The 72,089-nt window shown below is 38.5% G+C and overlaps 2 non-coding genes across 2 annotated transcripts; both read right to left on the bottom strand.

Annotated features, from left to right (window-relative positions):
- Positions 1 to 39,981: 39,981 nt before the first annotated feature.
- On the bottom strand, positions 39,982 to 40,089 carry LOC130953654 (small nucleolar RNA R71). The gene has a single exon (XR_009075816.1). It is a non-coding gene; the product is annotated as a small nucleolar RNA R71 (small nucleolar RNA).
- Positions 40,090 to 49,481: 9,392 nt separating this feature from the next.
- LOC130952162 (small nucleolar RNA R71) lies at positions 49,482 to 49,589 on the bottom strand. The gene has a single exon (XR_009074343.1). It is a non-coding gene; the product is annotated as a small nucleolar RNA R71 (small nucleolar RNA).
- Positions 49,590 to 72,089: the final 22,500 nt, after the last annotated feature.

Raw genomic sequence — 72,089 nt, 5'->3', positions numbered from 1 at the left:
GTGGTTAAAGTCGTGATCCAAAGCAAAAAGAGTGTGCTTAAGAGCTCTGGACACCTCTAATTGGGGACTCTAGCAAAGCTGAGTCACAATCTGAAAAGGTTCACCCAATTATGTGTCTGTGGCATTTATGTATCTGGTGGTAATACTGGAAAACAAAGTGCTTAGGGCCACGGCCAAGACTCATGAAGTAACTGTGTTCAAGAATCAACATACTAAACTAGGAGAATCAATAATACTATCTAAATTCTGAGTTCCTATGGATGCCAATCATTCTGAATTTCAAAGGATAAAGTGAGATGCCAAAACTGTTCAGAAGCAAAAAGCTACTAGTCCCGCTCATCTAATTAGAATCTGAGCTTCACTTGAAACTCTGAGATATTATTGTTCCTTAATTTCTTTTCATCCTATTTTATTTATCTAGTTGCTTGAGGACAAGCAACAGTGTAAGTTTGGTGTTGTGATGAGCGGATATTTTATACGCTTTTTGGGGGTAATTTCATGTAGATTTTAGCATGTTTTAATTAGTTTTTAATAGAATATTATTAGTTTTTAGGCAAAAATCATATTTCTGGACTTTACTATGAGTTTGTGTATTTTTCTGTGATTTCAGGTATTTTCTGGCTGAAATTGAGGGAGCTGAGCAAAAATCTGAGTTAGGCTGAAAAAGGACTGCTGATGCTGTTGGATCCTGACCTCCCTGCACTCGAAATGGATTTTCTGGAGCTACAGGAGTCTAATTGGCGCGCTCTCAACGGCGTTGGAAAGTAGACATCCAGGGCTTTCCTGCAATATATAATAGTCCATACTTTGCGCGACGATAGACGACGTAACTTGGCGTTGAACGCCAAGTACATGCTGCTGTCTGGAGTTAAACGCCAGAAACACGTCATGATCCGGAGTTGAACGCCCAAAACACGTCATAACTTGGAGTTCAACTCCAAGAAAAGCCTCATCTCGTGGATAGCTTTAGTCTCAGCCCCAGCACACACCAAGTGGGCCCCAGAAGTGGATTTATGCACCAATTATCTTAGTTTACTCATTTTCTGTAAACCTAGGTTACTAGTTTTCTATTTAAACAACTTTTAGAGACTTATCTTGTACCTCATGACATTTTCAGATCTGAATTACATACTTTTTGACAGCATGAGTCTCTAAACTCCATTGTTGGGGGTGAGGAGCTCTGCAGCGTCTCGATGAATTAATGCAATTGTTTCTATTTCACTCAAACGTGTGTATGGTCCGATCTAAGATGTTTATTCCCGCTTAATTATGAAGGAGGTGATGATCCGTGACACTCATCACCTCCCTCAATCCATGAACGTGTGCCTGACAAACACCTCCGTTCTACATCAGACTGAATGAGCTTCTCTTAGATTCCTTAATCAGAATCTCCGCGGTATAAGCTAGAATTGATGGCGGCCACTCTTGAGAATCCAGAAGGTCTAAACCTTGTCTGTGGTATTCCGAGTAGGACTCAAGGATTGAATGGCTGTGACGCGCTTCAAACTCGCGATTGCTGGGCGTGATGACAAACGCAAAAGGATCAATGGATCCTATTCCAACATGATCGAGAACCAACAGCTGATTAGCCGTGCTGTGACAGAGCATAGGAACGTTTTCACTGAGAGGATGGGAGGTAGCCACTGACAATGGTGACACCCTACATACAGCTTGCCGTAGACGTGCTTTACAAACAATTGAGTTGAATGTTACATTGCAGAAATTTAAAGGACAAAGCATCTCCAAAACTCCAACATATTTCTCATTACTGCACAACAAGTAACGATTTTATTCTCTTTTATTTTTCTAATAATTCCAAACACTTTTACTTCTTACAATTAAATCCAAATAACCTTATTGGCATCCTGACTAAGATTAATAAAATAAATATAGCTTGCTTCAAACCAATAATCCCCGTGGGATCGACCCTTACTCACGTAAGGTATTATTTGGACGACCCAATGCACTTGCTGGTTAGTTGTGCGAATTGCCAAAGAGTTAGATTGCATTTCGTGCACCAAGCCGCAACTCATTACACTAATCAAGAACAATTGCTTCTATGGTGAAAATCCATTGAAGGATCTTAAACAGCACATATCCATTTTTCTGAGGACTTGTGGTGCTGTCAATCTCGATGGTGTAAATCATGATACCTATAAGCTCTTGTTATTTCCTTTCTCACTGACGGATGAAGCGGCACAATGGCTTGAAACCTTTCCCCAAGGAAGTATCACTAGTTGGGATGATTTGGTTACCAAGTTTCTAGCCAAATTCTCCTCATCCCAACAAAACATCAAGATAAAAGAGGGAATACATCCATTCATACAAGGAGAGGAAGAACCATTGTTCAAAGCATGGGAAAGATACAAGAAAGCAAGTGACAAAGTGGGTTTCCAAGCTTTCTATGAAGGATTAACCTCAGAAACAAGAAGAGCGGTGGATTACTTCTCAGATGGCCTACTCAAAGCAACAGCAACCGGCCAAGGAACTGCAGAGTTCAATGACAAAAGAGTCAATAACCAACACTCATTTGAGAAACCACAGAACGCAATTTCAGAAAAGGAAGTGATGAATCTTGAAGGAGTGAAGGCAGTCATGAATCAAAACAAACAGCTACACCATCAAACTCAGCAACAATTGGAGTCAATAGCTAGACAAATTGATTTTCTACATTCTACTACAGTGAATGCACAATTTCCACCATGGAAGCCACATTCTTATCTAAGAATGTGGGAATATCAACATCAGGAACAAAGGGGTTCCAACATAGGCAAACCCATGATCACAAACAACCAAAGTCACCCATCCAATAATGCCAAACAAAACTAATGCTCACAAAACATGCACCCTCAATCTCATAACAACCCACAAAATCCACAGAATACCTTGGCAACACCTACATTTTACCCACACAATACATGTGGAATTTCTTCGCAAGGTTTTCCACAGCCACCAGTCCATCTCATACATTTGAACCATTCTCAGAAGATCACTAACTTGAAAATTTCAATAGAGAGAATGATGGAGCATCAAGAGGTGACAACAAAGAACCAGGAAGCTTCAATAAGAAGAATTGAGAGGCAGGTAGAACAACTAGCCAAGTACCTTGCAAAAATGGGTGAGAAGAGGGCAAATACTTTCCCCAGAGCCACTGAAGACAACCTGAAGGACAATGAAAAAGTTGCTAGGTGGGAAAAATGGAAAGAAATCATGGAAGGAAGTGAGAAGGCTATGGGAAAAGAAACAATGATCAAAGAAAAGCACCACAGAGAAGTTCCTCAAGAAGAAATAGAGAGAAAACCCACAGTAAGAGGAAAAACTCAAAGGCAACAGAATTCTCAACTTCCATGATCAGAGGATGGAGAATGTCAAGCTAGTGACAATAAAGAAGCGCTTGTTGGGAGGCAACCCAACCTGAGGTAGTTTTCTTTTCATAGCTATTTCAATAAAAATGTAGAGTAGTGTTATCTGTAGTGCAAGGAGCTAAGTTTGGTGTCTCACACCAAAATAATTTGAGGAAGAGTGAAGAATGATAAGTTTGGTGTTCCACCAAAAATCTCATTTGACAATACATTTTCACCTTCTACATAATCAGTGCCAGCTCCAAACACCAGAGAAGCTACCTAACAATTGTTTAGTTTTTAGTTCGAAGTCTGTTCTCTAGTTCATAGCTTGCTTTTCTAGTTTATAGTGTGTTTTCTTACTAAGAGCACATGTGGTTTTCTGCATATGAACAAATTGCTATATAAGATAAGGAACTAAGTTTGGTGTTCGCACACCAATCTAAGTTCAAGAGCCCACAAACATACATGCATGCTAACCATTTTAGAGTGCTTGGGGAACAAGCAACTTTCAAAGTTTATTGTAGGCAGTCACTTGAATCTAAGAAAGGATTAAGCACCATCAACCAAAGAGACAAAGAGGGATACAAAGATCAACAATGGCGCTGAGAAGGAGTGAAGCAAGTGAACTCCAACAGGTTGTATTGTTAAGTGACTGTCTTTTATTCAAAACTGTTATGATTGGAAGTGATATTGTACCCCTGTCTGTCTGCATAATATAGTTTTTCTATAATCTAATAATTGAGATGCTTGAATAATCACAACCCTATACTCTCCAAACTTGCTAGCACTCAATTTCTCGAGAAGGCATCGCATGACAGTTCTTTGAAAAGAAGGATTGAGGAATTAAACAATTTTGAGGCAAGCAAAAGATTAGGAGAAGTGGTGGTTCTAGTTGTGTGATTATGTGTTGAGGTTGCATGCTTATGAAAACTTGCATGGGAGCTCATAGGCAGGACATAGAGTTCAAAGAAGTATTGTGGAGATTCTCAACCATTTATTGATCCAAGAAGCAGCAAAAAAAAAAAACATGGCTCAAGGCTCTGAGCATCAATTACTAGGCAGAAAAGAAAAAAGAAACAAGAACTCAAAGAGTTATTATCCTAGTAAATGCTTGTGGTCGAATTGTGTCAAAGAGAGAGGCTTGAGTAAGTAAATCCTTAGGGGTGCTTTAACACCTAATACCTTAAAACCAACTGGTTTAGGAGTATTGATTGAAAGCTTATCTAAAGAGCCGCTTTGAGACATGACACTTAGAGTCAAAGTCAAAGCACTGCAACTATAAGCTGCTTCAAGGTGATTACCTATAGAGAGATCTCCATGATATCATTTGGGTGAAAGTCCTAGGACCTAAGACATCCAATATGTAAGGACTAGTAAGCACTGAAGCCCTTGCATGAGCATATTATATAGAGTTCATCCCACTATTACTTAATCACTTCACTCACAGGACATTACAAGTTATTCTTCAATCCATCTTAGTCAAAAGAACCTTTGAACATAATTCTGTTCTTGCTTGGGGACAAGCAAATTTTAAGTTTGGTGTTGTGATGACAAGTCATCTTAGCCTAGTTCCACTAGTCTTTTTCTTTATTTTCATTTAGTTTTATGCACTTTCTTAAGCCATAAGTAAGCCAATTGGGTTGAAATTCATGTTTCCTTTGATTAAATCAACCATGGATAAATTGATGCATTTTCATGAGTTTGTGTGCCATAATTGCTCATATGACAAGAAGAAGAATAACTCTCATGATTATGGCATACCTTTGATACAATTGTTGATTGATGATATGAGGAATAAAACTTGGAAGAAGGTTGCAAGAATGGGCTTGAAAAGAGGGATCAACGTTTGAGCTAACGTTTGCCTCAAACGTTAACTCAAACGTGAAAAGAAGATGAAGAATACCCTGGAAGGAGCCAATGTTTGCGCCAATGTTTGCCTCAAACGTTGAGGCAAACGTTGGTTGAAGAAGAAGCAGGGGAAGGAGCCAACGTTTGTGCCAACGTTTGCCTCAAACGTGAGGTCAAACGTTGGCGCCAAAAAGATGAGAAAGAGCACTCTTGGGCACGGTAACGTTTGAGCCAACGTTTGCCTCAAACGTGAGGTCAAACGTTGGCTACATTTTGGCAAGGAAGAGCATGGCAAAGCACCCCTGATTGATGGTTTAGTTGAGCCACGTTTGCGCCAACGTTTGCCTCAAACGTTGGGCCAAACGTTGGCCAAAAAGGGAGCCTGGGAAGACCCACATTTGAGCTCACGTTTGACCTCAAACGTTGGCTCAAACGTGGATGACAGCAAGAAGGCATCTGCATAATGCTTCAACAAGGGACGTTTGAGTCAACGTTTGCCTCAAACGTTGACTCAAACGTGAATGGTTCATGGCCCGGTTCACAAGTGAATTTCTTCCCAACACCAAGAGCAATCAACGGAGGCTACTATCAACCCAATTCCATCAAAGCCAAGGCCCAAATTCAAGGCTCTATGATCATTTGAAGAAAGTGTATAAATAGCTTAGGATTTGAAGTTTTAATAGAGCTTTTCTTTTGAGAGTTTTCTTTGAGAATTTTCATAGTATTCACAGTAGAGAGCTTTTGGGTCCTGAGCTATTTTGAGATTCTGAGTCTTGGGGAAGGAGAATTGAATTCTCTTCCTCGTAGTTTTCTTGTTTTCAATTTCATCTACACTTGTCTTGAGTCTTGGGTGTTGAAGAATTGAGGAAATTCTGTCTCAATCTCACCTTGAGATCTCTCTGTTTTTCTTATTGCAACTTCTAGAAATTGAACTTGGATTTACATTTCTACATTGCTCTCTTCTTTAATTTTGCATTTGCTCTCTGAATTTGGATCTAGGAAGGCATTGAGATCTAGACTTAGTTATCTAGTCTCTTGGGTCCTAAGATCTATTGGTATCCATTTTAATTTCCTTGTTTAATTACTACACCAAGCTTATTTTCCTTTTAGTTTTGAGATCCGGTTCAACTAATTCCATCAACTACTCTTCATTCTGTTGAGTTTTGCTTTTCCTTGTTTAATTCCTGCAGATCCAATTCCCATTCCCCTTTTATTTTTCAAGTCATTTATATTTTTTCCACTTTAAGTTTCTGCAATTTACATTACTTGCACTTTAAGATTCAGCTCTTTTTCTTTTTGTTCCCTTTAATTTCCTGTAAATCACCCATTCCCCTTTACATTCTATGCAATTTAATTTCTGTCAACACAATTTCACACAATCAACACTTGTTTGCTTGACTAATTCAACCACTTAACTAAAGTTGCTCAATCCTTCAATCCTTGTGGGATCGACCTCACTCCCGTGAGTTTTATTACTTGATACGACCCGGTATACTTGCCGGTGAGTTTTGTGTCGGATCGTTTTCCGCACATCAAGGGTGTCAAAAGAATGAATGGGGGAAAAGTAAGACTCATGCAATGCAACTTATGTATATGAATTCAACTACATGCCACAATGTTTCTACCTACTTGGTTAAAAGTAAACAAGTTCTTCAAGACAAACATGAATCAGATTCGACTAATTCAAATCACACAACAAAAGACAAGTAAACTTGTAAGAAGATAGCTCATGAAAGCCGGGAACACAGAATCAAGCATTGAACGCTCACTGGAAGTGTATATGCATTCTAATCACTCAGGTGTCTAGGGTTAATCCACTCTAGACTCCTCTAGTCATGCTTTCTAAACTTTGCTCTTCATCTAACTAATCAATAAATATCTAGTATACAAATGCAAATATCATGAGGTCTTTTCAAGGTTGTAATGGGGCTAAGGTAAGGGTGAGGATATATGTATGGCCAAGTGAGCTATAATTTGAATCTTTGACTAACATAAGTTCTCACCTAACATACACATACACTCTATATAATTCTAGAATCATGTCTAGCTACCCGTAGTCCCACTTTTGTATATTTCACATACTCATGTATCAATTTTTCTTTAATTTCATCACATATGCTTTGATCTTTTTATTGCACTTAACATTGGGGTAAAAAAAATTTTATATATAAAGCATAGTAAATCAAGGCATATGGTTTTCATAATTTCACATGAGTAGCACCCAAACTCTCAATATTTGTCGAGTAAAATAATACACATTTTCATCAACCATAGTTCCCATATTTCTCCACACTTAATTGATACACAATCTCTATCTTAAGCTAACCAAAGATTCAAATGGGATAATTAATTACTTTTCCGCTTAAAGCTAGTGATGTAGGATTATGAACAAATAGGGTTTAAAAGGCTCAAACTGGCAACCAAAGGTAAATAAAATGGTAAGCTATTTGGGATAAGTGAGCTAATATCAAATGATGGCCTCAATCACATGTGTTCATGAATATACACTAAACAATGGACACATAGAATGGAACAAAGCAAAGATTGCAATCATAGAGAAGCAAGCACACAAGAAGAAAATGATCATGGTTAAATAATGTAACCATATAAGTAAGCTCAAAATCTCACAGGTTGTGTGTTTTTTAGCTCTAAACTATGTTCTAAATTACAATCTTCATACAAGTTTAACACAAATTTTTAATTCGAATTAGTGAAATACTATAAAATAATATCTTGAAAAGAAGCTCATTACTCCAACCAGGTAAAACATACATACAAGCAATTATTATCATGCAATCTATCCTATCTAATAAAAGAAAAATAACATATTGTTGTTAAGAGAGAGAGATTACCTCCGGAAGTCAGGTACTGACCTCCCCACACTTAAGGCTGGGCACGGTCCTCCATGCCATCAGTAAGGAGCAAGGTGGGGCTGGTAGTATCACCTCCACTGCGGGGCTCGTCATGGCTCCCGGTGCTGGTAGGTGTAGTGGAGTCCGGGGTATCCTTCTCTTCTAGAGGTGGGTGAGTACTAACAATGAGCTCCTTCAGATAGGTGTATCAGCACTTGTTGCAGCGCTCCATTCGCTCCATCTGTCGATCTTGCCAGTCTAACCTTTGAAGGATCTGAAGGAACATTTGAGGAGTGGATGGTGTAGGAGGTGTGGGTGATGGCGGGGCGAAATTAGGAGGAGTGCCTAAAGATGGGCCTAGATGTCGGCTGTTAGAGGGTACTGAGGGTCTGATATACTTTCCATTCGGGATATACTGATCAGCCCTTGGGAGCATGGCTTTCGTGTCCCCAACCCTATAAGAAACGCCAGCTACAGAGATAAGATCAGAAACTAGTACGGGAAAAGGTAGGTTGCCCGCAATGTGCACGTGTCCCATGGCTTGCCGGATGTGTCTGGGTAAGTCGATGGGCTGCTTTGTAAGGATGCACCAGATGAGAACAGCCATGTCCGCAGTGAAGGTGGACTCGTGAGTGCTCGAAAAGACATAGTGGGACATAATATGTGCCCACACGCGAGCCTCCAAGGTAAGTGCGGGGGCTGAGATGCTCTTAGGTTGAGTCTGATATTGCCTATAGATCCAGGTGCTGCCAGGTTGTGCTATAACTCCAAGGACGCTATCCTAGTTAAACCGGTATGTCTAACGCTTGAGAAAGGCTTGTTGATAGGCGTCCAATCCCTTTGGGCTAGGTGGAAGATCCAAGACTCTCTAAATGGCTCCCTTGGAGATAGGGACTTGCTTTTGGTGAACATAGACAGACTGCAAGGTTGGCAAGTGAAAGTTGGAGTAGAATTTAACTACCCATGATAGATTGGCCTCCCGCGGCTGTCTCCTCAAGAATCCCCACTGTTTCCTTTCAATGCGGGGCTCCACAAAATTAATAAAGTATGTTGGAAGAATGAGTAGATACTCATTGTTGTAGTTTCTCTCAGCCAGGATGGGGAACATCCGCTCACAGTAACGGTTAGTGAACCATGGAGAGTCTCGCCCAGGAAACCCCTTTTCCGCTTTATCAACTTTGATAGTCCGCTTTACCCGCTTCGTGGGTGGCCTAACGCTTGTAGTAGGTTGTGCCTTGGCCGCCACTCTCTTAGTGCCTTTTCTTACCACTGTCTTGTCAGTAGCCTTCTCCTTTCCTTTCTTGGTACCTATCCTAAGGAAGAAAGAAAGAGAAAAAATATTAAATATAGATAGTGAATACCGGGAGGAAGAAATTCCAAGTGATAATAAATGCCCAAGAAAATAAACAATGTCTTGAGTGCATGGTAGCTACAGCATACACATGGGATAGCAATTAAAATAATGAGGGCATATGAGAAGAATTAGATGCAAGAGGATGTATAGCATGCAAGTAAGAAGCATGAGAGGTGTAGCACAAGCATCAATATCAACAAAAATTATCACATGTTACAAAATAATGAGTACCTGAATGTTGACAATTAATGAATAATATACTTAACTTACACGGAATTCAAGGGTTGAGAAAAAGAGGCATGAAAGTGTAAGGATATAATAAAAAAAGCACAAAATGCCATGAAGGCTTTTTCACAAACACTTGGTATGCACTAATAAAATTAGAAAGTGAAGTAATTAACCAATCATGTATGAGATCTAGAATAAAATGTCAATTATCAAATCGAACCTCAAAATACCCACAAGCAAATATAGGAGAAAGCAAGCACCCAAATAAATCTCGAACACCAACATATGAATGCAAAGATATATAGTAGAAGAGAAAAAAGAAAAAGAACCTTAAGAAAGAGATTATGAAAATAGAGAGTTAATGGAGAAGGTAAGTGATGACATGTCATCATATACCCATTTTCTATGCTTTTTCATACAAGAAATTGATGATTTGTGCTTAAATATTGAATGCTTTTTGTACTTAAATGATATATTTTCTTGATATTTTAATTTTATAAATCTTGTAGGAAATAAGAAGAAAAAGAAGCTAAGAAGCACAAAAAAGGAGAAAAAAAGAGCTTTGGGGTACACTTTGAAGTTGGGGTACACTTTGGAGCTTTAGGCCACGCTTTTAAAAGCGTGGCCCATGACAAAATTAATGAAGAATAGGCAAACAGCACACACTGCCCTGCTCTTGCCAAGGGCAGGGCAGAATCGTGATGCACATTGAGGATTGGAAGCAAGAATTTCGCTAAGGTAAAATCTGGGCGCTCACAGCATGACCATGCCTCCTTCAAAAGGCTATAACTTGAGCTACAGACGTCCAATTGATGTGCTTCCAGTTGCGTTGGAAAGCTGACATTCAGAGCTTTCCAACGATATATAGCAATCCATATTTGGCGAACAATTGAGGCAGGAACGAGAGGCATCTTTAAGGGCCAAAAATAAGCAAAAATAAACCAAGGAAAAGAAGTAGCGTGTGCATCCACCAAGTATCGAACGCGGAGCTTCATTTTTTGGAAACATTGCCCTGCCCTCCGCAAGGGCAGGGCAGCATTTTGTGGTGCACACAGGCGCACCATTCTGGCGCACCAAGGCATCCTTCGGCAGCACCAGCAGCACGCACAAGCACCAAACTGGCGCACCAGATTTTTCTGCCCTGCCCTCCACAAGGGCAGGGCAGCATCTTCACACACCAAGCCCGCATCACGCACGCACCAAGGGCGCAAGCAACATTTTCTGCCCTGCCCTCCACAAGGGCAGGGCAGCCTCCTGGGAGCATATGGGCCAAAATCAACCAAAATTCAATTTAATTCCATTCCTCACCAAATTGAATCAAGGCCATCCAAGACCCATTCTCCCTCAAATCCAAGGCAAGCAAAGCCCACTCAACATGACTCAAAGGCACACAGAGAAGCTAGATTAGGAATTTCATTTTGTGAATTTGTTTTTAATTTCAATTTCATTTTATTTTCATTTTGTAAAAAGCCTATATAAAGGCATCACTCTCATTTCAAAAGGAGAGCTCTTTCCTTTATTTTTCTTCTGTCTTAAATTTGGGATTGAGAGTGAAGGAATTCTGTTTCATTCTTGATCTAAGATTGCTCTTTGTTATTTTTCTGCATAATTCAGTGAATTGAGTTTTGGATCCAAGTTTTTCTCTACGGCTTTCATCTTCCTTTCTTCTTCAATTTGTCTTCTACTTTGATCAAGGAAAGGTTTGAGATCTAGACTTGTTTTCTAGTCTCATTGATTCCCTGAGATCAATTTTATTTTGAAATTGGCTGCTCTTCTATTTTTACTGTTCCATTGGCTTTCAATTTACTTTCAAGCAATTTAATTCTTCTGCACTTGTTCTTCATTTTAGATTTCTGTTCATGATCCCAATCTCCTTTCCTGCATTCTGCACTTTCACATCTTTGTTCACATTGAGCTTGATTTAATTTCCTGCACATTTACATTTTCTGCAATTTAAATTTCTAGTTGCTTAATCTATTGCTCTCTTTAATTTCCTGCACCCAATCCCCTTTACATTTGATGCAATTTACAATTCTTGCAATTTAAGTTTCAGCTCTTTTACTTTCTTGTTCTTTAAGTTTCCTGCAATTTTATTTTCTGCATCTTTTAAATTCCTTGCAATTTACTTTCTGTTGATCAACTTCACACAATTCACTCAATGTTAGCTTGACTAAACTAATCACCCACTAAAATTGCTTGATCCATCAATCCCTGTGGGATCGACCTCACTCTAAGTGAGTTATTACTACTTGATGCGACCCGGTACACTTGCCGGTTGGATTTGTGTGTTGGAAATTCGTTTTTCCACAAAAACACCATCAAGTTTTTGGCGCCGTTGCCGGGGATTGATTAGATCAACAATGATTAAGTGGGTGAGAAGTCTAGATCAAGCATTTTTTTGTTTTTGTTCTCTGTTTTAAAGTGAAACCAAGGTGTTTGAGTTTTTGCCTCACTAAGAAATCCTCATCTCTGATATGAGTAATTTCAATTTTCCTTGGTGTTGTGTTTTCCAAAATTTAAATGGAGTTCAACTCATCTTATGATCAAACAAATTTTATGGGATACTACCCACCATCACCAATCTCTAATGGTGGTTGGGAATATCACCAAGAAATCACAGATTCTGAGCACTCCAATCCATGGAGATTTGCTTCACAGACACAAGATGAGCAAGAAAACCATATAGGATATTTTCTTCCACCACAAAATGATGCTAGTCATGATTCTAATGGTGGCTGGGAAGGAAATTCTAATGCTCCATATGATATTCATCCAAAGATATCATCACTTGACCATGCTTCAACAGAAAGCCTCTATCAAAATTCACCACCCACACAAACTTCCATGAACCAAAGCCTCTCAAAGCTTGAGACCATGTGTGAAAAATATGAGAAGGAGGCACAGATATCCTGGAACGAGCAAGAGAATTCATTCAAAAACATGGAAATAATGTCAGCTCAATTGGTGAGTGCAACAAGGAAAGAGGAAAAACAAGAGGAAGAGGCTACTAAGTCAAGTGAATTTTTAGTGAAGAAGGAAGAGGTGGTGGAAATATTTGAACCTGAAACTGCACTTAAGATGACAAGAGCACATGACAAGTCACAAATCTCACAAACTTCCCTGGACCAAAATGCCTCAACACTTGAATCCATGACTGAAAGGTATGAAGAGGAGATGAAGAAAGCTTGGGAAGATCAACAAACCTCCTCCATGAAAGAGCTATTAAAGCAAATGTTGAGTGCAAGAGAGGAAGTGGAAGAGCAAGAAAGTGAGGAAGACACTCAAGAGAAGTCAGACTCAAATGAAGCAGACAGGCATATGAAGGACAAGCTCATGGAACCACCAATTCAAAAGGCTCTGGATGAAGATCAAACTCCAAAAATCACACAGCAACCATGTCTTAACATCCAAGAAGTGAAGGCAACTAACAAAAGCACCAATCCTGTCCCTAAAAGCAAGCTCAATCAAGCCAAATTCAAAAGGAAGCTTGCTGAGAGGAAACCAAGAAAGGGGACAAAAGCTGAAACTTCTCCCCCCTTGAAGTCATTCCTCTTAACCAATTGGAAGAAGAGGAAGAAAGTGAATAACAACATGTCAAGCTAATGACACTAAAAGAGCACTTGTTGGGAGGTAACCCAACCGTAGGTAACATTTCTTCTCTGCTTTGTCTTCGTTCTTTACTTTGTTTAAATTCAATAAATGGGCATATGGTTACATTCTAAGTTTGGTGTTGTCTTGCAACAACTTGTTTTTAATCTTTTTGGATGATTGCATCAAATCAAAAATGGAAGTGACACACTAAGATTCTAAGTTTGGTGTGCCACTTAATTCTCTATGCAATTCATTAAGCAACACCACTTGTCTGCATAATCATAAGGCCTTTGCAGTGTTGTTTTTCTTTTGGTTTGACACTTTATTATTCTGTTTACTTTAGTTATTTCTTTATTTTTAATACTTCCACTTATTTTGCTTCTTGACTGTTTTTGTTAATACATCACCAAGAGATCCTTATTCATGACATATTCTTGGTTTGGTGATTGTATTTAACATATAACAGTTTCTTTTGTTTAGTTCTAATTCAAATAAATTGACATATGGTCGTATTCTAAGTTTGGTGTTGCTATGCAACAAAATTTGGTTCCAATGTTTACTAGATACTTGCATCAACTCCAAGTGAGAGTGTCACACTAAGTTTGGTGTGCCACTTATTTCTTTTATGCAATGTACCATGCACACCATCTTATGTTTGCAATCACAATGTTTCTTTTTCTCTGTGCCTTGATGGTTACTCTTAATCTTGCTTGCCTAAACACATATGCTACTGACATCATCTTGTGTGAGACATTCATGATCCATTTTAGACCCCACCAGCATTGTCCTAATTGTTGCTTAAGGATAAGCAAGCATTCTGAGTTGGCATGGGAGGGAGAAGAATTGGAGGAAAATGACAACAATAGAGAAGATGAACTACAAGGTTGTAGAGTTCCTTTTCCTCTCATTTTTCTCTAGCACTCTAAATTCCATGATTGTCTTTATATTCTCTGTATGCATGTGTAGTATGAATAAGCATAGCTTGAATGTTGATTTGTAACATGTTGCCATGCCATTATGACTACCAACTTGAGTTTTGTAAGTTCAAAAGCAATAAAGTATCATGATCATAAACAAACAAGGCATTAAAGAAGAATTTAGCATGTGCATACAAGTATTGGAAAGCTAGTATGATTGATTGTTGCTCAATTGCATTGGATTTTATTTAATTGAAGTTTTTCATCTAGTACATTTTGTGAAATCTTTTGAAATCATGAAAACCTTGAAGAAGCAAATACAATTAAAGCAAGAAAAGAAAAAGGGAAAGAATGAGAAAGCTGAAGGCTCTGAGTACCAATGGCAATTTATTTGCTAAGTGCTTGTGGTGTTTATGTATCAAGCCAAATGCTTGAAAACAAAACACTTAGAAGTCAAGGCTAGGCTCAAGTGCAAAAGCACTCCCTCAAAGCTCAAGGTTCTGAGCATCAATGATTAGAGAGTCAAGAAAAGAAAAAAAGATGAGCTTAATGAAGTCCTCTAATTAAATGCTTGTGGTGCTTATGTATCAAGTGGTAATACTTGAAAACAAAGCATTTAGAAGTCGTAGCTTTGTTATTAACTCATGGGGCAAAGCACCCAAAAGGAGAAGCTAAAAAAAAAAAAGAAGAAGAAAAAAAAAATTCAAAAGCTTGTTTCAAGGAAGAATCATAAGAAAAAGATTTCATAAAATAAGCTAGATAGAAGCATCAATCATTTACATCTCTTTTGTGATTGTAGCATGCATAGAAAACTAGCTTGCCATGAACATTGAGTTGCTATTCTTCTTACCTTGGATTTTCAATCTTTATTGCATGATTCTTTTCTTGCTTGGGAACAAGCAAGGTTTAAGTTTGGTGTTGTGATGACATGTCATCATATACCCATTTTCTATGCTTTTTCATACAAGAAATTGATGATTTGTGCTTAAATATTGAATGCTTTTTGTACTTAAATGATATATTTTCTTGATATTTTAATTTTATAAATCTTGTAGGAAATAAGAAGAAAAAGAAGCAAAGAAGCACAAAAAAAGGAGAAAAAAAGAGCTTTGGGGTACACTTTGAAGTTGGGGTACACTTTGGAGCTTTAGGCCACGCTTTTAAAAGCGTGGCCCATGACAAAATTAATGAAGAATAGGCAAACAGCACACACTGCCCTGCTCTTGCCAAGGGCAGGGCAGAATCGTGATGCACATTGAGGATTGGAAGCAAGAATTTCGCTAAGGTAAAATCTGGGCGCTCACAGCATGACCATGCCTCCTTCAAAAGGCTATAACTTGAGCTACAGACGTCCAATTGATGTGCTTCCAGTTGCGTTGGAAAGCTGACATTCAGAGCTTTCCAACGATATATAGCAATCCATATTTGGCGAACAATTGAGGCAGGAACGAGAGGCATCTTTAAGGGCCAAAAATAAGCAAAAATAAACCAAGGAAAAGAAGTAGCGTGTGCATCCACCAAGTATCGAACGCGGAGCTTCATTTTTTGGAAACATTGCCCTGCCCTCCGCAAGGGCAGGGCAGCATTTTGTGGTGCACACAGGCGCACCATTCTGGCGCACCAAGGCATCCTTCGGCAGCACCAGCAGCACGCACAAGCACCAAACTGGCGCACCAGATTTTTCTGCCCTGCCCTCCACAAGGGCAGGGCAGCATCTTCACACACCAAGCCCGCATCACGCACACACCAAGGGCGCAAGCAACATTTTCTGCCCTGCCCTCCACAAGGGCAGGGCAGCCTCCTGGGAGCATATGGGCCAAAATCAACCAAAATTCAATTTAATTCCATTCCTCACCAAATTGAATCAAGGCCATCCAAGACCCATTCTCCCTCAAATCCAAGGCAAGCAAAGCCCACTCAACATGACTCAAAGGCACACAGAGAAGCTAGATTAGGAATTTCATTTTGTGAATTTGTTTTTAATTTCAATTTCATTTTATTTTCATTTTGTAAAAAGCCTATATAAAGGCATCACTCTCATTTCAAAAGGAGAGCTCTTTCCTTTATTTTTCTTCTGTCTTAAATTTGGGATTGAGAGTGAAGGAATTCTGTTTCATTCTTGATCTAAGATTGCTCTTTGTTATTTTTCTGCATAATTCAGTGAATTGAGTTTTGGATCCAAGTTTTTCTCTACGGCTTTCATCTTCCTTTCTTCTTCAATTTGTCTTCTACTTTGATCAAGGAAGGGTTTGAGATCTAGACTTGTTTTCTAGTCTCATTGATTCCCTGAGATCAATTTTATTTTGAAATTAAGTTGAGTTCTTGGCTGCTCTTCTATTTTTACTGTTCCATTGGCTTTCAATTTACTTTCAAGCAATTTAATTCTTCTGCACTTGTTCTTCATTTTAGATTTCTGTTCATGATCCCAATCTCCTTTCCTGCATTCTGCACTTTCACATCTTTGTTCACATTGAGCTTGATTTAATTTCCTGCACATTTACATTTTCTGCAATTTAAATTTCTAGTTGCTTAATCTATTGCTCTCTTTAATTTCCTGCACCCAATCCCCTTTACATTTGATGCAATTTACAATTCTTGCAATTTAAGTTTCAGCTCTTTTACTTTCTTGTTCTTTAAGTTTCCTGCAATTTTATTTTCTGCATCTTTTAAATTCCTTGCAATTTACTTTCTGTTGATCAACTTCACACAATTCACTCAATGTTAGCTTGACTAAACTAATCACCCACTAAAATTGCTTGATCCATCAATCCCTGTGGGATCGACCTCACTCTAAGTGAGTTATTACTACTTGATGCGACCCGGTACACTTGCCGGTTGGATTTGTGTGTTGGAAATTCGTTTTTCCACAAAAACACCATCAGTAAGTAATAGAAAAGTAATAAGAATGGAGGAAGAAGAAGTTAAGAAAAAGAGAAGAAGAGAGGAAGAAAGAATTAGGATTGAAAGAAAAATAGGATTTGGGGGGGAAGAAAAGTGAAACTGGGCGGCGCGCTGAATTAGTGGTATGACGCACGCGACGCACACGCGTACCTTGCGCGTCCGCGTGGGTGGTACAGTAATGAAAGTGACGCGTAAGCATATAGTGCTTGTATGCGTGACCATGGTGGAGGTAATCGCATGAATCCAGCCTTGTGCATGCACAACTCTCTGTTCGTTTTGCACTAGGGCTTAAAATTGCATGCGACGCGTGCGCGTCGTGACCGTGCACGCGTGGATGGCCATTGGGTGAAAATGACACGCCCATGTCAGGGACGCGTACGCGTGAGTGAGATTGTGCTTCTAGCACAGTGCCCGCCCCAGGCCACCACAACTTACTGTCAAAACATGAAATTACGCCGATCTCATGATCCACGCGTGCACATCCTAGACGCGTACGCGTGGGTTTAATTGTGCGTAAAGCACAGTTCTGGCTTGACGCCCGCGTAACTCTCTGTGCAATTCCTTTAAATTGCGCAATCACGTGTGACGCGGATGTTTCATAGACGCTCGCGCGTCGAGGCCACCTTTTTTTATGCAGAATGCAGGTGATGATGTAGAAATAAGATATGAACACTGATAAAAATAAAATAAAATAAGACGAAGAATAAAAAGGAACAATCATACCATGGTGGGTTGTCTCCCACCTAGCATTTTCCTTTTACGTCCTTAAGTTGGACGGTCCACAGGCTCAGTCTTCTTCTGTTGGTGGGTCCTCCAAAAAGAAAACCTCTAGCTCCTTATTGTTCTTCATTTTCTCACCATGATACAGCTTCAAGCAGTAACCATTGACTTTGATGAATTTGGAGCTTGAAGGATGACTCAGGTGGAAGACGCCATATGGCTCAGCCTTTTCCACCCGGTAGGGGCCTTTCTATCTTGATCTAAGTTTGCGTGGCATGAGTCTCAACCTGGATTTGTAAAGGAGAACTAACTCCCTAGGTCAGAACTCTCTTCACTTGATATGATTATCATGCACAGCCCTCACTCTCTCTTTGTATAGCCTGGAGTTCTCATAGGCTTCTAGGCGAAAGTTCTCCAGCTCTGCTAGTTGCAGCTTCCTTTCAGCACCGGCGTTTTCAAATCCCATGTTGCATTCCTTTACTGCCCAGAAAGGCTTGTGTTCTACCTCCACTGGGAGGTGACAAGCCTTTCCATAAACTAGGCGGAAGTGACTCATTCCTATTGGTGTCTTATACGCTGTTTGATATGCCCAAAGTGCATCTACAAGCCTAGTGCTCCAGTCTTTTCTACGAGGCATGACGACCTTCTCTAGGATACGCTTTATCTCTCTGTTTGACACCTCGGTCTGCCCATTGGTTTGGGGATGGTAAGCCGTCGCCATCTTGTGCACAATGCCATGTTTCTTTAGTAGGCCTGTTAATCTCCTGTTACAAAAATGAGTGCCTTGATCACTCACGATTGCTCGTGGTGATCCAAAGCGACAGATAGTATTATTTGGAACAAATGAGACAACAGTGTTAGCATCATCAGTACGGGTAGGAATCGCTTCCACCCATTTGAAAACATAATCGATAGCTAACAGTACATATAAGAAACCGTGAGAGTTTAGAAATGGACCCATGAAGTCAATGTCCCAAACATCAAAAATTTTACAGAGCAACATAAGTTGTTGGGGCATCTCATCCCTCTTAGATATATTCCCAAACCTCTTGCATGGAGAACAAGATTCACAAAAGGCAGTTGCATCCTTAAATAGTATGGGCCACCAGAATCCACAGTCTAAAATTTTTCTAGCTGTTCTTTGAGGGCCAAAATGTCCACCACTCTTAGAAGAGTGGCAGGCCTCTGAAATGGACTAGAATTTTGATTGTGGCACACACCTTCGAATTATCCGCTCGGCACCACATCTCCATAAATATGGGTCATCCCATATATAATATTTGGACTCATTTTTGAGCTTTTCCCTTTGATGCTTAGTAAAATTAGGAGGGAAGGTACGACTGACCAAATAATTAGCTATAGGTGCGTACCGAGGAACTACTTCAGATATTGCGTGCAAGCTATCTAATGAAAAAGCATCATTGACAGGAGTGGAGTCATTCTTAATATGCTCAAGGCAACTCAAGTGTTCCGCCACTAAATTCTGGGAACCACTCCTATCTTTGATTTCTAAATCAAATTCTTGCAGCAACAATATCCAACATATGAGCCTTGGTTTGGACTCTTTCTTAGCTAATAAATATTTTAGAGCTGCATGGTCTGAGTATACTACCACCTTAGTACCAAGTAAGTAAGCTCAGATTTATCCAGAGCGAAAACAATAGCCAGAAGCTCTTTTTCAGTAGTGGTATAATTAGACTGAGCAGCGTCTAAGGTCTTAGAAGCATAGACCATTATAAAAGGGTCCTTACCTTCGCGTTGAGCCAGCGCCACTCCCACTGCATAGTTGGAGTCGTCACACATTATCTCAAATGGCTGGCTCCAGTCGGGTCCTCTAACAATCGGAGCTTGAGTCAATGCGATCTTCAGGTTATCAAACGCTTCCATGCAATCCTCACTCAGCTCGAACTCAACATCTTTCTGTAGTAGTCGGGATAAAGACAGTGCTACCTTACTGAAGTCCTTGATAAATCGCCGGTAGAAACCTGCATGACCAAGAAACGAATGGACTTTCCTCACGAAAGAGGGGTAAGGTAAACCAGAAATAACATCTACCTTTGCTGGATCAACAGAAATGCCAGTATTAGAAACAACATGTCCTAGAACAATACCTTGTTTTACCATAAAATGACATTTTTCAAAATTCAATACAAGGTTCAAACTGACACACCTTTCTAAAACTCTAGCTAAACTATCCAAGCAAAGGTTAAACGAATCACCATACACACTAAAGTTATCTATGAAAACTTTCATACAGTTCTCAAGAAAATCTGAGAAAATGCTTATCATGCATCTTTGGAACGTAGCCGGTGCATTGCATAAGCCAAAGGGCATCCTCTTATATGCAAACGTTCCAAAGGGACATGTAAAAGTTGTTTCTCATGATCTTCAGGAGCTATATGAATTTGAAAATAGCCAGTGTAACCATCTAGAAAATAGTATTATGATTTACCTGACAGGCGATCAAGCATCTGATCGATGAAAGGCAATGGGTAGTGATCTTTGCGAGTGGCCTGGTTGAGGCACCTATAATCAATGTACACCCTCTGATAGGAAAAATTGTGATTCACATTCTTCACAACTTCGCACAACTAACCAGCAAGTGCACTGGGTCGTCCAAGTAATAAACCTTACGTGAGTAAGGGTCGATCCCACGGAGATTGTTGGTATGAAGCAAGCTATGGTCATCTTGTAAATCTCAGTCAGGTAGATTATAATGGTTATAATGGTTTTTGAAAATTAATAATAAATAAATCATAAAATAAAGATAGAGTTACTTATGTAAATCATTGGTAGGAATTTCAGATAAGTGTATGGAGATGCTTTGTCCCTGTTGAATCTCTGCTTTCCAACTGTCTTCCTTCAATCCTTCATACTCCTTTCCATGGCAAGCTGTATGTAGGGCATCACCGTTGTCAATGGCTACATCCCATCCTCTCAGTGAAAACGGTCTAAATGCTCTGTCACAGCACGGCTAATCATCTGTCGGTTCTCGATCATGTCGGAATAGAATCCATTGATTCTTTTGCGTCTGTCACTACGCCCAACAATCGCGAGTTTGAAGCTCGTCACAGTCATTCAATCCCTGAATCCTACTCGGAATACCACAGACAAGGTTTAGACTTTCTGGATTCTCAAGAATGGCTGCCAATAATTCTAGCTTATACCACGAAGACTCTGATTAAGAAATCCAAGAGATACACGCTCGATCTAAGGTAGAACGGAGGTGGTTGTCAATCACGCGTTCATAAGGACGGATGATAATGAGTGTCACGGATCATCACATCCATCAGGTTGAAGTGCAGCAAATATATTAGAATAAGAATAATCATGAATTGAATAGAAAATAGTAGTAATGGCATTAAAACTCGAGGTACAGCAGAGCTCCACACCCTTAATCTATGGTGTGTAGAAACTCCACCGTTGAAAATACATAAGTGATAGTGGTCCAGGCATGGCCGAATGGCCAGCCCCCAAAATGTGATATGAATTCGAAAATAGGAAAAAAGGACCAAAGATATGGTCAAAAGACCGAATGGTCAAAGACTCGACTCTAGCATAATAGTAAAAAGTTCTATTTATACTAAACTAGCTACTAGGGTTTACAGAAATAAGTCTAAGTGCAGAAATCTACTTCTGGGGCCCACTTTGGTATGTGCTTGGGCTGAGCTTGAGCTTTACATGTGCAGAGGCTTCTCTTGGAGTTAAACGCCAAGTTGTAACGTGTTTTTGGCGTTTAACTCTGGTTTTTGACGTATTTCTGGCGTTTTACTCCAGAATGCAGCATGGAACTGGCGTTGAATGCCACTTTGCATCGTCTAAACTCGAACAAGGTATGGACTATTATATATTGCTGGAAAGCTGCGGATGTCTACTTTCCAACGCCATTAGGAGCATGCCATTTGGAGTTCTTTAGCTCCAGAAAATTCATTTCGAGTGCAGAGAGGTCAGAATCCAACAGCATCAGTAGTCCTTTTTCAGCCTAAATCAGATTTTTGCTCAGGTCCCTCAATTTCAGCCAAAAAATACCTAAAATCACAGAAAAATACACAAACTCATAGTAAAGTCCAGAAATGTGAATTTTGCATAAAAACTAATGAAAACATCCCTAAAAGTAGCTAGATCCTACTAAAAACTACCTAAAAATAATGCCAAAAAGCGTATAAATTATCTGCTCATCACCCTCCAAGAGTTCTGCACTCTAGTTGCAATGAGTTTCCCATGCTCATTCTTCACTGTTGTGATGCCAGACTTCTTTGGTACCACCAGGACTGGGCTGACCCATTCACTATCCGAGATTGGATAGATGATGTCGGCTTCAAGCAATCTGGTCACTTCTTTCTTGACAACCTCAAGAATGGTGGGGTTCAGCCACCTCTGAGGTTGACAGATAGGCCTTGTTCCCTCTTCTAAAAGTATACGATGCTCACAGACTTGAGGGCTGATGCCTACTATATCCACCAAGCTCCACCCAATAGCTTTCTTGTGATTTCTCAATACACTAAGCAATTATTCCTCTTGTTGGGAAGTGAGTTCCCTTGCAATGATAACTGGGAGCTTCTAATTATCCTCAAGGTAAGCATACTTAAGGTGGGGTGGAAGGGGCTTCAACTCTATTTTTTGCTCATGGCTAGTCACTTGATCGTTTGGAGCCATTGGTGGTGGCAAGCTGCCTGCAGTGAACTCAGAGGATTTCCCCACACTTGCACCTTGCTCCATGTTCTTCCCTTGTACTTCTTCTTGGTGGACTTCAGCCATGGTCTCATCAATAATGTCGCACTGGAAGACGAAGTGATCTGCCGGTGGGCGCTTCACAGCTTCATCCAGGTTGAAGCTCACTGTTCTGCCATCTATCTCAAAAGAGTAAGTTCCTGAGAATGCATCCAATTTGAACCTTGAGGTCTTCAGAAATGGCCTTCCAAGTAGGATGGATGATGGTCTTCCTGAGTCATTAGGGGGCATCTCCAAAATGTAAAAGTCAATAGCGAAGGTTAGCCCCTTAATGCTCACTAGCACGTCCTCAGCAATGCCAACCACCGAGATAATGCTTTTATCTACCAAAACAAAATATCCTGCCGACCTTTTTTAGGGAGGTAGCCTCAAAGTATCATATACAGATAATGGTATAATACTCACAAATGCACCTAATCACACATGCAGTAAAAAAATTGCACACCCTTAATAGTGCAAGTAACCATGCATAGACCCTGATCCCCACATTTTTTCGGTATGGCACCCATGAAAGCAGAAATAGAGCTACCTAGAGGAATAGTTTCTAAATCATGTATTTATCTTTATGCATGCATAAATCTTTTAGAAACTTAGCATATTTAGGTACCTTGTGAATAGCATCAAAAAGTGGAATGGTTACCTCAACCTTTTTGAAAATCTCCACCATTTTGGGGTCTAGCTCCATCTGCTTTCTGGGCTTCCTAGCAAGGTGTGAAAAGGGAATAGGAATGGCATCCCTTGTACTTCATCTTCCTTTGGTGCTCTATTCCTCGGTTGAGCCGCTTCTTCTTCACCCATGTCTTGTACTTCATCCTCTTCTTCAACATCCTCTACCTTAACAATGTCTTCAACTGAGATGTCTGCTTTTGAGCTCAGCTCCTCAGGACTCCTCTCTTGCAATGTGGTTCCGGACCTCAAAGTAATGGCATTGATTCCACCTTTGGGATTGGGTAAAGGTTTAGAAGGAAGTGTACTGGAGCTTGCAAGTTGATTGTTGAGGGTCGTCAATGATCTAATATGGGAGATGAGAGCTTGTAAAGTAGAGTTTAGACCGTTTAAGGTAGAATTAAGTGTGTTCTCCATGGTCTTTTACCTTTGCTCAATAGAGTGAAGCAACTCGTCATTGGAAGAGAAAGGTGGGTAAGTAAATTGAGGGGCTTGCTGTTGGTTGTTTTGCGGTCCCTGGGCTTGCCTTCGGTGAGGTTCTCGGTAAGGTTAGTTTTGGTTCTGTTGATACTGGTTCTGCTTATTGATGTTATTGTTCCACCTTTGATTTCCACCATTTTCTCTGCCTCCTTGGTTGTAGTTGTCCCTCCATCCTTGGTTAGAGTTATCCTTCTATCCTTGGTTGAAATTGTCTTGCCAACCTTGATTGTAGTTCCCACCTTGGTTATAATTACCGTCCTGTTGATAGTATCCTTGATTCGGGCGGTCATAGAAATTGTGGGTAGATGCCAAGGTGTTGTCTTCTTGTTGGAGTTGCGGACATTCATCAATGTAATGGGTATAGCAGGCATATATTCTGCACACTCTCTGAGGAACCATCTATTGACACTACTGTTGTAGGGGAGGCTGAGGTTGTTGTTGATTCAGTTAAAGCTGCTTCAGTATGTTGGTTATCTCTCCCAGAGTCTACGTGAGAGCAGCAGTCTTACTACTAGAGGAAACCTCTGCAATAGCCTTGGGATGGTTGTTCCTGTGCCTGGTATTCCAGGTTGACTCAGCTAGATCGGCGATCAGTTGCCATGCTTCTGTCACCATCTTGTACTTCTTCAAAGGGCCATTACTCGCAGCATCTAATGTAGTCTTGTCTTGAGGCCTCATGCCTTGTGTGAAATAGCTGATCAACCCCAACTTGTCAATCTTGTGGTGGGGGGATGAGTCCATATTTTCTGATATATTTTAGCTTGATTTGAGTGAATTTCATTACATAAACCTACACTTAAGCACCATAATAGCATACTTTTGTGTTTGATCCCTAAATTGAACCTAAATGTGAAAACATGCAATTTTGTGCTTGAAATGAGCAATTTAATTCCACTTTTATTCCATTTGATTCCATGATATGTTTGTTGAGTGATTTCAGGCCTTAGAGGCAAGAATGGATGGCCAAAAGTGGAAGAAAGCATGTACAAGGGAGAACACATGAAGAAAACAAGGAAAAGCACACACAACAACGTGTGCGTGCGCACAAGTGCCTGTGCGTACGCACAGGAGGATTTTCAGCCAAGTGTGTGGACGCATACATCTGTGCGTCCGCATAGGTCCCTACACGTGATTTTATTAATGAAATACGTGCTTCGCGATTTCTGAGGCCTCTTGGCCCATTTCGGAAGGCATGAAGGCTGAATTGGAGTGCTATATCAAAGGGAATTCAACACTTGACAAGGGAGCCATTTTAGAATAGAAAAAACACATTAGGAGTAGTGTAGTGTAGTTTAGGTTTTCTCTTTTAGGGTTCTTAATTAGGGTTTGTAGCATTTTATACTTCAAGTCTTGCTTTTGGATTTTGCAATTTACATTGTAAGTATTTCTTTAATTGTCTCTTTTAATTACATTACTTGTTCTACACTTATATTTCCATTTCTCTTGTCAATATTTACTTTGCCTTGCAATTTTGGATTTCTAGTTGTTTAATTTGATGTTGATGGCTTTTATATGTTTGTTGAGTTGCTTTTATTGCTTTTGATTATTTATGGTTCATTGCTTTCATTAATTTACCAATTTTGCCATATTTTATGATTATGCCCATTAGGTGTTTGATGAAATGCCAATCTTAGTTTTGGGGTATTGTCCACCCCTTGGCTTGTTAGTTGTTATTGTTTCCACTAACGCTAGCTTTTCACTAAGGTAATTAGTAAGTTAGCTAGGACTTGTGGATTAATAATAATTATGCTCACTTAACTTACTCTCCGATGTTAAGGGTTGACTTAGTGAGATTAATCCATCATAATTATCATAGTTGTGGTTATGGCAAGGAAGTGATTCCATAACTCATCCCAAGTCAAGGTTGCATTTATGTTTTGAACCACCTTTCCATCACTTTATAGTTTTATTTGTTCATATTACATACTTAGTTCTTTTATTCTTTTATTGCTTTATTAATTGCAATTTTGTCTTGTTCTTTAATTCCTTTATTTTGTTTGCCTTCAATCATTGAAATCCCCTTTGATTTCTCACAACCAAAATTGTATGCACTTGTTGGCACTAGTTCCTAAGGAAGACGACCCGAGGTTTCATTACTCTCAGTCTATTAGAAATTCTAAACCTTGATGTTTGGGATTTAAATTGCCGGTTTGGTCTATACTTACAACGGAAGTTATCTTAAGTGTGAAAATCCAAATCGGTGCAAAATCTCAACACATCAAGTTTTTTGATGCCGTTGCCGGGGAGCTAGCGTCATGAGTGCTATATTTGGTTGTTGTAAATATGTCCATTGATGAGCAGATAATTTATATGCTTTTTGGCATTGTTTTTAGGTAGTTTTTAGTAAGTTCAAGCTATTTTTAGGGATGTTTTCATTTGTTTTTATGTTAAATTCACATTTCTGGACTTTACTATGAGTTTGTGTGTTTTTCTATGATTTCAGGTAATTTCTGGCTGAAATTGAGGGACCTGAGCAAAACTCTGAAAAGGAGGCAAACAAAGGACTGCTGATGCTATTGGAATCTGACCTCCCTGCACTCGAAATGGATTTTTTGGAGCTACAGAACTTCAAATGGTGCGCTCTCAACGACGTTGGAAAGTAGACATCCAGGGCTTTCCAGCAATATATAATAGTCCATACTTTATTCGGGAATTAACGACGCAAACTGGCGCTCAACGCCAGTTCCATGTTGTTGTCTGGAGTCAAACGCCAGAAACACGTCACGACCCGGAGTTGAACGCCCAAAACACGTTACAACTTGGCGTTCAACTCCAAAAGAAGCCTCAGCTCGTGGATAGATCAAGCTAAGCCCAAACATACACCAAGTGGGCCCCGGAAGTGGATTTTTACATCAATCACTTATTCCTGTAAACCCTAGTAGCTAAGTCTAGTATAAATAGGATAGTTTACTATTGTATTAGACATCTCTGGACGCCTAGTCCTTAGACCTTGGGGGCTGGCCATTCGGCCATGCCTGAACCTTTCACTTATGTATTTTCAACGGTGGAGTTTCTACACACCATAGATTAAGGGTGTGGAGCTCTGCTGTACCTCAAGTTTTAATGCAATTACTACTATTTCCTATTCAATTCGATTTATTTCTGTTCTAAGATATTCGTTGCACTTCAACTTGATGAATGTGATGATCTGTGACACTCATCATCATTCTCACCTATGAACGCGCGTGATTGACAACCACTTCCGTTCTACCTTAGGCCGGGCGCATATCTCTTGGATTCCTTAAACAGAATCTTTGTGGTATAAGCTAGAATTGATGGCGGCATTCATGGGAATCCGGAAAGTCTAACCTTGTCTGTGGTATTCCGAGTAGGATTCTGGGATTGAATGACTGTGACGAGCTTCAAACTCCTGAAGGCTGGGCGTTAGTGACAGACGCAAAAGAATCAAGGGATTTTATTCCAACCTGATTGAGAACCGACAGATGATTAGCCGTGCTGTGACAGAGCATTTAGACCATTTTCACTGAGAGGATGGGATGTAGCCATTGACAACAGTGATGCCCTACATACAGCTTGCCATGGAAAGGAGTAAGAAGGATTGGATGAAGCAGTAGGAAAGCAGAGATTCAGGAGGAGCACAACATCTCCATACACCTATCTGAAATTCCCACCATGAAAATACATGAGTAACTTTATCTTTATTTTAAGTTTATTATTTATTATTTGTTTTAGAAAATCCATAATCAATTGGTTTAATCCGCCTGACTGAGATTTACAAGATGACCATAGCTTGCTTCATGCCAACAATCTCTGTGGCATCGACCCTTACTCACGTAAGGTTTATTACTTGGACGACCCAGTACACTTACTGGTTAGTTGAACGGAGTTGTGCCCACACATAGTTGTGAACCATGGTTTTGGCACCATTGCCAGGGAAAGAAAAAGCAATGAATTTTACAAAATGCATAAACATATGAATCACAATTTCGTCCACCAAGTTTTTGGCGCCGTTGCCTGGGATTGTTCGAGTATGGACAACTGACAGTTCATCTTGTTGCTCAGATTAGGAAATTTTCTTTTTAATTTCTTTTCAAAAAAAAAAGTTTTCAAAAATATTTTTCAAAAATTTTCCCTTTGTTTTCGAAAATTTTTTCAAAATTTTAAAGAATGAATTCTAGAATCTCATATAACATGTTAGGGCTTGGCTGGCTATTAAGCCATGGCTGATTTATAGGATTTTGATTGAGGACTATGAATTCATTACTTCCTTTTTCCAAAATATGTTTTCGAAAATTTATTAAAAGAAAATACAAAAAAATTAGAAAATCATAAAAACCAAAAATATTTTGTGTTTCTTGTTTGAGTCTTGAGTCAATTTTTAAGTTTGGTGTCAATTGCATGTTTTTAAAATTATTATGCATTTTTCGAAAATTCATGCATTCATAGTGTTCTTCATGATCTTCAAGTTGTTCTTGGTAAGTCTTCTTGTTTGATCTTGATGTTTTCTTGTTTTTTGTATTTTCTTGTTTTCATATGCATTTTTCGTTTGTTAGAGTCCAAGCATTAAATATTTTCTTGCATGTTTTCTTTGCATCAAAAATTTTTCAAAAATATTTTCTTGATGTTCATCATGATCTTCAAAGTGTTCTTGGTGTTCATCTTGATATTCATAGTGTTCTTGCATGCATCATGAGTTTTGATTCATAATTTTTATGTTGTGAGTCATTTTTGTTGTTTTTCTCCCTCATCATTAAAAATTCAAAAAAATCATAAAATATCTTTTTCTTATTTCTCTCCAAATTTTCGAAAATTTGAGTTGACTTGGTCAAAAATTTTTAAAATTAGTTGTTTCTTACAAGTCAAGTCAAATTTTCATTTTTTAAAAAATCTTATCTTTTCAAAATCTTTTTCAAAAATCATATCTTTTCAATTTTATCTTTGTTTTTCGAAAATTTTCAAAAAAATCTTTTTCAAATTATTTTCAAAATCTTTTTCTTATCTTTATATCATATTTTCGAAATTACACTAACAATTAATGTGATTGATTCAAAAATTTGAAGTTTGTTACTTTCTTGTTAAGAAAGGTTCAATCTTTAAATTCTAGAATCTTATCTTTTAGTTTCTTATTAGTTAAGTAATTAATTTTAATTTTAAAAATTTAAATCTTTGTCAAAATATCTTTTTCCTAAAAATCTTATCTTTTTATCTTATCTTTTTCAAAATTTTATCTTTTTCAAAATTTGATTTCAAAATATCTTATCTAACTTATCTTCTTATCTTTTCAAATTTGATTTTAATACCTTTTTCAACTAACTAATTAACTTTTTGTTTGTTTCTTATCTTTTTCAAAACCACCTAACTACTTTTCCCTCTTCAATTTTCGAAAATACCTCTCTCTTTTTCAAAAATTCTCTTTAATTGTTTTAAATTTTAATTTTTTATTATATCTTATCTTTAATTTTCGAAAATAACTAACTCCTTTTCAAAAAAATATTTTCGAAAATCCCTCTCTCATATTTTTCTATTTATTTATTTACTAATACTTCTTTTCATCTCTTATCACCTCCCCTATCCTTACTCTTTATACAGACTATTCATCCCTCTCCTTCCATTATCCCCTTTCTTCTTCTACTAATAATAAGGATCCTCTTTACTGTGACATAGAGGATTCTTCTTTCTTTTCTTGTTTTCTTCTCTTTCATATGAGCAGGAACAAGGAAAAAGACACTCTTGTTGAAGCTGATCCAGAACCTGAAAGGACTCTGAAGAGGAAACTAAGAGAAGCTAAATTACAACAATCCAGAAATAACCTTTCAGAAATTTTCGAACAAGAGAAGGAGATGGCAGCCGAACCCAACAACAATAATGCAAGGAGAATGCTTGGTGACTTCACAAAACCAACGTCCAAATTTGATGGAAGAAGCATCTCCATTCCTGCCATTGGAGCCAACAATTTTGAGCTTAAACCTCAACTAGTTGCTTTAATGCAACAGAACTGCAAGTTTTATGGACTTCCATCTGAAGATCCTTACCAGTTTTTAACTGAGTTCTTGCAGATTTGTGAGACTGTTAAGACAAATGGAGTAGATCCTGAAGTCTACAGGCTCATGCTTTTCCCTTTTGCTGTAAGAGACAGAGCTAGAACATGGTTAGACTCACAACCTAAAGATAGCCTGGACTCCTGAGATAAGCTGGTCACGGCCTTCTTGGATAAATTCTTTCCTCCTCAAAAGCTGAGCAAGCTTAGAGTGGATGTTCAGACCTTCAAGCAAAAATATGGTGAATCCCTCTATGAAGCTTGGGAAAGATACAAGCAGATGACCAAAAAGTGTCCTTCTGACATGTTTTCATAATGGACCATATTAGATATATTCTATTATGCTCTATCTGAATTTTCCAAGATGTCATTGGACCATTCTGCAGGTGGATCTATTCACCTAAAGAAAACGCCTGAAGAGGCTCAAGAACTTATTGACATGGTTGCAAATAACCAATTCATGTACATTTCTGAGAGGAATTCCGTGAATAGTGGGACACCTCAGAGGAAAGGAGTTCTTGAAATTGATGCTCTGAATGCCATATTGGCTCAGAACAAAGTGTTGACTCAGCAAGTCAACATGATCTCTCAAAGTCTGAATGGATGGCAAAATGCATCCAACAGTACTAAAGAGGCAGCTTCTGAAGAAGCTTATGATCCTGAGAACCCTGCAATGGCAGAGGTTAATTACATGGGTGAACCTTATGGAAACACCTATAACTCATCATGGAGAAATCACCCAAATTTCTCAAGGAAGGATCAACAAAAGCCTCAACAAGGCTTTAATAATGGTGGAAGAAATAGGCTCAGTAATAACAAGCCTTTTCCATCATCTTCTCAGCAACAGACAGGGAATTCTGAACAAAGCTCCTCTAATTTAGCAAATTTAGTCTCTGATCTGTCAAAAGCCACTTTCAGTTTCATGAGTGAAATAAGATCCTCCATCAGAAATCTGGAGGCACAAGTGGGCCAGCTGAGTAAGAAAGTCATTGAAACTCCTCCCAGTATTCTCCCAAGCAATACAGAAGAGAATCCAAAAGGAGAGTGCAAGGCCATTGATGTGATCAATATGGCCGAATGCACAAGGGAGGAGAAGGACGAAAATCCTAGTGAGGAGGACCTCTTGGGATGTCTCTCAAGCAAGAGGGAGTTTCCTATTAAGGATCCAAAGGAATCTGAGGCTCATATAGAGACCATAGAGATTCCATTAAATCTCCTTCTGCCATTCATGAGCTCTGAAGACTATTCTTCCTCTGAAGAGGATGAAGATGTGACTGGAGAGCAAGTTGCTCAATATTTAGGAGCTATCATGAAGCTGAATGCCAAGTTGTTTGGTAATGAGACTTGGGAAAGTGAACCTCCCTTGCTCATTAGTAAACTAGACACCTGGATTCAGCAAATTCTACCTCAAAAGAGACAAGATCCTGGCAAGTTCTTAATACCTTGTACCATAGGCACCATGACCTTTGAAAAAGCTCTATGTGATCTGGGGTCAGGGATAAATCTTATGCCACTCTCTGTAATAGAGAAGCTGGGGATCATTGAGGTACAACCTGCCTTGTTCTCATTACAATTGGCAGACAAGTCATTAAGACAAGCTTATGGATTAGTAGAGGACGTGTTAGTAAAGGATGAAGGCCTTTACATCCCTGCTGATTTCATAATCTTAGACACTAGGAAGGAAGAGGATGAGTGCATCATCCTTGGAAGACCTTTCCTAGCTACAGCAGGAGTTGTAATAGATGTCAACAGAGGTGAATTAGTCCTTCAATTGAATGGGGACTACCTTGTGTTTAAGGCACATGGCCATCCCTCCGTGACAAAAGAGAGTAAGCATGAAGAGCTTCTCTCAGTTCAAAGTCAAGAAGAGCCCCCACAGTCAAACTCTAAGTTTGGTGTTGGGAGGCCACAACCAAACTCTAAGTTTGGTGTTAAGACCCCATATCCAAACTCTAAGTTTGGTGTTGGGACAATACAACATTGACCTGATCACCTGTGAGGCTCCATGAGAGCCCACTGTCAAGCTAATGACATTAAAAGAGCACTTGTTGGGAGGCAACCCAATTTTTATTTATCTAATTTTAATTTTATTTTATTGTTATTTTGTGTTTTATTAGGTACATGATCATGTGGAGTCACGAAAAAAAATATAAAAATTAAAAACAGAATCAAAAACAGCAGAAGAAAAATCACACCCTGGAGGGAGGACATACTGGCGTTCAACGCCAGTAAGGAGCATCTGGCTGGCGTTCAACGCCAGAACAGAGCATGAATCTGGCGCTGAACACCAGAAACAAGCAACATCCTGGCGTTTGAACGCCAGAAATGTGCCTTGAGGAAAGCTGGCGCTGAACGCCAGTAACAAGCATGGAACTGGCGTTCAACGCCAGAAACATGCTACACATGGGCGTTGAACGCCCAGAACGTGCATTACCTCGGCGTTTAAATGCCAGAATGGTAGGCAAAGGCATTTTACATGCCTAATTGGTGCAGGAATGTAAATCCTTGACACCTCAGAATCTGTGGACCCCACAGGATCATCTCAGGATCTGTGGACCCCACAAGATCCCCACCTAACATATTCCCACCTTACCTCCTAATCCTATAACACTCTTCCCCAAAACACACTTCCCAACAACTTCAATCTCTCTTCCCAATTACCCCCTTCACCACTCACATTCATCCACTCTTCCCCATAAACCCAATCCCACCCATATAGCCAAATACACACATCCCTCCATCTCCTCCATATCTTCTTCTTCTTCTATTCTTTCTTCTTTTGCTCGAGGGCGAGCAACATTCTAAGTTTGGTGTGGTAAAGCATAGCTTTTTTTTGCTTTTCCATAACCATTGATGGCACCTAAGGCCAGAGAAACCTCAAAAAAAGAAGAGAAAAGAAAGAGAAGACAAAAGGGAAGACAAAAGCTTCCACCTCTGAGTCATGAGAGATGGAGAGATTCATCTCAAGGATCCATAGCTCAGTAATAGAGCATTTGACTGCACATCAAGAGAGCATGAAAAATTCCCTCATCAAGAAATCCCTGAGATACCTCAGGGGATACATGTTCCTCCATATAATTATTGGGAGCAACTAAGGATAGGAACACCAAAATTACTAGGGATCATGCAACAGAAGCAAGGAAGAGACATAAAGGAGCTCAAAAAGCACCATTGGTCCTTCAAGAAGGCACCACCCTCACTAAGGTGGACTCATTCCTTGTTCTTATTTTCTCTGCTTTTCAGTTTTTATGTTGTGTTCATTTATGTTTTGTGTCTCTACTTCATGATCATTAGTGTTTAGTAACTATGTCTTAAAGTTATGAATAATTCCATTAATCATTCACCTCTCTTAAATGAAAAATGTTTTTAATTCAAAAGAATAAGTACATGAATTTCGAATTTATCCTTGGATTTAGTTTAATTATATTGATGTGGTGACAATACTTTTTATTTTCTGAATGAATGCTTGAACAGTGCATAATTTTGATCTTGTTGTTTATGAATGTTAAAACTATTGGCTCTTGAAAGAATGATGAACAAAGAGAAATGTTATTGATAATCTGAAAAACCATGAAATTGATTCTTGAAGCAAGAAAAAGCAGTGAAAAAGCAAAGGCTTGCGAAAAAAAAAGAAAAAAATTGGCGAAAAAAAATTAGAAAGAAAAAGAAAAAGCAAGCAGAAAAAGCCAATAGCCCTTAAAACCAAAAGGCAAGGGTAAAGAGGATCCAAGGCTTTGAGCATCAATGGATAGGAGGGCCCAAGGAAATAAAATCCAGGCCTAAGCGGCTAAATCAAGCTGTCCCTAACCGTGTGCTTGTGGCATGCAGGTCCAAGTAAAAAGCTTGAGACTGAGTGGTTAAAGTCGTGATCCAAAACAAAAAGAGTGTGCTTAAGAGCTCTGGACACCTCTAACTGGGGACTCTAGCAAAGCTGAGTCACAATCTGAAAAGGTTCACCCAGTCATGTGTCTGTGGCATTTATGTATCCGGTGGTAATACTGGAAAACAAAGTGCTTAGGGCCACGGCCAAGACTCATAAGTAGCTGTGTTCAAGAATCAACATACTTAACTAGGAAAGTCAATAACACTATCTGAAATTCTAAGTTCCTAGAGAAGCCAATCATTCTGAACTCCAAAGGAAAAAGTGAGATGCCAAAACTGTTCAGAAGCAAAAAGCTACAAGTCCCGCTCATTTAATTAGAACTAATATTCATTGATATTTTGGAATTTATAGTATATTCTCTTCTTTTTATCCTATTTGATTTTTAGTTGCTTGGGGACAAGCAACAATTTAAATTTGGTGTTGTGATGAGCGGATAATTTATACGCTTTTTGGCATTGTTTTTAGGTAGTTTTTAGTAAGTTTAAGCTACTTTTAGGGATGTTTTCATTAGTTTTTATGTTAAATTCACATTTCTGGACTTTACTATGAGTTTGTGTGTTTTTCTGTGATTTCAGGTAATTTCTGGCTGAAATTGAGGGACCTGAGCAAAACTCTGAAAAGGAGGCAAACAAAGGACTGCTGATGCTGTTGGAATCTGACCTCCCTACACTCGAAATGGATTTTCTGGAGCTACAGAACTCAAAATGGCGTGCTCTTAACGGCGTTGGAAAGTAAACATCCAGGGCTTTCCAGCAATATATAATAGTCCATACTTTATTCGGAAATTGACGACGCAAACTGGCGCTCAACGCCAGTTCCTTGTTGCTGTCTGGAGTCAAACGCCAGAAACACGTCACGAGCCGGAGTTGAACGCCCAAAACACGTTACAACTTGGCGTTCAACTCCAAAAGAAGCCTCAGCTCGTGGATAGATCAAGCTAAGCCCAAACATACACTAAGTGGGCCCCAGAAGTGGATTTTTACATCAATCACTTATTCCTGTAAACCCTAGTAGCTAAGTCTAGTATAAATAGGATAGTTTACTATTGTATTAGACATCTCTGGACGCCTAGTCCTTAGACCTTGGGGGCTGGCCATTCGGCCATGCCTGAACGTTTCACTTATGTATTTTCAACGGTGGAGTTTCTACACACCATAGATTAAGGGTGTGGAGCTCTGCTGTACCTCAAGTTTTAATGCAATTACTACTATTTCCTATTCAATTCGATTTATTTCTGTTCTAAGATATTCGTTGCACTTCAACATGATGAATGTGATGATCCGTGATACTCATCATTATTCTCACCTATGAACGTGAGTGATTGACAACCACTTCCGTTCTACCTTAGGCCGGGCGCATATCTCTTGGATTCCTTAAACAGAATCTTTGTGGTATAAGCTAGAATTGATGGCGGCATTCATGGGAATCCGGAAAGTCTAACCTTGTCTGTGGTATTCCGAGTAGGATTCTGGGATTGAATGACTGTGACGAGCTTCAAACTCCTGAAGGCTGGGCGTTAGTGACAGACGCAAAAGAATCAAGGGATTCTATTCCAACCTGATTGAGAACCGACAGATGATTAGCCGTGCTGTGACAGAGCATTTGGACCATTTTCAATGAGAGTATGGGATGTAGCCATTAACAACAGTGATGCCCTACATACAGCTTGCCATGGTAAGGAGTAAGAAGGATTGGATGAAGCAGTAGGAAAGCAGAGATTCAGGAGGAGCACAGCATCTCCATACACCTATCTGAAATTCCCACCATGGAAATACATGAGTAACTTTATCTTTATTTTAAGTTTATTATTTATTATTTATTTTAGAAAATCTATAATCAATTGGTTTAATCCGCCTGACTGAGATTTATAAGATGACCATAGCTTGCTTCATGCCAACAATCTCTGTGGGATCGACCCTTACTCACGTAAGGTTTATTACTTGGACGACCCAGTACACTTCTGGTTAGTTGAATGGAGTTGTGCCCACACATAGTTGTGAACCATGGTTTTGGCACCAAGTTTTTGGTGCCATTGCCAGGGAAAGAAAAAGCAATGAATTTTACAAAATGCATAAACATATGAATCACAATTTCGTCCACCATCCATATTGTGAATGGATACTTTTTGGTTATTTGCTTGTTTTTGCTATTAATTAGGATTTTTGCTTCTTTTGTTAATTGATGTCTTTAGCTTTTATTTTTCATTTTCTCTATGAGTTATCACCCTCTTGGTTTGGAGTTTGATTGTGATCATTTTGTAGGGTTTGATAACTTCAATTGTGGATTGCATCATGGGTTTGGAGCATCAATTTTGGGAGGAGCAACCTCCTCCATATTACAATGAACCATACCCTCCCTAATATGCATACCCAACCCAAGGATATGGTGGATTTCACTATGATTATACACCTCCACCACCATATACCTATGACCCTACCCTCAACACAACCCTCAATCACCATATTTTCAATCACCACACTACCACCACCATACACCTTCTTACACACCACCTCAAGATACTCATCAACATGAACTACCTCACACATATCCAGCCTTCTTCCCAACAATTGAACCTTTTCTCTTACCTAATTGTGAAGCTTTCTGATGAGTGGATAATTTATACGCTTTTTGGCATTGTTTTTAGCTACTTTCTAAAAAGTTTTAGTCACTTTTTAGTATAACTTTTATTAGTTTTTATGCAAAATTCACATTTCTGAACTTTACTATGAGTTTGTGTGTTTTTCAGTTATTTCAGGTATTTTCTGGCTGAAATTGAGGGACCTGAGCAAAAATCTGATTCAGAGGCTGAGAAAGGACTACAGATGCTGTTAGATTCTGACCTCCCTGCACTTGAAGTGGATTTTCTGGAGCTATAGAAGCCCAATTGGTGAGATTCTAATTGCGTTGGAAATTAGACATCTTGGGCATTCCAGAAATATATAATAGTCTATACTTTTCCCGAGATTTGATGGCTTAAATTGGCGTTTAAACGCCACCCAGAGACCCTTTTCTGGCGTAAAACACCAAAACTGGAGTTAAACGCCCAAACTAGCATCAAAGGTGGCGTTTAACTCCAAAGATGGCCTATGCATGTGAAAGCTTCAAAGCTCAGTCCAAACACACACCAAATGGGGCCCGGAAGTAGATTTCTGCAATATCTACTCATTTTCTATAAACCTAGGTTACTAGTTTAGTATAAATAGCACTTTTTAATTATTGTATTTTATCTTGGGACCACTTTTCGATCCTTTGATCAGGTCCTCTTCCCCTGTTTTTGAATTCTTATGCCATTTAGGAGGCTGGCCATTCAGCCATGCCTAGACCTTTTGTTCTTATGTATTTTCAATGGTGGAGTTTCTACACCTCATAGATTAAGGTGAGGAGCTCTGCTGTTCCTCATGAATTAATGCAACTACTATTGTTTTTCCTTCAATTCACTCCTACTTCTTCTCCAAGATATACTCTTGTACTTAATTTAGTTAAGTCAAACTAAAGGGGTGACCCGTGACAATCACCCACTATCTTCAGTACTCGCTTAGCCAAGATCCGCGTGTCTGACAACCACAAAGCGGTCTACATGATGTTCAATGTAGTCATTGGACACCAGCCGAAGTATACTCTCTTAGGTATCTGATCCACGGATTCGCATTGTCTCTCCTGATAACAGAGCATCCGACCCCGTGATAGGATCTTCGTGGTATAGGCTAGAATCAATAGACAGCATTCCTGAGATCCAAAAACTCTAAACCTTGTTTGCGGTATTCCGAGTAGGATCTGGGAAAGGATAACTGTGAGAAGCTTCAAACTCGCGAATGTTGGGGGCAGTGACAGTGTGCAAAAGGATCAATGGATCCTATTCCGACACAAGTGAGAACCGACAGAAGATTAGCCCTACGATAGTTGTGCCTGGTATTTTTCATCCGAGACAAGAAATCTGACAGTTGATTAGCCGTACAGAAACTGTAGCCAGACCATTTTCACTGAGAGGATCATACAGCTTGCCATGGAAGGGAGTGCGCATGATTGGATAGAAGCAATAGGGAAGCAAAGGTTCAGAAGTAACAAAGCATCTCCAAACGCTTATTTGAAATTCCGACCAATGAATTACATAAGTATCTCTATTTTATTTTATGTTGTATTTATCTGTTAATTATCAAAATCTCATAACCATTTGAATCCGCCTGACTGAGATTTACAACATGACCATAGCTTGCTTCAAGCTGACAATCTCCGTGGGATCGACCCTTACTCACGTAAGGTATTACTTGGACGACCCAGTGCACTTGCTGGTTAGCTGTGCGGAGTTATGATAAATGTGATCACAATTTCGTGAACCAAGTTTTTGGCGCTGTTGCCGGGGATTGTTCGAGTTTGGACAACTGACGGTTTATCTTGTTGCTTAGATTGGGTAATTTTATTTTATGTTTAAACGTTTTATTTTTATTTTCGAAAAATACAAAAAAAATTTAATAAAATCATAAAAACCAAAAAAATATTTTGTGTTTCTTGTTTGAGTCTAATGTCAAATCCTAAGTTTGGTGTCAATTGCATGTTTTTAATTTCCCTAAGTTTTCAAAAAGAAATATATATGTATTGTGTTCTTCTATGATCTTCAAGTTGTTCTTGATGATTTCCTTTGTTCAATCTCATGATTTTCTTGTTTTGTGTTTTATGTTATTTTTCATATGCATTTTCAAAATCACAGTGTTTGAACATTCAAAATTTCTAAGTTTGGTGTCTTGCATGTCTTTCTTTTCTTAACAATTTTCAAAAATATGTCCTTGATGTTCATCATGATCTTCAAAGTGTTCTTGGTGTTCATCTTGACATTCAAAGTGTCCTTGCATGCATTACTTGTTTGATCTTGCATTTTTATGTTTTATTTCATTTTGTTGCTTTTCTCTCTCCTCATTAAAAATTCAAAAAATTAAAAATAAAAATTATCTCTTTTTAAGTAAATAATATAGAGAAATGAAGATTTAGAACATACAGCAGAGGAATCACAGAGAAAAAACTGGGCATTTAGAAAAACGCCCAGTAAGGAAGGAATTTTGGCATTAAACGCCAGCCAGGGTATCTGGCTGGGCGTTAAAAACCCAAAGAGGTAGCATTCTAGGCGTTAAACGCCAGAATGGATAGCATCCTGGGTGTTTAATGCCAGGATGACACAGGGGAGGTAATTTCATTTCAAATTCAAATTTTTTTCAAATTTTCATGTTTTAATTCATAATTTTAAAATCTTATCTTTCTACATTTTCAAAAATCCTTGCTAACAATTAATGTTTTGATTCAAAAATTTCAAGTTTGTTACTTTCTTGTTAAGAAAGGTTCAATCTTTGAATTCTAGAATCATATCTTTTAGTTTCTTGTTAGTCAAGTCATCAACTTTAAAAATCAAATATTCTTCAATCATATCTTTTCAATTATATCTTTTAAAAATCATATCTTTTTCAATCAAATCTTTTTTCAATCATATCTTTTTAAAATTTTGATTTCAAAATCTTTTTCTAACTTCTTATCTTTTCAAAATTATTTTCAAATCTTTTTCAACTAATTACTATTTCTTATCTTTTTCAAAACCACCTAACCACTTTTCAACTTCCAATTTTCGAAAATCACTAACCATTTTTTCAAAAATCTTTTTAATTGAAACTAAAACAATTAGTTAATTAAAAATCTTTTTAGTTTTAAAATATTTTTTTAAAATCTTTTTAGTTTTAATTTTCGAATACTCTCTCTCACATCTCTTTTTATTTATTTGCTAACACTTCTCTTCTGCTTCTAATTCGAACCCTCTCTCTCCCTCTGTGTTCTAATTCTTCTTATTCTCTCTCTACCTCAGTCCTCTATTCCTCTTTTCTTTTGACACATCAAGGAATCTCTATACTGTGACATAGAGGATTCCACTACTCCCTTTTGTTCTCTTCTTTTTTATATCATCAGAAACAGGGATAAAAACTTTTTTGTTGAAGCTGATCCTGAACCTAAAAAGACTTTGAAGAGGAAGCTAAAGCATAACACCCCGGAGAGGACCTTTCATAGAATTTCGAAAAAGAAGTAGACATGGCAGCCGAACCTAACAACAATGCCAGAGATGTAAGGAAGATGCTTGGTGACTACACTGCACTAACTTCCAACTTCTATGAAAGAAGCATCTCAATTCCTGCCATTGGAGCAAACAACTTTGAGCTTAAGCCTCAATTAGTTTCTCTAATGTAGCAGAATTGCAAGTTTCATGGACTTCCATCGGAAGATCCTCATCAGTTCTTAGTTGAATTCTTGCAAATCTGTGATACTATTAAGACTAATGGGGTTGATTTCGAGGTCTACAGACTTATGCTTTTCCCCTTTGTTGTAAGAGACAGAGCTAGAACATGGTTGGACTCACAACCTAGAGAAAGCCTGAACTCTTGGGGCAAGTTGGTCAATGCTTTCTTGACCAAATTCTTTCCACCTCAAAAGATGAGCAAGCTTAGAGTGGAAGTCCAAACCTTCAAACAGAAGGAAGGTGAATCCCTCTGTGAAGCTTAGGAAAGATACAAGCAATTAACCAAAAGGTGCCCTTCTGACATGCTTCTAGAATGGAGCATTATATGCATCTTCTATGATGGTCTGTCTGAATTGTCTAAGATGTCATTGGACCATTCTGCTAGTGGATCTCTTCATCTGAAAACCCCTACAGAAGCTCAGAACTCATTGAGATAGTTGCAAATAACCAGTTCATGTACACTTCTGAAAGAAATTCTGTGAGTAATGGGATGACTCAGAAGAAAGGAGTTCTTGAGATTGATACTCTGAATGCCATATTAGCTCAGAACAAAATATTGACTCAGCAAGTCAATATGATTTCTCAGAATCTGACTGGATTGCAAGCTGTATCCGGCAGTGCTAAAGAAGCCTCCTCTGAAGGAGCAGCTTATGACCTTGAGAATCCTGCAATGGAAGAGGTGAATTACATGGGAGAATCCTATGAAAACACCTATAATCCTTCATGGAGGAATCATCCAAATTTCTCATGGAAAGATCAACAGAAGCCTCAACAAGGCTTCAACAACAATAATGGTGGGAGAAATAGGTTTGGCAATAGCAAGCCTTTTCCATCATCTTCTCAGCAACAGACAGAGAATTCTGAGTAGAGCCCCTCTGGCTTAGCAAACATAGTCTATGATCTATCTAAGGCCAATCTCAATTTTATGACTGAAACAAGGTTCTCCATCAGAAGTTTGGAGGCACAAGTGGGTCAGCTGAGTAAAAGAGTTGCTGAAACTCCTCCTAGTACTCTCCCAAGCAATACAGAAGAGAATCCCAAAAGAGAGTGCAAGGCCATAACTATAACCAAAATGGCCGAACCTGGAGAGAGTGAAAAAGCAGTGATTCCCAGTGAGGAAAACCTCAGGGGACGTCCACTGACCAATAAGGAGTTTCCTATTGAGGAACCAAAGAAATCTGAGGCTCATACAAAGACCATAGAGATTCCACTAAACTTACTATTGTCATTTATGAGCTCTGATGAATATTCTTCCTCTGAAGAGGACGAAGACACTGTTGAAGAGCAAGTTGCTCAGTATCTAGTAGCAATCATGAAGCTAAATGCCAAGTTATTTGGTAATGAGACTTGGGAGGATGAACCTCCATTGCTCATCAATAAACTAAATACATGGATTCAGCAGACATTGTCTCAAAAGAAACCGGATCCCAGAAAGTTCTTAATACCTCGCACCATAGGCACCATAACCTTTGAAAAGGCTCCATGTGACCTGGGGTCAGGTATCAACCTCATGCCACTCTCTGTAATGGAGAAACTAGGGATCTTTGAGGTACAAGCTACAAAAATCTCACTAGATATGGCAGACAAATCAATGAAACAGGCTTATGGACTTGTAAAGGATGTCTTAGTGAAGGTTGAAGGCCTTTACGTCCCTACTAACTTCATAATTCTAGACACTGGGAAGGATGAGGATGAATCCATCATCCTTGAAAGACCCTTCCTATCCACAGCAAGGGCTGTGATTGATATAGACAGAGGAGAGTTAGTCCTACAACTGAATGAGGACTATCTTGTGTTCAAGACTCAAGGATCTTCCTCTGTAGACATGGAGAGGAAGCATGAAAAGCTTCTCTCAATACAGAATCAAGCAGAGCCCCCACACTCAAACTCTAAGTTTGGTGTTGGGAGGCCACAATCATGCTCTAAGCATCTGTGAAGCTCTGTAAGAGCTTCCTGTCAAGCTATTGACATTAAAGAAGCGTTTATTGGGAGGCAACCCAATCTTATTTATCTATATTAATTACTTTTTCATTCTATTTTCTAGTGTTAGTCTATGTCTTCTTTAGGTTGATGATCATATGAAGTCACAAAAACAGCTGCAGAATTAAAACAGGAATAAAAAATAACATCAAAAATAGCACACCCTGGAGGACGAGCATACTGGCGTTCAAATGCCAGTAAGGCTAGCAAAGTGGGCGTTTAACGCCATTCTGGTACCATTCTAGGCGTTAAACACCAGAAATGGCAGACAGACTGGCGTTTAACGCCACAAAAGGGTGTCTGGCTGGCGTTAAACGTCTGTAAGGGTAGCAGAATGGGCGTTTAACGCCCAGTCTGGCAGCATTATGGGCGTTAAACGCCAGAACTGGCAGCCAGACTGGCGTTTAACACCAGAAATGGGCATCAGCCTGGCGTTTAATGCCAAAAATGCCACACAGAGGTTTTTAAACGCCAGAAAGGTGCAGGGATGAGAATTCCTTGACACCTCAGGATCTATAGACCCCACAGGATCTCCACCTACCTCAACTCACTCTCTCCCTTCTTCACACCTTTCCATAACACTCTTCCCCAAACACCATTCACCTATCCAATCCTACTATCTTCCCCAAAATCTCTTCACCACTCATATCTATCCACTATTCCTCATCATACAACCCACTTACCCCCACCCACTCAAATTCAAACCATTTCCCGTCCAAACCCAACCCCTATCACCCGGATTCCCCCTCTCCCCTACCCTATAAATACCCCTCTCCACTCCTTCATTTTCACACATCACCAACACTTCCTAACCCCCTTAGCCGAAACCACTCACCCCCTCCATCTCCTCCATTTCTTCTTCTTCTCCTCATTTCTTTCTTCTTTTGCTCGAGGACGAGCAAACCTTTTAAGTTTGGTGTGGGAAAAAGCTCTACTTTTTATTTTTCTATAACTATTAATGGCACCTAAGGCTGGAGAAACCTCTAAAAAAAGGAAAGGAAAGGCAGTTGCTTCCACCTCTGAGTCATGGGAGATGGAGAGATTCATCTCACAAGCCCATCACTAAAACAAGGGATGGAGCAAACAAGAGAGCCTACTCATGGACCTCAACAAGAGCATGAGGAAGTTCCTCATCAAGAAGCCCCTGAGATGTCTCAAGGGATGTATTTCCCTCCACACAACTATTGGGAGCAACTCAACAACTCTTTAGGAGAATTGAGTTCCAATATGGAGCAACTAAGGATGGAGCACCAAGAGCACTCCATTATCCTCCATGAAATTAGAGAGGACCAAAGAGCCATGAGGGAGGAGCAACAAAGGCAAGGAAGAGACATTGAGGAGCTCAAGCACTCCATAGGATCTTCAAGAGGAAGAACTAGCCGCCATCACTAAGGTGGACCCGTTCTTTAATTTTCTTGTTCTTATTTTTCTGTTTTTCGGTTTCCTATGTTTGATGTGTTGTCTATGTTTGTGTCTTTATTACATGATCATTAGTGTCTAGTGTCTATGTCTTAAATCTATAAATGTCCCATGAATCCTTCACCTTTCTTAAATGAAAAGTGTTTCTAATTGCTAAAGAACAAGAAGTACATGAATTTCAATTTCTATCTTGAAATTAGTCAATTATTCTGATGTGGTGGCAATACTTTTTGTTTTCTGAATGAATGCTTGAACAGTGCATATTTTTATAGTGAAGTTTATGAATGTTAAAATTGTTGGCTCTTGAAAGAATAATGAAAAAAGAAAAATGTTATTGATAATCTGAAAAATCATAAAATTGATTTTTGAAGCAAGAAAAAGCAGTGAAAATACAAAACTTGCGAAAAAAATAGGCGAAAAAAAAGAAAGAAAGAGAAAAAGCAAGCAGAAAAAGCCAATAGCTCTTTAAACCAAAAGGCAAGAGCAAAAAGCCAGTAACCCTTTAAACCAAAAGGAAAGGGTAAAGAGGATCCAAGGCTTTGAGCATTAGTGGATAGGAGGGCCCAAATGAATAAAATCCAGGCCTAAGCGGCTAAACCAAGCTGTCCCTAACCATGTGCTTGTGTCATGAAGGTCCAAGTGAAAAGCTTGGGACTGACTGGTTAAAGTTGTGATTCAAAGCAAAAGAGTGTGTTTAAGAACTCTGGACACCTCTAACTGGGAACTCTAGTAAAGCTGAGTCACAATCTAAAAAGGTTCACCCAGTTATGTGTCTGTGGCATTTATGTATCCGGTGGTAATACTGGAAAACAAGATGCTTAGGGTCACGGCCAAGACTCATAAGTAGCTATGTTCAAGAATCAGCATACTGAACTAGGAGAATCAATAATACTATCTTAATTCTGAGTTCCTATAGATGCCAATCATTCTGAATTTCAAAGGATAAAGTGAGATGCCAAAACTGTTGAGAAGCAAAAAGCTACAAGTCCCGCTCATCTAAATAGAACTAAGCTTCATTGATATTTTGGGATTTATTGTATATTCTGTTCCTTTTATCCTATTTTGTTTTCAGTTGCTTGGGGACAAGTAACAATTTAAGTTTGGTGTTGTGATGAGCGGATAATTTATATGCTTTTTGGCATTGTTTTTAGGTAGTTTCTAGTATTTTTTTTAGTCACTTTTTAGTATAATTTTAATTAGTTTTTATGCAAAATTCACATTTTTGAACTTTACTATGAGTTTGTGTGTTTTTCTATGATTTCAGGTATTTTCTGACTGAAATTGAGGGACCTGAGCAAAAATCTGATTCAGAGGCTGAGACAGGAGTGCAGATGTTGTTGGATTCTGATCTTCCTGCACTCGAAGTGGATTTTCTAGAGCTAAAGATGCCCAATTGGGGCACTCTTAATTGCGTTGGAAAGTAGACATCTTGGGCTTTCCATCAATTTATAATAGTTTATACTTTTCCCGTTATTTGATGGCTCAAATTGGCATTCAAACGCCATCTAGAGACCCTTTTCTGGCGTAAAACGCCAGAACTGGCACCAGAACTGGAGTTAAACGCCCAAACTGGCACCAAAGCTGGCGTTTAACTCCAAGGATGGCCTATTCACGTGAAAGCTTCAAAGCTCAGCCCAAACACAAACCAAGTGGGCCCCGGAAGTGGATTTCTGTAATATTTACTCATTTTCTGTAAACCTAGGTTACTAGTTTAGTATAAATAGCACTTTTTGACTATTGTATTTTATCTTGGGACCACTTTTCGATCCTTTGATCAGGTTCTCTTCCCCTGTTTTCGAATTCTTATGCCATTTAGGAGGCTGGCTATTCGGCCATGCCTAGATCTTTTGTTCTTATGTATTTTCAACGGTGGAGTTTTTACACCTCATAGATTAAGGTGAGGAGCTCTGCTGTTCCTCATGAATTAATGTAAGTACTATTGTTTTTCCTTCAATTCACGCCTACTTCTTCTCAAAGATATACGCTTGCTCTTAATTCAGTTAAGTCAGACTGAAGGGGTGACCCGTGACAATCACCCACTATCTTCAGTACTCGCTTAGCCAAGATCCGCGTGCCTGACAACCACAAAGCGGTCTACATGATGTTCAACATAGTCATTGGACGCCAGCCAGAGTATACTCTCTTAGGTCTCTGATCCATGGATTCGCATCGTCTCTCCTGACAACAGAGCATCCGACCTTGTGATTAGGATCTTCGTGGTATAGGCTAGAATCAATAGATAGCATTCCTGAGATCCGAAAAGTCTAAACCTTGTCTGTGGTATTCCGAGTAGGTCTGGGAAGGGATGACTGTGAGGAGCTTCAAACTCGCGAATATTGGCCACAGTGACAGTATGCAAAAGGATCAATGGATCCTATTCCGACACAAGTGAAAACATACAGATGATTAGCCCTGCGGTAGCTGTGCTTGGTGTTTCCATTCGAGACGAGAAATTCGATAGTTGATTAGCCATACAAGAACCGTCGCCAGACCATTTTCACTGAGAGGATTGATGAGCAGATAATTTATACGCTTTTTGGCATTGTTTTTAGTATGTTTTTATTATGTTTTAGTTAGTTTTTATTATGTTTTTATTAGTTTTTAGTTAAAATTTACTTTTCTGGACTTTACTATGAGTTTGTGTGTTTTTCTATGATTTCAGGTATTTTCTGGCTGAAATTGAGGGACCTGAGCAAAAATCTGATTCAGAGGCTGAAAAGGACTGCGGATGCTGTTGGATTCTGACCTCCCTGCACTCAAAGTGGATTTTCTGGAGCTACAGAAGCTCAATCGGCATGCTCTTAACTGCGTTGGAAAGTAGACATCCTGGGCTTTCCAGAAATGTATAATAGTTCATACTTTGCTTGAGATTTGATGGCCCAAACAGGCGTTCCAAGTCAGCTCAAGAATTCTGGCGTTTAACGCCGGAACTAGCACAAGAATGGGAGTTAAACGCCCAAACTGGCACCAAAGCTGGTGTTTAACTCCAAGAAAAGTCTCTACACATAGAAGCTTCAATGCTCAGCCCAAGCACACACCAAGTGGGCCCGGAAGTGGATTTTTATGTCATTTACTCATCTTTGTAAACCCTAGGCTACTAGTTTTCTACAAATAGGACGTTTCACTATTGTATTTTCATCTTTTGATCACTTTAGATCTTAGGATCATCTTTGGATGTCTAGTTCTTAGATCATTTGGGGGCTGGCCTCACGGCCATGCCTAGACCTTGTTCTTATGTATTTTTAATGGTGGAGTTTCTATACACCATAGATTAAGGTGTGGAGCTCTGCTATACCTCGAGTATTAATGCAATTACTATTGTTTTTCTATTCAATTCAGCTTATTCTTGTTCTAAGATATCACTTGTTCCTCAACTTGATGAATGTGATGATCCGTGACACTCATCATCATTCTCACCTATGAACGTGTGCCTGACAACCACCTCCGTTCTACCTTAGATTGAGTAGATATCTCTTGGATCCCTTAATCGGAATCTTCGTGGTATAAGCTAGAATTGATGGCGGTATTCAAGAGAATCCGGAAGGTCTAAACCTTGTCTGTGGTATTCTGAGTAGAATTCAAGGATTGAATGACTGTGACGAGCTTCAAACTCCTGAAGGCTGGGCGTTAGTGACAGACGCAAAAGAATCAATGGATTCTATTCCAACCTGATTGAGAACCAACAGATGATTAGCCGTGCTGTGACAGAGCGCGTTGAACATTTTCACTGAGAGGACGGGACTGTAGCCACTGAAAATGGTGATGCCCAACATACAGCTTGCCATGGAAAGGAGTAAGAAGGATTGGATGAAGACAGTAGGAAAGCAGAGAGACGGAAGGGACAAAGCATCTCCATACGCTTATCTGAAATTCTCACCAATGAAATACATAAGTATCTATATCTTTACTTTATGTTTTATTTATCATTTATCCTCCATAACTATTTGAATCAGCCTGACTGAGATTTACAAGATGACCATAGCTTGCTTCATACCAACAATCTCCGTGGGATCGACCCTTACTCGCGTAAGGTTTATTACTTGGACGACCCAATGCACTTGCTGGTTAGTTGTGCGAAATTGTGAAATTATGTTTAGACCATGGTATTGACCACCAAGTTTTTGGATCCATTACCGGGGATTGTTTGAGTTGTGAAAAGTAGAGATCACAATTTTGTGCAACAAGTTTTTGGCGCCGTTGCCGGGGATTGTTTGAGTTTGGACAACTAACGGTTCATCTTGTTACTTAGATTAGGTATCTTTCTTCAGAATTTTTAAAAAAGAATTCTAGAGTTTCAAGGTGATGTTTTCATCATCACCAAAGCTGATTGATTCTCATCAATTTAGCTCTTGAATGCAATGTCCTGCTGAAGCTTGGCTAGCCATGTCTAATTTCTTTAGACTAAAGCTTTAGACTAACATTGCATGATTCCTGGAATTCTCATTAAGAATTTTGATATCCTTATTTTCTTTTTCACTCAATTTTCGAAAAAAATCCAAAAAAAATTACAAAATCATAAAAACCAAAAATATTTTATGTTTCTTGTTGAGTCTAGTGTCTCATTTTAAGTTTGGTGTCAATTGCATGTTTCTTTTCTTCTTGCATTTTTCGAATTCATTCATGTGTCTTCATTGATCTTTAAGTTGTTCTTGATGATTTCCTTGTTCTGATCTTTAAATTCTCTTTTCTTGAGTGTTTTGTTGTGTCTCATATGCATTCTCAATTTGTTAGTGTCAGTAGTATACAAACTTCTAAGTTTGGTGTCTTGCATGCATTGTTTATTTGATTTTAGTTGCATTTTGATTATTCCTCATTATTGAAAATCCAAAAAAATTTTTAATTTGTGTCTTTTCAAGTCAATAATACAGAGAATTGAAGATTCAGAACATACAGCAGAGGAATTACACAGAAAAAGCTGGGCGTTCAAAACGCCCAGTGAGGAAGGAAAACTGGCGTTTAAACGCCAGCCAGGGTGCCTGGCTTGGCATTTAACGCCCAAAAGGGTAGCATTTTGGGCGTTAAACGCCAGAATGTATACCATTCTGGGCGTTTAACGCCAGGATGGCACAAGAGGGAAGATTTTGTTTTTAATTCAAATTTTTTTTAAGTTTTCAAAATTTTTTTCAAAATCAAATCTTTTTCAAATCATATCTTTTCAATCATATATTTTCAAAATCAATTTCTTTCCATTTTCAAAAATACTTGCTAACAATTAATGATTTGATTCAACATTTCAAGTATGTTGCCTTTTCTGTTGAGAAAGGTTTAATGTTTGAATCATATCTTTCCTTGTTAGCCAAGTCATTAATTTTCAAAATCAAATCTTTTTAAATTGTTTTTCTAATCATATCTTCTCAATCACATCTTTTTAAAACCATAACTTTTCAATCATATCTTCTTAATCACATCTTTTTCAAAATAGTTTTCAATCATATCTTTTTTATTTCTAATTTCAAAATCTTTTTCAAAAATCACTTTATTTCTTTCCCACTCTTAGTTTTCGAAAATCATCAATCAATTTTCAAAAATTCTTTTAAAATCTTTTACTTTAATTTTCGAAAATTTCTTCCCCTCTTCCCACATCCTTCTATTTATGGACTAACACTCATCCTCAATGCACAATTCGAACTCTATCTTTTTTTATAAGTTCGAATTCTTCTACCTTTTCCTTCTATTTTTCTTTTCCTCTGACACTTCAAGGAATCTCTATACTGTGACATAAAGGATTCCATATTTTCTTGTTCTCTTCTCTTTCATATGAGCAGGAGCAAAGACAAAAGCATTCTTGTTGAGGCTGACCCTGAACCTGAAAGGACCTTGAAGCGAAAGCTAAGAGAAGCTAAAGCACAACTCTCTGTAGAGGACCTAACAGAATTCTTCAAAGAAGAGGAACCCATGGCAACCGAAAACAACAACAATGCCAACAATGCAAGGAAGGTGTTGGGTGACTTTACTGCACCTACTCCTGACTTCTATGGGAGAAGCATCTCTATCCCTGCCATTGGAGCAAACAACTTTGAGCTTAAGCCTCAATTAGTTTCTCTAATGCAACAGAATTGCAAGTTCCATGGACTTCCATTGGAAGATCCTCATCAGTTTTTTAGCTGAGTTCTTGTAAATCTGTGATACTGTCAAGACTAATGGGGTTGACCCTGAGGTCTACAGACTTATGCTATTCCCTTTTGCTGTAAGAGACAGAGCTAGGATATGGTTGGACTCACAACCTAAAGAAAGCCTGAACTCTTGGGAAAAGCTAGTCAATGCCTTCTTGGCAAAGTTCTTTCCACCTCAAAAATTGAGTAAGCTTAGAGTGGAAGTCCAAACCTTCAGACAGAAGGAAGGTGAGTCCCTCTATGAAGCTTGGGAAAGATACAAACAATTGATCAGAAAGTGTCCTTCTGATATGCTTTCTGAATGGAGCATCATAGGTATCTTCTATGATGGTCTGTCTGAACTGTCCAAGATGTCATTGGATAGCTCTGCTGGAGGATCTCTTCATCTGAAGAAGACGCCTGCAGAAGCTCAAGAGCTCATTGAAATGGTTGCAAATAACCAATTCATGTACACTTCTGAAAGGAATCCTGTGAACAATGGGACGAACAAGAAGAAAGGAGTTCTTGAGATTGATACTCTGAATGCCATATTGGCTCAGAACAAAATATTGACTCAGCAAGTCAATTTGATTTCTCAAAGTCTGTCTGGAATGCAAGCTGCACCAGGCAGTACTAAGGATTCTTCATCTGAAGAAGAAGCTTATGATCTTGAGAACCCTTCAACGGAAGAGGTGAATTACATGGGAGAACCCTATGAAAACACCTATAATCCTTCATGGAGAAATCATCCAAATCTCTCATGGAAGGATCAACAGAGACCTCAACAAGGTTTCAACAACAATAATGGTGGAAGAAACAGGTTTAGCAATGGCAAGCCTTTTCCATCATCTTCTCAGCAACAGACAGAGAATTCTAAGCAGAGCCACTCTGACTTAGCAACCATGGTCTCTGATCTAATAAAAATCACTCAAAGTTTCATGACTGAAACAAGGTCCTCCATTAGGAATTTAGAGGCTCAAGTGGGACAGCTGAGCAAGAAAATTACTGAACTCCCTCCTAGTACTCTTCCAAGCAATACAGAAGAGAATCCAAAAGGAGAATGCAAGGCCATTAACATGACCCACATGGCCGAACTTGGAGAGGAGGAAGAGGCAGTGATCGCCACTGAGGAGGACCTCAATGGACGTCCACTGGCCTCCAATGAGTTCCCTAATGAGGAACCATGGGAATCTGAGGCTCATAATGAGACCATAGAGATTCCATTGAATTTTCTTCTGCCATTCATGAGCTCGGATAAATATTCTTCCTCTGAAGAGGATGAAGATGTCACTGAAGAGCAAGTTGCTAAATACCTTGGAGCAATCATGAAGCTAAATGACAAGTTATTTGGTAATGAGACTTGGGAGGATGAATCCCCGTTGCTCACCAAAGAACTGGATGACTTTTCTAGGCAGAGATTACCTCAAAAGAGACAGGACCCTGAGAAATTCTTAATACCTTGTACCATAGGCACCATGACCTTTGAGAAGGCTCTGTGTGACCTAGGGTCAAGTATAAACCTCATGCCTCTCTCTGTAATGGAGAAGCTAGAGATCTTTGAGGTACAAGCTGCAAGAATCTCACTAGAGATGGCAGACAATTCCATAAAACAAGCTTATGGACTTGTAGAGGATGTTTTGGTGAAAGTTGAAGACCATTACATCCCTGCTGATTTCATAGTCCTAGAGACTAGAAAGTGCATGCATGAATCCATCATCCTTGGCAGATCCTCCCTAGCCACAGCAAAGGCTGTGATTGATGTGGACAGAGGAGAATTGATCATTCAAGTGAATGAAGAATCTTTTGTGTTTAAGGCTCAAGGATATCCCTCTGTTACCATGGAGAGGAAGCATGAAGAGCTTCTCTCAAAACAGAGTCAAACAGAGCCCCCACAGTCAAACTCTAAGTTTGGTGTTGGAAGGCCACAATCAACTTCTAAGTTTGGTGTTGAACCCCCACATTCAAACTCTAAGTTTGGTGTTGGGAGGTTCCAACATTGCTCTGAGTATCTGTGAGGCTCCATGAGAGCCCTCTGTCAAGCTACTGACATTAAAGAAGCGCTTGTTGGGAGGCAACCCAATGTTATATTTATCTAATTTCCCTTGTTATTTTATGTTTTCTATAGGTTGATGATCATGGGAAGTCACAAAATCAATTGAAAAAGCAAAAATAGAATGAAAAATAGAAAGAAAAACAGCACACCCTGGAGGAAAAACTTGCTGGCGTTTAAACGCCAGTAAGGGCAGCAAATGGGCGTTTAACGCCCAGTCTGGCACCATTCTGGGCATTTAACGCCAGAAAGGTGCACCAGACTGGCGTTAAATGCCAGGAAGGGGCAAGAAGTTGGCGTTAAACGCCAGAAATGGGCACCAGCCCGGCGTTTAACGCCAAAATTGGTATAAAGAGCATTTTTGCTCGCCACTTGATGCAGGGATGAATTATCCTTGACACCTCAGGATCTGTGGACCCCACAGGATCCCCACCTACCCCACCACTCTCTTTCTCTTCTTCACCCATTCACCAATCACCTCAACACTTCTTCCCCAAAAACCCCTCACCTATCAAATCCCACCATTCTCTTTACCACTCACATCCATCCTTCATAAAACCCCACCTACCTTACCATTCAAATTCAAACCACTTTCCCTCTCAAACCCACCCATACATGACCGAACCCTACCCCCATCTCCACTCCTATATAAACCCATCTTCACTCCTTCCTTTTCACACAACCTAAACACTACTTCTCCCCCTTGACCGAAACACAAAGCCACCTCCATCTCCTCTATTTCTTCTTCTTCTACTCTCTTCTTTCTTCTATTGCTCGAGGACGAGCAAACCTTTTAAGTTTGGTGTGGTAAAAGCATTGCTTTTTGTTTTTCCATAACCATTTATGGCACCTAAAGCCGGAGAAACCTCTAGAAAGAGGAAAGGGAAGGCAAAAGCTTCCACATCCGAGTCATGGGAGATGGAGAGATTCATCTCAAAGGTGTATCAAGACCACTTCTATGAAGTTGTGGCCATGAAGAAGGTGATCCCCAAGGTCCCTTTCAAACTCAAAAAGAGTGAATATCTGGAGATCCGACATGAGATCCAAAGAAGAGGTTGGGAAGTTCTTACCAACCTCATTCAATAAGTCGGAATCTTAATGGTTCAAGAGTTCTATGCCAATGCATGGATCACCAAGAACCATGATCAAAGTGTGAACCCAGACTCAAAGAATTGGCTTACAATGGTTCAGGGGAAATGCTTAGATTTTAGTCCGGAAAATGTAAGGTTGGCATTCAACTTGCCCGTGATGCAAGGAGATGAACACCCTTACACTAGAAGGGTCAACTTTGATCAAAGGTTGGACCAAGTCCTCATGGACATTTGTGAAGAGGGCGCTCAATGGAAGAGAGATTCAAGAGGGAAGCCGGTTCAACTGAGAAGGCATGACCTCAAGCCCGTGGCTAGGGGATGGTTGGAGTTTATCCAACGCTCAATCATTCCCACTAGCAACCGGTCCGAAGTTACTATAGACCGGGCCATCATGATTCATAGCATCATCATTGGAGAGGAAGTAGAAGTTCATTAGGTTATAGCCCAAGAACTTTATAAGGTGGTGAACAAGTCCTCTACCTTGGCAAGGTTAGCCTTCCCTCATCTCATTTGTCACCTCTGTTATTCAGTTGGAATTGACATAGAGGGAGACATCCTCATTGATGAGGACAAGCCCATCACTAAGAAAAGGATGGAACAAACAAGAGATCCCACTCATCATGAAATCCCTGAGATACCTCGAGGGATGCACTTTCCTCCACAAAATTATTGGGAGCAAATCAACACCTCCCTAGGAGAGTTAAGTTCCAACATGGGACAACTAAGGGTGGAGCACCAAGAATATTCCATCCTCCTCCATGAAATTAGAGAAGATCAAAGAATCATGAGAGAGGAGCAACAAAGGCAAGGAAGAGACATTGAGGAGCTCAAGCACTCTATAAGATCTTCAAGAGGAAGAACAAGCCGCCATCACTAAGGTGGACCTGTTCTTTAATCTCCTTGTTCTTTATTTTCCTGTTTTTTGAAAATTTATGCTTATGTTTATCTATGTTTGTGTCTTATTACATGATCATTAGTGTCTTAGTGTCTATGCCTTAAAGTTATGAATGTCCTATGAATCCATCACCTTTCTTAAATAAAAAAAAAAGTTCTTAATTGAAAAAGAGAAGAATTACATGAATTTCAAATTTTATAATAGATTAATTATTTTGATGTAGTGGCAATACTTTTGTTTTCTAAATGTATGCTTGAACAGTGCATATGTCTTTTGAATTTGTTGTTCATGAATGTTGGCTCTTGAAAGAATGATGAAAAAGGAGACATGTTACTGAGGATCTGAAAAATCATAAAAATAATTCTTGAAGCAAGAAAAAGCACTGAAAAGCTTGCAAAAAAAAAAGTACATGCAAAAAAAATTATATATATATATATATAAAATAAAGTCGTGATCCAAGGCAAAAAGAGTGTGCTTAAGAACCCTGGACACCTCTAATTGGGGACTCTAGCAAAGATGAGTCACAATCTGAAAAGGTTCAGCCAATTATGTGTCTGTGGCATGTATGTATCCGGTAGTAATACTGGAAGACAGAGTGCTTTGGGCCACGGCCAAGACTCATAAAGTAGCTGTGTTCAAGAATCATCATACTTAACTAGGAGAATCAATAACACTATCTGGATTCTGAGTTCCTATAGAAGCCAATCATTCTGAATTTCAAAGGATAGAGTGAGATGCCAAAACTATTCAGAGGCAAAAAGCTAAAAGCCCCGCTCATCTAATTAATACTGATCTTCATAGATGTTTTTGGAATTTATTGCATATTCTCTTCTTTTTATCTTATTTGATTTTCAGTTGCTTGGTGACAAGCAACAATTTAAGTTTGGTGTTGTGATGAGCGGATAATTTATACGCTTTTTGGCATTGTTTTTAGTATGTTTTAGTTAGTTTTTATTATGTTTTTATTAGTTTTTAGTTAAAATTCACTTTTCTGGACTTTACTATGAGTTTGTGTGTTTTTCTATGATTTCAGGTATTTTCTGGCTGATTGAGGGACCTGAGCAAAAATCTGATTCAGAGGCTGAAAAGGACTGCAGATGTTGTTGGATTCTGACCTCCCTGCACTCGAAGTGGATTTTCTAGAGCTAAAGAAACCCAATTGGCGCGCTCTCAACTGCGTTGGAAAGTAGAGATCCTGGGTTTTCCAGCAATGTATAATAGTCCATACTTTGCCCGAGATTTGATGGCCCAAACAGGCGTTCCAAGTCAGCTCAAGAATTTTGGCGTTTAACGCCGGAACTGGCACAAGAATGAGAGTTAAACGCCCAAACTGGCACCAAAGCTGGCGTTTAACTCCAAGAAAAGTCTCTACACATAGAAGCTTCAATGCTCAGCCCAAGCACACACCAAGTGGGCCCGGAAGTGGATTTTTATGTCATTTACTCATCTTTGTAAACCCTAGGCTACTAGTTTTCTACAAATAGGACCTTTCACTATTGTATTTTCATCTTTTGATCACTTTAGATCTTAGGATCATCTTTGGACGTCTAGTTCTTAGATCATTTGGGGGCTGGCCTCACGGCCATGCCTAGACCTTGTTCTTATGTATTTTCAACGGTGGTGTTTCTACACACCATAGATTAAGGTGTGGAGCTCTGCTATACCTCGAGTATTAATGCAATTACTATTGTTTTTCTATTCAATTCAGCTTATTCTTGTTCTAAGATATCACTTGTTCCTCAACTTGATGAATGTGATGATCCGTGACACTCATCATCATTCTCACCTGTGAACGTGTGCCTGACAACCACCTCCGTTCTACCTTAGATTGAGTAGATATCTCTTGGATCCCTTAATCGAAATCTTCGTGTTATAAGCTAGAATTGATGGCGGCATTCAAGAGAATCCGGAAGGTCTAAACCTTGTCTGTGGTATTCTGAGTAGGATTCAAGGATTGAATGACTGTGACGAGCTTCAAACTCCTGAAGGCTGGGCATTAGTGATAGACGCAAAAGAATCAATGGATTCTATTCCAACATGATTGAGAACCGACAGATGATTAGCCGTGCTGTGACAGAGCGCGTTGAACATTTTCACTGAGAGGACGGGACTGTAGCCACTGACAACGTGATGCCCAACATACAGCTTGCCATGGAAAGGAGTAAGAAGGATTAGATAAAGACAGTAGGAAAGCAGAGAGACGAAAGGGACAAAGCATCTCCATACGCTTGTCTGAAATTCTCACCAATGAATTACATAAGTATCTCTATCTTTACTTTATGTTTTATTTATCATTTATCCTCCATAACTATTTGAATCTGCCTGACTGAGATTTACAAGATGACCATAGCTTGCTTTATACAAACAATCTCCGTGGGATCGACCCTTACTCGCGTAAGGTTTATTACTTGGGCGACCCAGGGCACTTGCTGGTTAGTTGTGCGAAGTTGTGAAAATATGTTTAGACCATGGTATTGAGCACCAAGTTTTTGGAGCCATTACCGGGGATTGTTTGAGTTGTGAAAAGTAGAGATCATAATTTCGTGCACCAAGGATCATACAACTTGCCATGGAAGGGAGTGCGCATGATTGGATGGAAGCAATAGGTAAGCAGAGGTTCAGAAGCAACAAAGCATCTCTAAATGCTTATCTGAAATTCCGACAAATGAATTACATAAGTATCTCTATTTTATTTTGTGTTGTATCTATCTATTAATTATCAAAACCTCAAAACTATTTGAATCTGCCTGACTGATATTTACAAGATGACCATAGCTTTCTTCAAGCCGACAATCTCTGTGGGATCGACCCTTACTCACGTAAGGTATTACTTGGATGACCCAGTGCACTTGCTGGTTAGTTATGCGGAGTTATAAAAAGTGTGATCACAATTTCGTGCACCACTTTCCCACCCTTAACCCAAGACCATCAAGACCTTCAATCCTTTCTCCAAGAGCAAGAAGGATTACGAAGGACACAAGGGCAATTCGTGGAAACCATAGCCAAAGCAGTGAACTGCTTAGTCCTCCTACGCTCATCCGATCAAGACACTTCTCTTGAAGAATGTGAAGGATCAACTAAAGAGTGGAGTGAAGAGGAGAATGTGGAGCCTCAAGGGAAAGAAGAAGGGTTAGAGCTTGAAGTGCAACTAGAGGAAGAAAGGGAAGTATGTGAACCGGAGGAGAGAAAGGGGGAATTGAGGGAGGTTGATCAAGATGAGGATTCCATCATTCATGATTTTTTGTCCTCCTTGATCAATCCCCTTGATGATCCTAATGAGCCTCTTCCCATTGAGTTTGAGAGAGACATGGAGGTAGACTTCTCACAATCTCCTTGTTATGATTTGAGTGATTGGGAAGAGAAAGTTGGTGAGGAAGTAACTCTGTTCCAAGAACACATTGAGTGGGTGGCAATTTCACCATTGAGCTTCATTGGCCCCCACCAATATGCTATCTTGGAGAAGCCTGCTTAAGGGGGTTGTTATCAGCACTTGCAGGTGTCTAATCCCTCATTGGCGTTTGAACGCTAGAATTGGGTGCTGTATGGGCGTTTAACGCCAAATTGCCACCCTTTTCTGGCGTTTGAACGCCAAAATTGGCTGCTGTATGGGCATTTAACGCTGACTTCTGACCCTTTTCTGGTGTTTGAACGTCAGAATCATTCCTCTCTGAGCTCTTACTGTCCTCAGAGGGATTTTGGGCAGTGAATTGGTCATCCTCTATCAGATTTTCCTTTCTTGGCTTCCTATTACTTTGAGTTGAGACAGTCAATGTCTTTCCACTCCTTAAATGAACAGCTTAGCATTCTTCTGTTATATATTTAGATAACTGCTGTTTTTTCTGATTCAATTATTTTTCCATATTCTGGTTAGCATCTTTGGTTTCTTGTAGCATCTCTTTAAATTCTGCTAACTGTTTTGTTATAGAAAATAGTTGCTGATTGAGTTCAGCAACTTGTTCTGGAGGACTAAGTTCAGTGGATACTGCTTTAGCCTCTTCTTTCATGGAGGTCTCACTACTTAAGTACAGATGCTGATTTATAGCAACCGTATCTTTGAGCTCTTGAGCCTCTTCAATTGTCTTTCTCATGTGTATTGATCCACCAGCTGAGTGGTCTAGAGACATCTGGGCCTTTTCTGTAAGCCCGTAGTAGAAGATGTCTAACTGCACCCATTCTGAAAATATTTCAGAGGGGCATTTCCTTAGCATCTCTTTGTACCTTTCCCAGGCATTATAAAGAGATTCATTATCCTCTTGTTTAAAGCCTTGGATGTCCAGCCTTAGCTGTGTCATCCTTTTTGGAGAGAAATATTGATTCAGGAATTTTTCTAACAACTGTTTCCATGTTCTTATGCTGGCTTTGGGTTGGTTGTTTAACCACCTCTTAGCTTAGTCTTTTACAGCAAATAAAAATAGCAATAATCTGTAGACATCCTGATCCACTTCCTTATCACGTACTGTGTCAGAAATTTGTAAGAATTATGCCAAAAACTCAGTAGGTTCTTCCTGTGGAAGACCGGAATACTGGCAATTTTGCTGTACCATGATAATAAGCTGAGGATTTAACTCAAAATTGCTGGCTCTGATAGGGGGTATATAGATACTACTCCCATATGATGTGGATTGTAAATAAACAACTTTCTCTCTTTTTTTTAGAAAACCAAAATTAAAAGAAAATATAAATAAAATAGAATAAATGAAAAATTGAATATAAGTTCAAAAATTAGAAGAAAAATAAATAAAAGAAAATTGAAAACTAAAATAATTAATTAATTAAAAAGATTTGAAAATTGTGGATGAGGATTTTCGAAAAATGAAGAGAGAGAAAGTGGTTAGGAAGTTTTGAAAAAGATATGATTTTAAAATTTTAAAGATTGAAACTTTCTTAATAAGGAAACACTAAACTTAAAATTTTTCAATCAAACTAATAAAATAGGACAAGTAATTCGAAAATTATAAAAAAAAAAAGAAAAAGGATTTTGAAAAATTTATAAAAGATTTTTGAAAAATATAAAAAGAAAATTAAAAAAGAATTTGTTTTGAAAAAGATTTAAAAAGATAAATTTTTAAAATTGAAATTTTGACTTGACTAACAAGAAACTACCAAATTTTAAAAATTTTGACTAAGTCAACCTAAGGAATTCGAAAATGATGAGTAAATAAAGGAAAAGATATTTTTTGAATTTAATGAGGAAAGAGAAAAACAATAAAATGACATCAAACTTAGAATTTTTAGATCAAAACAAAGAAAACAAACAAGAAAACTTTGAATGTCCAGATGAACACCAAGAACACTTTGAAGATCAAGATGAATACCAAGAACAAATTTTGAAAATTTTTAAAGAAATAAGGACACAAAAACACCAAACTTAAAAAAATTTTATACTTTGGACACTAATAATTCGAAAATGTATAAGATAAACAACAAAAGACACCAAACAAGAAAATTTAAAGATCAAATAAAGAAAATTATCAAGAACAACTTGAAGATCAAGAAAGAACTAAGAACATGTAATTAAAAATTTTCGAAAAAAATCTAGAAAAAGAAAACAAGAATTTTAAAATTTTAACAAAAACAATAATAAAAGACTCAAAGAAAAATTAAACATTAATAAAGAAAAATAAAATTTTTTACAAGAAAATAAAAGACTCAAATTTAGTGACTCTAAACCAAAAAAAAGATAAATTTTTCCTAATCTAAGCAATAAGATGAACCGTTAGTTGTCCAAACTCGAATAATCCCCGGCAACGGTGCCAAAAACTTGGTGCACGGAATTGTAAATCACACTATTCACAACTCCATTACAACTAACCAGCAAGTGCACTGGGTCGTCCAAGTAATACCTTACGTGAGTAAGGGTCGATCCCACGGAGATTGCCGGCTTGAAGCAAGCTATGGTTATCCTGTAACTCTTAGTCAGGAGATTAGTGATAAAAATGATTTCATTTGTATAAAGTAAAAGAGCATGAAATGAATGATACCTGTTATTCAGTAATGGAGAGCAGATTGGGGTTTCAGAGATGCTCTGTCCTCTGAATCTCTGCTTTCCTACTGTCTTCTTCTTCCAAACACGCATATTCCCTTCCATGGCAAGCTGTATGTTGGTGGATTACCGTTATCAATGGTTATCATCCATCGTCTCAGTGAAAATGGTCCAGGTATAGTTTCTGTACGGCTAATCATCTGTCGGTTCTCACTTGTGTCAGAATAGGATCTCTCTACCCTTTTGCACACTGTCACTGCGCCCAACATTCGTGAGTTTGAAGCTTGTCACAGTCATCCCATCCCAGATCCTACTCGGAATACCACAGACAAGGTTTAGAATTTCCGGATCTCAGGAATGCTGCCAATTGGTTCTAGCCTCTACCATAAAGGTTCTAATCTCACGGGTTTGAATGCTCTGTTGTCAGGAGATGCAAGTCAAACTCGTGGATCAGAAACCCAAGAGATACGCACTCAAGCTGTCACCCAATGACTACATTGAGCTCAGGTAGAATGGAAGTGGTTGTCAAGCATGTGTTCATAAATTTGAGAATGATGATGAGTGTCACGGATCATCACATTCTTCATATTGAAGTACGAATGAGTATCTTAAAACAAAAGCAAGCGTGATTGAATAGAAAACAATGGTAATTGCATTAATCCATTGAAACACAGCAGAGCTCCTCACCTTCACCTGTGGGGTTTAGAGATTCATGTCGTGGAAGATACAATATGAGATGTGAAAAATGTCATGAGTTCTAAAATGAATCTCTAAAAGTAGTTTTTATACTAAACTAGTAACCTAGGTTTACAGAAAATGAGTAACTAAGTCCAGATAGTGTAGAAATCCATTTCCGGGGCCCACTTGGTGAGTGTTTGGGCTGAGCTTACAAGCTTCCATGTGCATGTGCCTCAAAGTGGAGTTAAATGCCACCCTGGGTGCCAAAATGGGCGTTTAACGCCAAGAAGTATGCCAGTTCTGGCATTTTACGCTAGAAAAGGGTTTTTAGTTGGCGTTTAACACCAGTTTGGGCCATTAAATCTCGGGCAAAGTATGAACTATTATAAATTGCTGGAAAGCCCAAGATGTCTAATTTCCAACTAAGTTAAGGGCGTGCCAATTGGGGTTTTGTAGCTCCAGAAAATCCACTTCGAGTGAAGGAGGGTCAGAATCCAACAGCATCTGCAGTCCTTTCTCAGCCTCTGAATTAGATTTTTGCTCAGGTCCCTCAATTTCAGCCAGAAAATATCTGAAATTACAGAAAAACACACAAACTCATAGTGAAGTCCAGAAATGTGATTTTTGAATAAAAATTAATAAAAATATGACAAAAAGTGAATGAAACATGCTAAAACTATATGAAAATACTACCAAAAAGCGTATAAAATATCCGATCATCAACAATATAGACTACAGATACAAAAAGCTGAAAGAACGCTAACAATTTCAGAAATACAACATCATTATGCAGATTTTCAACTCGGTCGATCGACTTCTAATTGGAATTCAAATGACAAGAGCAATCATCTGTAACTTCAACATGTTGGATACTTGGACCTGCCCATCTAAACCACCCACATCATCTTACAAGACAGGCATAATACTTTCCACCCGGATTGGCAATGCTATTTGAGACTTGTAACGGAGCTCTTAAACCATACTCACAAAAACGTTTGCCTGTTACATTGCCACTGTCGTAGGAACTACTTCTAGATCTTCTACTTGTAGAAGCCATTGTTAACCAGGCTGCTATACAGTTAAGAGTAACCAAAAATCAAAACAGCGATCAAGAAATAGTAATACAACACAAGAACCAATCAACTAGTCCTAATAAAATTATTTAATAGCTAATCAAAACAAATATTCTTGCAGATTTCAGATTGAATATTGTATAGCATCATACTTAATCTTGTCAGTTGGACAAATCAAATTGAGAGAATACATTCCCAATTCAATCCAATTCCAATCTTCTAAATATCTCAATGCTTTTATAATTTTACCTCCTCTATTCTTCCGCCTTGCCATTTTGAGAAACACACTCCCAAGTACACTTACTAGCAAACTAACTAATATCATAACTCACAAAGTTGGGGAGAAAGTGTTGCTTTAAGATAAAAACATAAAACACTCCCAAACACAGTTAACAGCAATCCAAATCATCAAAGCATAATTCATATGTCTGCCTTTGACATAGCTAGGTTACTAATAGAGAAACTCAACTAGAGATAACAAGTTTTGGGTTTTTCCATATGTGTATGAGAAAAGTATACAACCACAATAATTCAAGTTAACATACCATAATAAGTGTGCACTAATTCTGATAAGGAAAAAGAGTGATAATAACAACATAATTATGATGAATAGTTCTCAAGTCATCTTCTTTGTTTTTCTATATAGTAATTATCATAAATAAGTTTATAAAATATCGATCAGCTCAAGATACTTGAAGGTGGAATAGCAGCAAACTCTTTCCAAGTATATTAATTCTTAAATTTTCTAAAAAGCACCTACAAGTCAACCAACATTAAACGAAACAAACAAACAACTAAGAACCAATTATTATCATTAATACAAGGTTTTGAAACAAAAATTAAGGTTGTTTCAAGAAATAACTAAACTAAATAAATATAACAAGAAACCTTACCCCGACACTCTCTAAGACGTTCACTATATCATAGATCTGCCGCCTCTCTACACTTGAAGATTTTGCCCCCAGAAAAAAATTTAAAAATTGAAAAACAATAATTAGGAATTATATGTATCGAAGGGTCATAGAATACCTAATCGAAAAGCTGCATCGTCGATGCCAATCAAGTGGATGATGTCCTTATTATACAATTTCAATAAATTGCACCCAAACAAAATTTGATACTTTTAATTTAAAATATACAGAAGGAGCAAGTGTAAGAAAAATTAGTATGAAGAAAGAGGGGGAAAAAAGGAAAGAATGGAATACTTGGTGCACAAGAGGCCGTGGGATTTCTGTTTGCGATTGTAAGAGTAGTGGCGTGAAGAGGGATTCTTGGAGGTGCTACCGGTGGCGGGTAAGACCAGAGGATTCATTCACGGAAAAAGAGAGGAGAAAGGGGGTTAGGGTTGCATTCTGAGAAAAATCAAATTGGATTTGGGGGTTAGGTTTGTATTTTAAAATTAAGGGCATGTTTTTAATTTTAAGTTTTTTAGTCTCTACTTTTATTTCAAACCAAACATGATACTAAGACATAATTCAGTCTTGTATACTTCTACACCAAACACAATACTGATATTTATTTCTGTCTCTGTCTCTCAGTCTCTGTTTCTCAATCTCAGTCTCTGTCTCGCAAACAAACGCTACCTAAGTGATTTCAGATTTAGAAGGCAAAGATTGAATTGAAAAAAATAAAGAAAAAGCTTGTAAAAGTGGATAATTCATGAAGAAATGAAGTTTGAAAATCTGCCCAGTTCTGCATGCGCTTGACCCGCGCATACACGTGACCCGAAATTTTGTCAAGCGATGTGTACGTGTGACACTCGGCACGTAACTCACTTAAAGAAATCATGATTGGCAATTTCTGAGCTCACTCATGCCCAAATCCAACTCATTTCTGAAGTATTTGAAGCCAAATTCAAGATGGAACAATGGGGAGCAATTAGGGTAGTGTAGAAACATGCTTTAGGTAGTTTTCTAAAGAGAGAAGCTCCCTCTTCTCTTTAGAATTAGGGTAGATTTAGGTTAATTTCATCTTAGATTTAGGTTTTAGTCTTGTCTTGATTTAGTTTTTCTTGCAGTTTCTTGTTCCTACATCTTTGTTCTCTTAGTTTACATTATTAATTTCTCTTTAATGCCTCTTTTTAGTTTATGAACACTCTTGTTAATTTTGATTCCTTTAATGCAATTTTATGTTTTTATGTTTATTGATGCTTGTTTGAGTTTTTGTGGTAATTTTCTTACATTTGATAGTGGTAGATTTTATTATTATTGCAATTTAATATGCTTTTCTTTTTATGTACACCAAGTGTTTGATAAAATGCTTGGGTTAGGTTTAGAGTTGATTTTTAAGCATTCTTGGCTTGGAAAGAGAAACTTGGTAATCTTATATCATTAATACCCAATTTATGTTGGTGATCTAGAGTTGTTAGTTGATCTTGTTTCCATTGATACTACTTATGGATTGGGATTAACTAGGCTTATTTGACTTTGTCTCAATAGGGAGATAACATGATAGGCTTAACTCTTGGTAATTAGTGTGTTATGATTAATGACTAGGATAGAAAACTTTGATTCTCAATCCTTGCCATGAATGCCTCTTTAGTAATTGTTATCTTTAGTTGTTTTCTTTACTTTATTGTCATTTAAATTTCTTGTCATTTAAATTCTTATCTTCTCACATGCAAACCACCCCCTTGAACCTCATAATCAATAACAAGCATACCTCACTACAATTCCTTTGAGAGACAACCCGAGATCTAATACTCTCAGTATTTTTATTGGTTTGAACTTGTGACAACCAATTTAAACATTGATCGAGAGCTAGTTGTCTGTTTAGAGCTATACTTCGACGTGATCCTCATTGATAAATTCTAGACCGACGATCGGCTCCCATCAGTGTTCGTCCACACACCGCTCGTGCATACGCACGAGCTAAAACGCAGCCCTTGTTCGGTGCGTGCGCACACCAGTGTACGCCCGCACACAAACCAGAAGTTCTAGTTTTGCTACAACTTAAGAAAATTCAGTTTTTGTACATAACTTCTAACATTCATAACTTCCTCTTCAAAATTTTGTTTTCCACAAAATTTATACCATTTTAAAGCTATTGAAAATATCTTAAATTTGAAATAGATTTTATTCAAATCCAAAATTCGAGGCTCAAGTTATGGATCGTCAAAGTTCATTAAAAATCAAGTTTTGCTTAAAAATCTCAAATCCCTATTTCACAATGGACATTTCAAAAAAAAACCAAAGCTTCAAGTACCATCTCACACTAACCATATTTAAAACATACCTAAAAACTTCTCGTTCATTCCATAACATTCATCTCACAATATACTAACTTCCAAAACGCCTAACTTCCAAACACCCCCCACTATATACCATAATTTCCATACATACTTTCTATAATACCTCAACCAAATCAACACCACTCACATTCACATACATCATATTCGTGCCTCAATATACAACATGCAAACCATGCCAATATTAATTCATTATACTTACTCGGACTTGTTGGTCACGGCCTTTGGCTCAAATCTCACCAATATTCAATATCACAATCGTCATACATCACGTTTCGTGCCATCAACAATCATCATCATGCCCCATCATATAACACACATTCATATATATTCAACATACAATCTAACCACTCAACTCAACAATACAAACAACAAGTCACTAATCCTCAATCTTCTCTATCATACAACTTATATTATGGTCATCTAGCATAAGGTTTTAGAAGACATTATATATTATCTATGAGAAACCAAAATCATACCTTGACCGATTCTTCAAAAAACCCAAAGACACTTCAAGGTCAATGTTCCTCAAGAGTCCACAGCTCTAAAGCCTCTCTGAACAGAAATTCAACCACCAAGGTCCTACAATCAAGCTCCCAACATCAGCAACATACTCCAATTCAACATTATTCAATATAATTCCATAATGTATCACTATAATCAACATCCAAGCTTTCTAATTCACTAATCAACAAGAGGTTTGAGGTTCTTACCTTACTCGTGTCTCAAATAAACAAAAGCCCACTAATTTTTGCGAGCTAATTCGAACCTAAAACATTAAAATCATATAAATTCTCAATTCCAATACCCCCCAAATTTAAAACTGAGAAGGGAAGATTTGGGTAAGAAAAAGTAAATTCCTTACCAAATTGGTTAGTGGGCTTTGTAGAGAATTTTGAGATGAACGTGTGGCCGCTGACGACTCATTAATCAGAGTTTTGGATGGAAAGATAAGATGGATTAAAGTTGGAAGTGAATAGTAACCACCAACCTAAGCTCTCTCTCACCCTCTTACCATGTTCTCTCTTTCTCCCTATAAAAGGGGGACTTGCATGCATAAATAAGGCTGATTGAGGTTGGGCCTTGGGCGCAATATGGACCCAGTTCGGTTGGTTCGACTTGTTTGGTCCAATTTTGGACCAAATCTTTTAAAATTAGTGTTAAAATTCATATTTTAATTATTTGTACCTCATTAACTATTAAATTTAATTTTCTAATATCTTTAAATAACAATAAATTTATTGGCTAATTATTTACTAATTTTGCGGGTTTTACACAACATGCTAGGAAAGCCACGACCTTCTGCCATTTGTAGCAGGCGTCGTATGTAAGACCCAGAACTTTTGAAAAGTTTTTTTTATGAGCAAGTCTCAAATCATATAGTTATTTATAGCCTTTATTTCAGAAATTATTTTATTAAAGATAATTAAGGCAAGTTTTGATTTATTGAATTTGAAACGAGTTATGATTATTATCCAATTTTATAATTTTTGGATTATTTTCTATATTTAGATTATAAAGTTGGTAGTTGTGAAATAATAAGGATTTCTATATGATTTGGATTAAATAATTAGTATTTTAAATATTAATGTTGCTATTTTGGAAAATAGAGAAATTAATTATATTATTTCTAATTTTTAGATTTGGGCATTTTATTGAAAATAATTTCTAAAGTTGATGAGTAACTAGTACTTTTTATATACCATTAGGGTTGGATTTAATTTGGGTTTCAATTATAATATTATCCCTAATTTTAAGTGAAATTACTAAAATGCCCCTAACCCTAATTTTTGAAAATAAAACCCTAACCCTAAAACCCTACCGGTTACCCGTTGCATCTCCTCATGCCCCAGCAGCCAAACACACACAGTTTTCCAACTGAATGAAAGAAAGAAAGAAGGGGTTAGGAGGAAACGGGAAGAAGCAGAGAGGGGGAGAGGGACAGAGAGCGGCGGTGTGAGAGGAAGAGAGGGACGAGGCAGCACCGGTGGACCTTGTTGCCGCCGTCGTGCTGAGCCGTCGCGTTTTGCACCATTGTACACCGAAGAAAGAGAGAGAAAGAGATCGGGCAGGAATCAGGGGACCGAATGCGGAGGGAGTGCGGCAGGGGAAGCCATCGCCGCCAGTCACCGTCGCAAGGCTCTGCTGCATCCCCACCGCGCCTGGGTGTTGTCGAAGCCACTCCTGCTGCCGCTGCTATTAGGGTCTGATGCCATCCTGTCCCTGGAGCCTGAGCCGCACATCTGTCACCGAACCAGAGGAGCCCATCCTTGCTGAGTCGCCGCCATCTTGCCTCTGCCGGTGAGCGCGAAGAGAGAGGGAGACGGGAGTTTGCACAGCAGAGAGAGGGAGAGCGCGACAGGGGAGACCATCGCCGCCTGGGTCGCCCTCGCCGGGCCTCCTTGCCATCACCAGTTCTGCTTGTTCTGTCACCAGAAAACTTGTCGCTGTGGGGGTCTCACTGCCACCGTTCTTGTTGTGGCTGGTGTCGTCACCGCGGAAGCCACCTGTGTCACCGCTGGAGGAGGGGAGATCCGTGCCGTTGCTGCGGTTTATGGCGCCGGAATCACTCTGTCGCTGCCAGAATTTCCGGTCGCTGCCGTTCTGGTGAGCTTGCCCTGTTTCTGGTTCTTCTTAGTTTCGCCAATTCAATTTGTTTGAAGCTGTCACTGAAACTATTGTGCTTAATAAAGGTGTTGTCATATGTTATGTTGTCGCTGCTGGAGGACCTGCGGCTCCGCATTTTCGACCGCTGGTGGTGGCGCGGGTGTTGCTGGAAACACCATCGGAACTGCCACTACTTGGTGTAGTTGTTCTTCCCTTGCTGCTGTACGCAGGCTCATTTCGAAAAGCCCTTTTTAGTCAGTATTTCTATTTCGAAAGCCCTGCATTAGTGTTCAATTCCGTGTAATAAAGTGCTTATGATGTTGACCGTTCTAAGGATTAGAATCTGAGTTTACTTGTGGCGTTGAGGTTGTTTCTTCTATTGAGGAAAACAAGCGGAGCTGAGGATTCAGTTGTCACGGATTTCGGGCTAAGCGAAAAGAGTTCAGTTGACACGCTTGGGTTATGGTTTCAGCGTGTTGAGGTAGGGGCGCTTTCCAAACACTATGTTTTATGTATTGGAATTATTACATATGGATACTGATGTGAGATATTGTGTATTTGGTGATTGTATCTGCCTTATGTATTATTTGATTGACTCGAATGATTATGGATGTTGGTTTGGCTGAATTGTTGTGCAGCTTTTTGAAATGTAATGTTTCGAAGTTGATTCTTTAAAGATTTGAAATATGAGTTTAATCCGTTGAGGATTGGTTTGAATTGAGTCAATTATTTTGATGATGTGAAAGATAGAATACTCTTGAAATTCAGCCTGGGTTGCTTTAATTAATTTGGTCTTTGATAAATGATTTATTGCTGAACCGATTCTTTTAAACTTTGGAAATGAGTTAAATCAGTTGATATTGAGTTGATTTTGAAATGGTTTCCTTGAGATATGCCACTGAGGTGACTGTTGCTTTTAGCTTGCTTTTGAATTGATTTCTGGTTTTGAGCTGTTGAAAAGGAATGAAAAACGGTTTAGTTGGGACCCGAACCGGGTGGCAAAAGTCCAAGTTTTAGGGGAGGTGCTGCCGAAATTTCTATAAAATCTGAGTCTTTATTGAAATGTTGTCTGGAAAAATGATGAGTTAAAGACTTCTACTATTCTATTTGAATTATCAAGAAAAGGATGATTCATGCTTTTGAAATGAGTTATTAAAGAGGAAATTGTGATTTAGTCTTGCTTTCTTTTTAAGAAAGGCATTATATCTCTTTCAGGAGAAAGTTATTTAGATGAAACTTATGTTTTAAAGCTGTTTTAAATGTGACAAGGTTATTGTCCTTGAATTTGACTTGAGGGTTTCAATTAGAAGAGTTTTAATGACTTTAAAAGAACCTAAATGTCTATTGACAAGTTTCATTTTGAAATGTTTTGAGAAAGTTTTTAAGTACTCTTTGAATTCTGAATTCTTGCAAGACTAAAACAATTTTGAACAGTTGAAACGCTTTAGAATTTATCATGGGGGTTGAAGTTGGTTTTTGCCTAAGTAAAGGAAATGGATTTGAAAGAAGTGAATGATTACGTGACTCGGTTTGTCTTAGATCCTGTTTTATTACTCAAAACGGAAAGCCAAGGTTTTAATGATTCTAAATATGCTTGAGATATGCTTGAGATACCTGGGTAGTAGCAAAGGTTGTGGTTCGTCCCACCTGCTCCAGGTCAGAGACTGTGACGCCTGGGTAGTTGCGGTAGTAGTGGTGATTCCACTCGCTCCAGGTTGAGCTTTTAAATACCCGCCTGGGTAGTAGCCGCAGTAGTGGTTATTCCACTGGCTCTGGGTTGAGCAGGTAGTAGCAATGGGGTTGAAGCTCAAACCTACTTGCTCCGTGATGGGTGTTTCTGTCCATGGTTAGCTACCAGGACGTGTCGGGTTGGCTATATAACCGACAGATGATATCATCAGCCAATAGGACAGGCATGCATCATATGCATCTATGTGACATTGTTTGGGTGTGCATATTGTACTTGGTTTGCCTTTGTGAGTAACTGCTAATTGTTCTACTTGCTGTAACTGTTTGTTTGTGCTTGAACTTCCTATCTATGTTTGCATCTGGGACTCTGTTGGATTGTGGTGATTAGTTGATGGTTGGATTGTTTGGGCCTAGGGCCGTGGTTGGAATGAGATGAACCGATGGTTGATTTCGGTTTTGTGTTTCTGGTTTGGAATAAAATATGAAAGGCTATTTTGGTTCAGTTTAGATAAACCTTTTTAAAAGGCTTTTGATGTTTTGAAAATTGAACGGTTCCTCTTTCAGAAAAGATTTCCGACTTTACTTTTATTTTAAACCGTTGTTTTTGAAAAGAGGCATAAGGCGGTTATTAATCATTGGTACGATTTATCTTCTTGTATCCTATTACAGTAATTCCCAAAAACCCTCTACTGAGAACCCTTTCGAGGATGATGTTCTCATCCCCCTACATTTTTCCCCTTTCAGGATATGGGCGTAGAAATCACGAAGAGTTTATTTAGTTGTTGTTGAGATGATCTATATTATTTTAGTTATGGTTTATTGTACCCTCGCCTTTATCTTGATATATTCTGTAAGAGGGATAGGATTGTATTGGATACTGCTTGTGATATTATTTATAAATATATGTATCTATATGGATGTATCTTTTATGAGTTTTTGTAAGTTATATGGTATCTATGGATGTACGTTGTCGAACAAAAGTATTTTTGGGAGCGGTATTGCGGTTTAAAGTTTTAAACAGGCTCATATTTTAGTATTAAATAGTATAAGTGTCGTCGTAACGTCCGAGCTATCAGAGTTGCGCAGCCGGAAGCGTGAGCTTTGGTAATTAGGGTGTTACATTATGGTATCAGAGCGGTCTTTCCTGTAGAGGCTGAGGAATGGACCGACTATACTTCAATTGCATACTCTGAGTGCTTGTCATGTATTAGGTCTTGTCGAATGACGAGAATTAGAGCTTTATGCACATGACGGTCTATTGATTAACGCTGTTAGTCTTGCATTGCATAATTCTTGGTATTAAGTTTGGCCGGCTTAATACTAGTGAATTTTGTATATGAAAGCACTAATGGGTTATTATAGATGATATACGAGTTTTGAGTAAAGCAAATCGCGGGTTTTGAGAACGCTAGAAACTATTTCTCGAGGATATTCAGTTGCGTGTCTTGAATTTCGTTCGAGTCGACCTGTTCTTTCATGTCCTAACATGAAGTTCTTGTTTTGCTGATCCTTTTGAGGAGTAGTTTGATTTTTCAACTTTATTCCTCTATCCACAGGCATTCTTGTTTGATCTTAAGTGCAAATGCTTGTTTGGGATCCTTGTTGCATCTACCTTCCTCTGTTTGAATTCTTCTTGATTCACGTATTCTTTGATATAGCTTTGAATTTGTCCTATTGCGTTGTGCATTTTGACTCCGGATTCCGAGTCCATTCTTAGAGAACTTATTGATTTAGTTTTTCTCTTATTTGACAGTGATCACAGCCAATTTTGAGATTTTATGAAAACTGCTGTTGAATAGATACATACTAATCTATATATGAAACTTTGAAGATTTCTATACAGTTTGACAACTATTTATTTCTAATACCTCGTCTGTGCTTTTACTGTGTTATGGAACTGCACTTTCTTAAAATACAATTTGACTTTCTAGCGATTTTACTATAGTTCCAATGCACATCCTTATGTGATTATGTATTCGAGTATTTTTCAAAATTTTGGAAAGGAAGGATTTCTCGCCTTTATCCCGGTTGAGTTTCGTTTGATAAGCTTTACTTAACTTATTTTGAATTGAGTTTGATTTAGCATGTCATATGGTTTATGCCATTGCTGTTTCTTTTGAAAATGTTGGACTCATAGCTTTCTTCTTATGAACGGACTAAAGTATCTCTTAAGCCCTTCATTTCTATGAATATCATACTTGACCTTGTTTTCAACTAATCTCTTACATCTTGTGAGCATTTACCATTGATCTTGGTTTTTCCAATCTTGTGAATCTCATTCTTATATGAGTCAGTTTGATTCGTTTCAGAATAATGCATCGTTTATCTCTCATTATCTCTACAAGAGTTTTTAGTCAAGGATTTATCCTTGGGAAATTCCTAATGATTGGGTTGTCTTTTCCTATGACTTTTGTATTCTTTTGAATCAATTGAAAGCTTGTTTGATGTCTCATGCCTAGTGAATCTTGTTTGAACTACTTTGGTCTAAGATCTTTCTTGTATGGCTTGACTCCTTTTAATGTACATCCTAAATTTCTTGAATATCCTTCTAAGATGGTGATTTCAAGTATATTTTTGGAGTCTTGTTTCGAACTTTTTGAAGTTTTGAATTCTCCTTGGAGAAATTCTAAACGGGATTTATTTTCTGTTGCTTGGTTGTAATTGAAACCATTGTTTAATTTTTGACAAAATTATTTTAAAGTTGGCATGCGCTATTTTAAATGAGGTTTGAAAAGCTTCCTTGTTTAGTGAAAACCTGTTCGTTTGTAATGCACCACTTATTTTCTTTACCAGATTGTAAGCGAATTTTTACCTCGGAACTTCTTTTCTAAAAAGAGTTTAACTTCCTCTTTTGTCCTTACTATAAATGTTATCCACGCTTGTTTGAATATGGACTTTGAGAATTTTTGAACAACCATTTGAGTTTTCTTCCGAGTCTTCTGAACTACTTTTGGTTAAGATGGTACACCTAACTATCTTCCTAAAATAGTTGAGAAAATATTTTTGCTCTTAGCCAAAACCTGTGTACAGTTTATTTTTAAAATTTTACATGCTCTATTTCAACATGAAGTTGTATTACAGCAAAGCCACGTTTATGCTTTTGTTATTCTCTTGAAGAATGTTTATTACTTGACCTTCTTTTAGGATGTGAAATGATTTTTCTGCAAGTTTTCAATTCTTTTGTGAACAATGCATTCAGAAGTATTTTTAATCATGCTCTTGAGTTCTATGAGCTTTGCCTTGGGGTTGAGATATTCTCTTCTGTGAACCTCATACTTCTTTGACTCAGCTTGAATTTGTTCAAACTAATGCACTGATTTTCTTCTTATTGATCCTATTGAATTTCTTTGATTCAAGGGTTGTCCTTGAAGTTGTCAATTGAATTGTGTCTAGCAAACTTCATTGCTTGAGTATCCTTGGTTGTCTAGAATTGGATACATTCTCTCAAATCGATGAGTATTAACTTTGACAATTGTCTCTCCTTTCTAAATCTTGTATCCTTCT

The sequence above is a fragment of the Arachis stenosperma genome, chromosome 9 (genome assembly GCF_014773155.1).
Source record: "Arachis stenosperma cultivar V10309 chromosome 9, arast.V10309.gnm1.PFL2, whole genome shotgun sequence".
Lineage (NCBI taxonomy): Eukaryota > Viridiplantae > Streptophyta > Magnoliopsida > Fabales > Fabaceae > Arachis > Arachis stenosperma.
Note: the sequence above shows the minus strand (reverse complement) of the source record. Positions and strands in the feature narration are given on the sequence as shown.